A 57334-nucleotide genomic window follows, 5' to 3' on the forward strand; every position below is an offset into this window, starting at 1 on the left:
CATAGCAATGCTGACACCTATTGGTGATTTACTGGTACTAATACCTTAACAATGACACTCGCAATCGATAAGATAAGGATAATTTAATAGCATTTAATAGAGCGGTGTAATAACGTATGAATAATAAAAATCAAAAAATAGTCTGATAGACTGTTTAATATACAACACATGATTTATTTTGGAATACAAAGAACCAACTTGACTATGACTATGCTATGTAAAATGTGAATTAACTTTTATTAGTAACTTTGGTAAGTTTAAGATTTCAATTCATAAATAACATCGATGGAGGGGGGCCCAAAAATGACAGTCTGACTAGTGTAGTCCATTTATTTAATCCGGCTCTGCTCATACTGGGCTCAGAAAGGCTGAAACAGGTTCATGTCTGGCATCGCCGTCACCAGTAGCTGCCCTCTGCGGGTCAGTTCAGCAACCAGCGAGTTTCCAGGTCTTTGAAGAGATGGAGTAACTGGAATTTCAGGGTCAACATTGGCCCCCACGGCTGACTTTTGCCAGGGGCCCCCTCAGGAGGATAATCCGAGCATGCAGATAAAAGCATAGCACGGTGAGAACCCACCAGCTGCGGGAGACTTTCTCAGCGCTCTGGTGTCACAAACGGTTAACTTTAAACTCAGTAACTAATGCTAGATTTCAGCCTCGTCCATGGCCAGTCGGTCTGAGTCAAAGCTGACGAGAGGGAGAGTTGCTGGAGCTGAAAATTGACTCATTCATGCCTGGTGAGCATAAAAGCCGCACCGAAGCCGATACCTGCGGCCGGCGGATCTTATTAGCTGCTGTTTTAGCTGTGTGGTTGTTCAGAGCAGGTGCTGCTGCTGCTGGCCGCGGGCCTGGCTGTGGGCCTGCTGCTGCTGCTGAGTCTGCTGCTGTGCTGCCTGCAGAGGAAGAAGAATGGACAGAGTCAGTACCAGGAGCTGCTGTCCCCGGTACCATCGGTACCAGCGTGCCCCCCTCCAGTGGTCCTGGTGTCTCAGGGCTTCTGGGCCCTGTAAGTACAATAAGCACTCAGCATAAAATATATGCACATGGATCCTCTTTTCTTCAACTATTGATATTCATCCTTAAACATCCACTCAGTTTTCAGATTGAAAAATGCTTAAGATCCAGTTGTATCCGCAGTACTGATCGTACGGGCTCAAACTAGAGCCAGCATGAATTTGAGCCTCTAGATAAACGTGTGCAGATTCTCTCAGAGCAGGTGTGTTTCACAGGGTCATGGAGCCTTGTTTACAACAATACACTGAAATAGTGAACATTTATTTACAGGGTGAAAAAAAGGAAGAAAATTAATATTTTAACATTTACTTTAAATTCTTCCTCTTCCCCACAGAATTTTTTTTTTCTTTTTTATGTTAATTTAATTTCTTATTGCACATCTAGTTTAGCATTTTGGGCCTTAAATACACTCCAAAAAAGAGTTAGTACATGTAGTAGTACGTGGTGCCACTCAGACAGCAGAAGAAAAAAGGATTGATGCTGTTTCAAGCAGATGATTGTAACAAATTTGGCACAAAAAGACTCGTCAGAAAAGGCCTCCAGGAGTGTTTTAGCAGTAAAGATGTTCAACAAATGCCTTGAAAAAAGTTAGTGACATGTCTAAAACAATGTTTCATTGCAGAAAAACCAGAAAGGTTTTACTTCTTCTACAAATCAAACGATTAATGGCATCAGGGACAATTTCAGTGCATAAATGATGCAAACTCAAGCTGTACACCTCTGATCTGTGACCTAGATGGGACTGCATCAAGATCCATCTTTCATTATTATTATTCATTATTAATATTATCTTTAGCATTATATTAACCCTGTCAAGCAGGCTTAGAGGCATCAGGGTGTTTTGCCGGGCGCTCCAGAATAAACTAATCTCGACTGTTTTTGACAGCACAAGAAAAAAGAAAGAAAGTCTAAAAGCTCGGCTCTCTGACAGTGTGGAGTCGATGCTGTTAGTGTAGTGTCGTTAGGTCTGAATGAAAGAAGGAAATAACCACTTTAGAGATTTTAGAGCAGCGGGTGCCGGCCTCAAGACCACATGTTTTCCAGGGGATGTCAATGAGTTCTTAAAGAAGACGATGCAAAACCGCAGTCTTCTCACGTTACATGTCATACATGAAGAAGGAGAGGGTGTGAATACTGCTCTGCCAGAAGTCTGGACCCGTCCCCAACAGACAATTCATGGGAAAATGTTAATGCAACACAACTTACTTTAACTAAGAAGTGTTTGCATGAAGAACTGAATAAACTAACAACTTAAGAGAGCTCACTGTAGTGATCCTCACGGCTGTTTACATCCCGCCTGATGCCTGTGTAAACACAGCGCTCTCTCTCCTGTTGAACACCATTAACGAACATCAGCGGGCCCACCCAGATGGTGTTCACATTATTGCAGGAGACTTTAAAGGGGACCTATTATGGCATCTAATACCTATCTTAAACAGGCCTTGAATGTCTTAAAAACAAGCTTTTGATTGTTTTTGCTAAATAAATTAGAAATTCAGCCTCTGAGCCATGTCTGCAGCTTCCCATTCTCTAACCTCATTATCTATGCAGGATTCTGAGTGGGCGGGGCTATGATAATGAGGTCTGTGCTGATTGGCTGCCTGACGCGATGACGCGAATGACGCGATACACCGCTATTAAAAAATGGCGGAAGCTCCGGCCGGCGGAGTTGTTGTTGTTGTTGTTCTGGCTAGAGTTAGTTGTGGGCGTGGTTTCACGCATCGGAGGCCAACCTATGTAAATCGCTCCCGTCGTTACGTAACGACGGGCGCAGAATCTGAACGGCTCGTAGATCCACATCACACTGGACGGCTCATCCGGGCGGCTGTACAGACACTGCAGAATTTGGTTGCTTTCCTCCTTCTCTGAGTTGGCAGGCTGAGGGGAGACCACTTTATATATGTTAAAGCAAGAAAAAAACTGTTTTTCATAATAGGTCCCCTTTAACAAGAACAATCTAAAGACTGTGCTGCCAAATTTCTACCAACATGTTAAATGCCCTACCAGGGGAGAGGACACTGGATCACGTTTATACCAACATTAAACGAGCTTACAGAGCCACACCCCTCCCTCATCTGGGACAATCAGACCATCTTTCCCTCCTGCTGGCCCCAGTGTACACCCCCCTCAGACGCAGAGCCAGGCCCACTATAAGGACAGTCACAACCTGGCCTGACCATGCACTTCCAGAACTCCAGGACTGCTTCCACCTCCACCAGCTCACCCCCACCTTCACCAGGATCTTCAACACCTCCCTGGCCCAGGCAGTCGTCCCGTCCTGCCTGAAATCAGCCTGAACGATTACCGCCCAGTGGCCCTCACCCCGGTAATCACCAAGTGCCTCGAGAGACTAGTTCTTCACCACATAAAGAACCACCTCCCCCCGGACTTTGACCCCTTCCAGTTTGCTTATCGGGCAAATAGATCCACTGAGGATGCCATTGCCGTAGCTCTACACTCTGCTCTGACCCACCTGGAGCAACAGCAGAGCTACGTCTGGATGCTCTTCGTGGACTATAGCTCTGCATTCAACACAATAATCCCAGACATCCTCATTACAAAACTGACCACCATCGGCCTACCCCCTCTCACATGTGCTTGGATTAAAAACCTTCTCACCAACCGACCCCAGACTGTGAGACTCGGCCCCCACCTGTCCTCCACCCGCATGCTGAGCACCGGCTCTCCACAGGGCTGTGTGCTGAGCCCCCTCCTGTACAGCGTCTACACCAATGACTGCAGTCCGACCCATAACAACAACCTCATAGTGAAGTTTGCGGACGACACTACGGTGGTCGGACTCATCTCAAAGGGGGACGAGGAGCCTACAGAGACGAGGTCCTGAAGTCGACAGAACAACCTCACTCTGAACACCGGAAAAACCAAGGAGATCATCGTCAACTTCAGGAAACACAACACTGACCCAGCCCCCCTCTACATCAACGGCCAGAGAGTGGAAAGGGTCCACACCTTCCTGTTTCTTGGCCTCCTCATCTCCGACAGCATCTCCTGGTCTGAGAACATCACCGCCATCACCAAAAAGGCTCAGCAGCGGCTGCACTTCCTGCGAGTCCTCAAGAGATACAAGCTAGACTCCAACCTGCTGCTGACCTTCTACCGCTCATCCATCCAGAGCCTGCTGACGTACTGCATTACAGTCTGGTACGGCAGCTGCACTGCTGCAGACAGAGAAAGACTCCAGAGGTGAAAGCAGCACAGAAGATCATCGCCCCCCCTAGATCCTATCTAATTATCTGTAGATAGGATCTCACGTCTTGATTTGACTATTTAAAAATGCACCTTATGCACCTTAACCTTTTATATTATTTATATTTCTTGTATCTGTTTGCACTGTCTTGCACTAGAAAGGTGATGCTGCTTTTAATCTCACTGTACCCATGAATAGTGACAATAAAGTATTCTATTCTATTAAGCATTTTATTATTCAGGACACTTAGCAGAATGTCTTTCAAGTGTTGTGAGAAAGAGATAAGAACACGTTAGTATCTCAACTTTTTAGAGAGCTTTGCAGGTCTCAAATGCAAAAATGGATGTAAACTAACAAACAAAATGATGCTGACAGGGAAAAAAAGAAAATACCTTTGCTGCCTACTTTTTTCCCCAACTTTTTATGATTGAGGTTTTCAATTTGAGCCCAAACAAAACAAGAAAACATGGAACTATATAATCATGTCACCTTTCTCCCCAGAAAACTAATTTAATGATATTCTGCTGTATGTTGAAGGCCCAGTGACATCCCCTTCACACTGCCTCCTCGCTTCAGCGCACAAAACAACAAGGATTTGATAAATGATGGAAGGGCAGGTAAAGAAGAGGGCCAGGGGACGAAGGTGGAGCCCCGACGCGACATTCTGGCTCACCGTGGGTCGCTCTCAGTGAGGAGTAGGTCATGAGATGGTCACACATAACTGTAATGATGACTAAAGTCAGAATATGCTTCCCACCAGCTCAGCATCATGTGTTTTCCTCAGGTTGGTACCCGGTCGGGTCGGTGCTGGCCGACCTCTACTCCGTGGCTCCTCTGAGCGAGGTGGTGGCCCCCCCTCCGGGCATGAACACGCGCCTCTGCTTCTCCGTGGACTACAGACACGGCACCGAGCAGCTGATGGTCTCCCTGCTCCGCCTCAGCAACCTGCCCCCTCGTTTCCATGGCAACCTGACTCTGGTGGAGCTGCGGCTTCTCCCTGATGACCGGCGGCCCCGTCAGGCCAAAGCCCGGGGAACCGGGCCCGACCCCGAGTTCAGCGACTGGTTCATTTTCCAGGCAGGTGCTCTGCTCCTCGTATCACACATCAGACACAAGTGTTGCTGCCTGCTCACCTGCAAATACAGGTTCACTTTGTGAACCTCAGCTGTGCTTCTCGGAGGCAACATTAGGTGTCGGACCTGATCCGGAGTCCCTGGAATGAAATGTGATTACTGCAATGCACAAACGTCCTCGTAAAAACAACAAACAAACAAAAAAAAAAAGTTTTGAACTATGATAACAGGCAGCAAGCAACGTTATTACTTCGTAACCCACAAAAAAGGGATTATGTACATTCACTGAGTGAATATTATGAAAGTAAAATATTGGTTTGCGCAGATAAATGTAATCAAAATGCATTTTTATGCAGAAACTAACTCAAAATATTGATTTTATTCCCAAAAAAATAAGAAATGTCCGCCATGTTTTTTTTTTTTTGATTCAGTCCGCAAATGACGACGAAAAGCATTCTGGGAAATTTTCATACCCCCTCGCTCGCCAAGTCAGCATCTGAAATCCCTCGATTTGAAGGGGCTATTCTCAGCCCCTAGCCCTCGTTATGCCCCCTCCCCCTTGGTGAAAAGAGGAATTGGGACACCACTACCTTCACGGGAACGCGCAAAAGTTAGGGTTAGTGAAGAAAACGAGGGCGAGGGAGAGTATTGGGATGCAGCCTTGGTGTGAAAAACAGTACTTGTGAAGTCTTTTTTTCTAGTTTTACTCTCATAATGAAGAGATGATTTTTATTTTAAGGGTGTATTTTCTCAGGGTGCGGTTGGAGTAGTACCCAGATGCAGGAGACCAGAAGGCAGGAGTTCCAAAAATGATGATTTATTAACTTAAACAAAATCAAAAACGCTGCTGAGCAGGATTGCAAAAAAAAATTTTGCTTAAACATGATCAAAACTACAAAAACGTGACATGGCGCATGGAGGAACAAAACACTACGGACCAGCAGGGAGCAAGGGAAAGACAAGACCACATATACAGGACTGTCTCAGAAAATTAGAATATTGTGATTTTCTGTAATGCAATTACAAAAACAAAAATGTCATACATTCTGGATTCATTACAAATCAACTGAAATATTGCAAGCCTTTTATTATTTTAATATTGCTGATCATGGATTACAGCTCAAGAAAACTCAAATATCCTATCTCAAAAAATTTGAATATTCTGGGAATCTTAATCTTAAACTGTAAACCATAATCAGCAATATTAAAATAATAAAAGGCTTGCAATATTTCAGTTGATTTGTAATGAATCTAGAATGTATGACATTTTTGTTTTTTTAATTGCATTACAGAAAATAAAGAACTTTATCACAATATTCTAATTTTCTGAGACAGTCCTGTACACAGAGGTGTTAACGAAACACAGGTGCAGATGATCAGGGCAGATGGGAACAAGAGAAGTCAAGACAAACACAAACACATGGGTTTCAAAATAAAACAGGAACTGACAAAACCGTGACATATTTCTTTTTCACATCACTGTATTTCATCCCAGTTGTGAATAAAGAAATAGCAGCAGACTTAAATATTAATACTGTAATAAATTGTGGAGATTATTTTTTTCCTTTATATAAAATACAATTGCATTTTATCTGCAAATGCATTCGTTGTGATATCGGCGGTGCAACTGCATGTTTCTCCCCAGGTGTCGGGAGCGTGCGTGCGTCAGAGCACCCTGAGTGTGTGCGTGCTGAGCTCACAGCAAGGCGGCAAACGCCACGCTGTGGGCAGGGTGCTGTTTCCTCTGGAGGGGGAGCACGTTCAGGCCGGCAGGGTGCTCTGGAGAGACCTGGAGCCGGAGGAAGATCTGCAGGTACAAACAAACATGCTGAATGTGACACGGAAACAAACACGAGCTGATGACGCCCCCGTGATCTGATCCCTCAGTGTTCAGAGCTGGGCGACATGCAGGTATCTCTGAGCTACAGTTCATCCCTGCAGCGCCTCTCGGTGGTGGTTTTGAGGGCTCGAGGCCTCCAGCTGCACCCAGATGCCGGTATGATGGTTTTCAGGGGGGGTTGTGTATGAACCCGTGTCAAAGGGGCGGCGCCCCTGCTGCCGCCAGTGAGTCCTCCTCATGTCTGCCTGTTCCCCAGGTGTGTGTGTCCAGGTGAGCTTACAGATTCACACTCGAGCGGTGAAGGTGAAACGCAGCTGTGCGGTGAAAGGTGAGAGAGACCTCTTCTTCAACCACAGAATGACCTTTAAACTGCGGCCGCAGCACCTGGATGAGGCCTGTCTGAGGTTCGAGCTGCAGCAGCTGAACAACAACCGCTCAGGTGTTTTTACGATCGTTTTCTCACTTTTTATAACCAACTTAGTTAGTTAGAATGTCGCTCTACAGCAGGGGTATTCAACTAGATTCGGCCGGGGGCCACATCTGCAAAAGGACTGTATGGAGAGGGCCGCACAATTTGAAAATTTGGGGGTTTTCAAAATGTATTTTGCACTCAAAGACGAAGACTTATGTAAATATAATACATTTGTATTATACATTTGAATATATCTAGTTTACATATGAATTATGTATTAATTGTCTCCAGATTTAGTAATTGTGAATGTTAAATATAATATTCAGATAAAGAAATATTATTTTAAATGCAAGTTCAATTTAAAACCATGCATTGTGCAAACTTAATGAAATTGATATTGACCTACTTTTAATAAAACACGCCATAATGACAAAGCACCACTTTCCACCAAGATTTCCTTATTTGAATATTATATTAAGCATTGAGCACAAGCATTTCAGTCCATAGTAGCCAGTTTGATGTTATAAATAAGCAACCAAAATATTAACCATAAGCTCCTTATGACACAAAAAAAAGATTTTTTTTTTAATCAAACACCCCCTTTTTTGAAATATGACCAGGGGCCACATAAAAGCTCCTGGCGGGCCGCATGTGGCCCGCGGGCCGCCAATTGAATATCCCTGCTCTACAGGGTTAAAGGGAGTGCTTAGTGGAAATTCTGTTTCTCATGTCATGTAGGTTTGCTTATTTATTGACGGCAAATCACCTGCTAGAATAGTTTATCTTTTAGAAAAAGGTGCTAATAAAAAGTCTGTAAAAAGTCAGGACTTTCAGAACATCTGCCATCCTCAACCTGTTTCCGTCTTCGTTGTGTTCCCAGAGCCTCCGGCCCTGCTGGGAGTGCTGGTGTTGGGTCCTTTCATGTACGCGAGGGGGCCTCAGCTGCAGCAATGGATGGACATGGTCGACCCGGCAGAGGAGCCGGTCAAGCTGTGGCACGGACTTGGCAGGGCCACTTAAGACGCCTCATTTAAACCTCAAATAAAACATTTCCTGCCATTTGTGAATGTCAAGGCAACATTTTTTGCTATGCACTGAAATCCAAAGAGGATGCAAAACTGTCTTCAGCCCGCTTGACTGTACAGACTCTTTTTCAGCGTTTCTCTTTTGGTTCGTTAACACAGTGTCATCTAGAGCTACACAGCTCAGGGTCAGATATCGTTCTCACAAGTGTGGATGGGCCAAAATGTTTGCCTAAAAAAGTCAGGTGAAAACAGACATGAAGCTCTATTTGCAGAGATGTGTGAATCAGAAAGTTTGAGTGAAGTCTGACAAATGAGAAATCAAAACCTTGAAAACACTTAGAAGACAGAAACACATTTGAGCACATGTAGAAAGTATAAAAGAAGACAGCTGGTAAGAGAGGAAACTGATCATTTCAATCGTAGAAACTATTCATAATGTGGTGACGAGGCATAACCGTATGTAAAGACCTCTCCAGCAGATGCTCCCAAATTTCTTGCTCAATTTTATTCTCATGACACAGTGGGATTCACATTTCATGTTGATAACATTAACAAGAAAACTCCTGCACACCTTCTTCTCACTGTTCACTTGTTTATTAGGCCATAGTTTCGGTCATAGACCTTTTTCAAGACATCAAACTGATGCCTCGAAGGTGTGCGGGAGTTTTCTTGTTAATTTTGGCTGCTGCTTTCCTCCTCCGACGCACCTTTCTGCAAATCCGGTGTGCAAAAAGTTTTCCACTTCGGATATTGATAACATTATAAATCACAAATTTCCTTTCTGATTTTGCCATTGGCATAAAGTTCGGTAAATATGTTTCTTATAAGCACTCAGATTCATTAACGGGCCCCAGGAGGGACCCCAGTTGTTGTCCAGAAGGCATCACACAGGGTTAGAGGGAGGGACTTTTTGCACATATTGTTTGTATTCACAAGCTGTAAAAAGAACTTATTTTATTAATGTCAATGACACATGTTATAAAATTAATTATTCTTGTTATTTTATCCAAATGGTCATCGTAACAATCATAAAATTGTATCCTAACAAGATTCAGTCTTTAGCTTGTTATGAGGTTTTCCAAATGACCACTTCTATACACAATATGGTGTATATGCTCAGCAGATGGGTTTTACTCTGTAAAACTTTAATCCAACCGTGATTTGTAAATTGAAAATGATTACATGGATGTTTATATTTAAACGTCAAATAAAATAAAAATGTCAGAAAGAGAGCAGTCTGAATCTCATATGCAGTACCGGTCCTGAACAGCAGGGGGAGCCTCTCGCCTCCAAACCGCTCTGCGCAGCCGCAGTTTGAACCGTTGACAGAGTCGATGCGGAAGTGCTGCGGTGACAATCAAACCACGTGAATCTGCTAGAAAACATGAAGATAAATGATAACACTTTACTGGAGGGACAAAACGTCCTGCTGGTTCCTTACAACAGCGAGCACGTCCCCAGGTAACAGACACCTCACCGCCGTTAGTCCACTCACTCCGGCCACGTGGCTTCTGAAATAATATAATAATATATCCTCTTGATGTGTCTTAACCTCTGATACTCAAACTGACAATTACTATTATTGTTGATGTTGTTTTTGTTCAATAGTTATATGAAAGCAGTCTTTTCCTGCTGTTACAGTCCTTGTGAAGTTAACTAATGTTTATTTAGATTATTGGATAATCTCCTGTTTACTTTGACAGTTAACTGTTCATTTGGTTTGTCAAAGTAACAAACTTGAAAAAGTTACTTCACCTTTCCAACCAATAGATCGGACATGTTAAATGTCAAAAGTGTTCAAAGGAAAAACGGGAGATCATACAGGTTTTGGTTCTTCTCTTGGATGAAATGGACCGATTTCTGTCTGATTGGCTCTATCGCAATAATCTGCTGATAGTTTTTTTTTTTGTTTTTTGTTTTCATTTAGCACATGCTCTTCTATATTCTCAGCATTCAACATGTTTTTTAAAATTTATTTTTCACCAAATGCATCATTTTAAAATCTTAGATTACTGAGAAATCCACAGTTTTTACAATCACATCAGTCAGCCAGGATAACAATCACTGGGAAGTGTGTTATGGGGGTTTTCCACTGTGGGTACAGGAAGTATTGTGGGGAAAAGAAGTTATTGAGTATCTGTCAGTTATTTATTTATCTTAAAATACAATGCACAACAATCAAAACATGTGAGACACTATCCAGAATTTAAAACAGCATCACCCAGCTGAGCATGATCAGTGGTATAAATAAAGACAAACAAGAAAGAGTGTACGGTAAGTATAAAACCAGCGGAGCACACACTCTGCAGCCACTGATGTCTCTCCCTTGGTGGTTGATTAAATACATTTAATTGATTACAGTTCTCAGAAAGAGACTCAGAATCAGCCAAAGTCTTTATGGACAGGTCAGACGCCAGGAAAATCACAACTCTGAGTTGGTGCATGTCTAATCTTTTTACATGAGTTTACTTGAATTAGTAATTATTATTATTACTATCAAAAATAGTTTATATTTAATCAGTGAGCCACTGATCATCTTCATCTTTACTACACATGAAATCATTATAATATACTATATGTGAAAAATGTCGAGTATCTCAAGCTTTGGGGGTGTACCGTTTTTTTTTCTTAAAAAAAAAAAGATATAAACTATAATATATCAGAGCTGTACCTCATTTTGTTCTTGAGTGCAGTACATGAAGTACATGCGAACAACCTGACTGTAAATAAGTATTCGTTGATATGCAGCAGCGCCCTCACTCAGACACGAGTGGCGTTCTTTGGCCCTGGATGAAGTTGTAAATTGAGGTTGTGCATCCACCTGTTTCCTCCAGGTACCACGAGTGGATGAAGTCTCCAGAGCTGCAGCAGCTGACAGCGTCAGAGCCGCTGACCCTGGAACAGGAGTACGACATGCAGAGGAGCTGGAGGGAAGACGACGACAGTCTGTGCTTTTCACTCATAAATCACTTGTGAACAGCTTCATAAATCCCTCGTCAATATTTGAAGTCATGCACAGCCTTGTTCAACCTCCACAGAGTGCACGTTCATCATTTTGGATAAGCAGCGGTGGGCAGACCCCAGTGTTGCCGAGGAGCAGTGCATGATGGGAGATGTGAACATCTTCCTGACCGACCCCACAGAGCCATCCCTGGCCGAGCTGGAGGTCATGATAGCAGGTGACGTCACTAAACGCCTGTTCACTCTCACGTTCGTGCAGCCAGTCTTCTGCTTCAGGGGTTTCTGCATTTCTCTGTTTCAATAAGTCTTTTTTCTCTTATCTTGTTTTCTCACAGAGCCACGTTACAGAGGCAAGGGCATCGGGAAGGAGGTGACGCGGATGATGATGTCCTACGGTGAGCAGCTGTCGTCATGTCACCTATTCACCAAACAGCTGTTGTTATTTACAGCTGAACGCAGCCGTGTGCTCCTGTACCTGCTCAAAGAACACCTGAACTGCTGCTCTTTCAGTGTAAAAGAATTCTCTGGTTAAAGAAACAAGGTGCCTGCAGCAGTTAGAAGTGCAGGTATTGCGCATCTGTAATGTGATTTTATGCTCCCTCTGATATTTTTACACTAAAAGGGATAAAAAAAGATAAGATATTCCTTTATTGTCATTCACATAGTGGAGTCTAGGAAAAAAGTGCTGCATGCAAAATAATTATGAAATAAGAGAAAGACATCCCACCTGACTATTCCCAGTTCCAGGTATACAGGACTGTCTCAGAAAATTAGAATATTGTGATAAAGTTCTTTATTTTCTGTAATGCAATTTAAAAAAAAAAAAAAAAAAAAAAAAATGTCATACATTCTGGATTCATTACAAATCAACTGAAATATTGCAAGCCTTTTATTATTTTAATATTGCTGATTATGGTTTACAGCTTAAGATTAAGATTCCCAGAATATTCAAATTTTTTGAGATAGGATATTTGAGTTTTCTTAAGCTGTAAACCATGATCAGCAATATTAAAATAATAAAAGGCTTGCAATATTTCAGTTGATTTATAATGAATCCAGAATGTATGATTTTACATTCTGGATTCATTACAAATCAACTGAAATATTGCAAGCCTTTTATTATTTTAATATTGCTGATTATGGCTTACAGTTTAAGATTAAGATTCCCAGAATATTCTAATTTTTTTAGATAGGATATTTGAGTTTTCTTAAACTGTAAGCCATGATCAGCAATATTAAAATAATAAAAGGCTTGCAATATTTCAGTTGATTTGTAATAAATCCAGAATGTATGACATTTTTGTTTTTGTAATTGCATTACAGAAAATCACAATATTCAAATTTTCTGAGACAGTCCTGTATAGTATACACACATGTGGTGAAACACAGACTACACAGGAGGTTGAGGTGGAGAATGGCCGGTGCACCGTAGGCAATGAGACATTTACAGGTGGTTATATTGGACGTAGTGTTTCTGGTTGTAAAGAGTTTATTGAACATGTTGCACAGAGTTTGTTGTAACTGGAGTAAACTGCAACGTCTGCGAGTGTCTGTGTGGGGAGCTGATGTCTGACAGTCTGACAGGACGAAGGACCTGCGGTATCTCTGCTCCAGAGGTGCAGCAGCCGGTGACTGAAGTGGCCGTGCAGTGGTGTCAGAGTCCTGCTTGGGGTGGCGGGGGGGTCTCCAGCATGGCCATCACCCCCCTCCCTCACCACCTGCAGGCAGATCCGGTCTCCGTCTCCTCCTGCGCCAGCAGGCTGCAGTCGCCTGCAGATGAAACTCTGCAGTTTCTCTCCGTCGTGTGTGATTGTGTTTGTGGTTGTTTCCTCCAGGACTCCAGAAACTCGGGATCAAAAAGTTTCAAGCAAAGATCGGTCTGGACAACCAGGTCAGCGTCTCCATGTTCAAGAAGCTTCACTTCGAGGAGGTAAGAAGACGATTGTGTTGATGTGCAGCAGCTGGACTGCAGAACCAGAACCAGGACTCTGTCTGCTGCAGGTGTCGGTGTGCAGCGTGTTCAGGGAGGTCACCCTGGAGCTGACGGTGAACGAGTCCATCCGGCTGAAGCTGCAGGAGCACGTGGCCCACGTGAACGAGGGAGACTACAGAGAGACCTGCAGCCGCAGACAGGAGCTGTTGTCACAGAGAGGTGCCGCTCCGAGCCGCCCGACCACATCTACAGACTCGCCGCAGTGAAGCTGGTCAGTCCGTCCTCGGGATTTTCCTATTTTTGAAAGCTTAAAGCTTCACCACATGGACTAGTGGACAGTTCACTAACGGTTTAGTGAAAGAATGAGACTCAGATTCAAGCGGCTGAAGTGAGTTTCCTCCGTGGTTGTAGCTGGACTCCTCCTCAGGCACGGTGTGAACAGTTCAGGCATCCGGGAGACACTTACTGCTCCTCCACGTCAGAAGGAGCCGGATGAGGCGGACGCCTCCCCCGGGACGTGTTTCAAGCATCAGGACGCCCCGGGACAGACGGTGGTGTCTGTCGGCTGGCTCGGGAACTCCTCAGAGTTCGCTCGTCGGTGTTTGGGAGGAGGAAGGCCCGGTCCTCTCGTCTGCTGATGCTGTCTGTTTCTTTCAAATGCTTTAAATGAAATGTTGTCTGAAAACACAACTGGATTTGAGGTGGAGAAAGATATATTTCTACTATTACTTCACATCACTTCCGTACTACGTCTTATGTTTATGCAAAAAAAGATGTTTCTAATATTTATCCTAATTCTCTCGTGATGCGGTTAATTTTTCTGAATTTTAATTTTAGCTGAAAACCCGACGGCTTGTAGTGATGTTGAAGTGGACACTGGAGCTTTACTGCTCTCATGTCTCTCACATTACAAACTCAAGCCTCAGCTGAGAGTACTTGTTTGAGGCATGGAGCATGAATGCTCCTACTGAAGTCCCCGTCCCGTACAGGAGACCAAACATTCATGCATTCATGTCCTCCACCAACCACCTCTCCCCCTGCAGCCAACACTCACCACAACAGAAGAATCAGTTTCTCTGAAATTGTTCATCCTCTTGTTCTCTCTCCTCAAACTTCCTGCTCTCCGGCGAGAGTCGACACATTAGATGGAAATGTAATTGGTTAGAGCGGTGGTTGCTGCTCCGTAACGGGCCGTTTATGGTTTCAGGCTACAATCAGCAGATGAGCTCCTTCAGTCACTTTCATGGTTCTGATTATGAGGAAATGAAAAATGATCCGTCACAAATTGATATATTTGTCATTTGTCATCCAGAGCTCAGCTTTTAGACTGAAAATTAATTGATGTCAAATGTGATTTTTACATTTGTCGTGTACCAAACAGTCACCGCTGTACCAGTAACTGGTCTGTCACTGGACAAATAAAAGTCTTGTTGGGTATCTTATTTTACGGTTTCTTTGTGTTTTGATTATTTTTTCAGATTACTGTGCATAATCATCCGTGCCCTTTTTTTAAAGCTTTTAATTTGTAGGAAACATGTTTGTTCTCTGACGTGTCTGCTGAAGCCAAAATATTTTGATTGGGATTAAACCCTCTACTTGGTCAGATGACAATAATCTTAAACCAGATGATAAATGCTTTTAAGAAGGTTGGTTTCAGTTGATGGTACATGGGTAGGACGCTGTGAAGGTCAACAAATGTGAAGACGCATGAACACCACGCGGTATCTGGCCACCACGACAGACCAGGGGCAAGGTTCCCTTCTCACAAGATTCACAGAAATTGAAATGCCAAAATAATTCAGACCTTTTGCAGATGTATGGAAAACCTGCTCACCTGGGCCTTTACAGCAACATACTGTATGCAAATATGTTCAGTAGTTTTCTCAGAATTATGTTTAAATGTGCAAAAAGAAAGAGATGAATATGCTTCAACTGGGGTTGCAATACATCATCTTCAATCAAAAAATAATTTTTTTAATTGAAGCAACTTTTTGGGATTGAATATTAATACGGCCCAAACACAAAAAGATTAATTCAAGCAAAGAAAAAATGTTCAATCAAAAAATAATTGTTGCAATGCAATTTTTGGGGGGTCTCAAATACTTTTTGGGCATTTCATCTTTAATATAATATTTTTTTTGATTGTAAATATTTGTTTTGTTTAAAGCAACTTTTTTTTTATTGAGTAATAGACAAAAATGTCCACATAAAAATATTTCAATCAAAAGAAAAATGTCAATAAAAAAAAACATTTTCAATTAAAATAAAATCCACTTCAATCAAAAAAAACTTTCACTTAAAGAAAATGTTCAAATATTTTTTTGCATTCAAACACTTATTTGGTTGAAAATGCTTTTTTAATTGAAGTGCAGGCTTTTATTATTAAACATTTAACTTTTTTTTTAATTTGAAGACACAAATCTACCTTCTAGTCGTCTGAGAAAAAAAAGATTAAAAAAGGGCTTTTAAATTGATTTTACACTAATTACAAGTAATTATACTAACTTTCATCATCAATCCTCTCCAGTTAACTTACAATAAGACACTTTTAACCTCATGTCAGACGAATAACATTTGACCTCTGTAGCAGACCTATAACAAAAAATAGGTTTGTACAGTAAATCATATTTAGATATACTTTCATTAGCATACATATAAATTATCACCATTATGACCATTACTGCTGTGTTGGCATCCACATTTCTTAATTAATATCAAACTTAAAATTATCCATTTATCCTACCTGCTCCCCTTAGTTTAGTTTTGCTTTTCTCTTTTTATGTCAGTATAATGTGTCGTCTCCACTCTTGACTTTGTTGTATAATCATAAAAAAACGATTTTTTTTTTTTAAATTACCCGATGCATTCAGTGACAAGAAATTATTTATAGACTATTAGGGACTAAATTTGGGGTGTTTTCAACACATGATAAACACCTATGATTTTGTATGTTATTTAACCCTTCAGTGCCTGAAATATGAAGTAGTACTCTGACAATATTTATATTTAAAATGGAAAAGTATGTAATCTGAACCAGTACGTGCATGTTTGCTTGAATGTAAATAAATCATAATTATATGTGCAACCCATGTTTTATAAAATTTAAACTCGATTTAAGAGAAAACCGGTCCTCTCTTTCCAGTCAGGTGTTTGCTTCAATGTAAAGAGACGACAGTCACATCTGTAGCGTATATGCATAGCCGTTTAATGACGCCGGCAACGTTGAGCCTGAACAAAAGCTGCACAAGAACCGAAGCACAGACGCTTCCCAGTCTGACGCTGAATCACTAGAAGACGAAGAGACCCCGTCTTGAAGTGAAGTCTGACGCACCATGTGCGTAAACTCGTGTCTCCAGAAGTGACGTCCCCCAGACTTTACAAACCTCCAGACATCAAGTCAGAACTGAGGCTGATCAAAGATGTCTTGTTGGAGGTTCATATAGATACTCAGAAATAAATAAAAGCTAATGACAGCAGGGAAACGCAGCCAACCAGCAGCATCATTAGGGTCTGACCAAGATTTCTGATTAAATTAATCATTATGCTCCTTGAAGGAAGAGTCTGACTGATAAAGGATTTTAAAGACCAACATTAGTTTTCAAATTTGCTGTGAACATGAAGTCGGCTTGCAGTGAGATCTTGCTCTCTTTTCTTTTTTTGGACACTCTCTTACTAAGTGTCTGCATCTTTGTCAAAATGACAATTACACCTGCTGTTTTTTTTTATTTGGCATATTAAAAGCAGCTCAGTTATGCTCTGGGTCACCTTACGATTGCTGCATCCAACTCTGGCTGACGCGCGTCTCTGACCCAGCGCGTCATTAAACGCTTCAGCGCAGCACAGACGGGGCCGAGCGACATCTCACCGAACCGCTGTCAAACTCAACCTGTGCTCCACAACAGCCCCCCCAACCCCCCGAGACAGCGTGCTGCTGCCCCAAGCGCTGCACGGGAAGCATTTAGGATGATTACTTAGTTTTAAAAAAGCAATCTGTATTACAAAGAGGGCAGAAGAATGGCAATTCCATAGGAATTTAAGATGATTTAACATCTCTCCCTCAACAAATGTCCATCTGTGCACACAGTTCACCTCCCAGCCCCACGGACCGGGTGAGGGGGAGCATTTGCCCATTTTAATGAGATGCATGATTAAAGCGTGATTAAAAAAAAAAGAAAGGAAAGAAAACCGCAGGACTCGCAGGTGAGGTTGGAAATCCTGCACCTCTGGGATCTGATGCGCGCGGGGGTTTAGTTCTTGGCGGTTTGCGTGGATTCGAGCAGCTCTCTTGCTGCCGTGGACAGGTTTTGCACCAGCTGTCTGAGCACGGCCTCCTGCGTTCGGGCCCAGGCTACGCCGTCGTCCACGGCGAGGCTGACGGGCATGCAGAAGGCTTCTCTCTGCAGGTCAGTCAGCCGGCAGGCGGCAGCGACAGCAGCCAATCCCAGCACCAACACCAGCAGCAGCTTAAACATCAGGCCGAGGACAGACCTCCGGGGTTTAGGTGGCGCCACCACCACCACTTTTTTATCTGTGGAGATGAAACCAACATGCAACATCTGTGCATGTTTCTACAACTTTTGATGATGCTTCATTGTAAAAACGAACACATAAATCCCACCTGCAGCCTGTCCGTTCTTCTTCTTCCTCTCCTCGCTCTTCTTCTTCTGTTGCTCCTGCGCAGCCTGGGCCGCCATCTGAGCGTTGTACTCTTTCCTCCTCTTCTCCTTCTCCTCCGCCTTCTCCCGTTTACGAGCCTCCCTCTCTCTGGCCTCCCGCTCCCTCTGCTTCGCCTCCCGCTTCTTCTCCAGCTCTGATGGAGGGATGAAGATGATGTACTCATGAAGCTTTTCCTCGTAGTTTTTTTTCATGTTTTCCTCTCAGCATCAGCAGCAAAGCGCTCAGTGTAAATGGGTTTTGAGAAAACCACAAACTATAACTGCTTCATGAAGCGATGACAAGAGATTAATGCTTTTAAACTAAATGTGCAGATTTGGCTTCATTTGAGAAATGTTTTGTTTACGTTTTGATCTTTGATTCATCCCCAATCTAATATTTCCGATTACACTTTGGTAAGACTTGAGGGATATTTTATGTACCATTTAGTCAAAAATATTATTATCATTATTATGTGTGAACACCACCAACTCGGTATTAGTGCCTGGTAAAGTGCAGATTGGAGTCCTCTACTTTTTCTGGATCATTTTGCAGACAGGAGCCTTTAACGACTGGTCATCGCTACGAGACATTTGCGTAAATTTAGTGTTCAATTTGTAGTTTTAGGACAACACAGCAGCAAACAGATGGAGCTTTCTGTGCAGGACGTCCTTTTTATACACATTATTTAAAAAGTTAAAATGACCGGGTTTCATCTGTAGGGACCTAATCCACATTATCACTTAAGTGGAGCGACATTTTTGGGTTTCACGGGCATAAAAATACTAATTTATTGTGGCAGAGCTTCGCCCTTTGTGCCGATATTAATTGCCATTTTGATGAAAATATATATTCTGTTCTGACTCAAAACTGCTGTTTCATGTTGCTTTGGTCCCTAATGAAAGTTTACGCTCCTCGACATTTAATAACAGCTGCAGACTTGATCGAACTCCAGGAAGTTCCTCTTAAATCAGGTAAATACAACTTCAGATGAACAATAACACATGTAATATTCCACCTTGTGCTGATTTATTTGATAAAAAATAATGCACTGTGAAAATATAAGAAGAGCAAATTACTTCTACGATTGTGCTTTCTAGGGTTTTCTTTACAGATTCATAACGTTTTTCTCTTCCGTACATCTAAGGAGTGAAATCCTCCGGTGGTTTAAATGAAAGACTGGAGGAGTAATCTTAGTTCTCCAGTGAATGAAGACCTGTAGAGCCCGCTTTACACTAGCACGCTCATGCACTCGTGATGCTTCAAGGTTCAACAGGTTGACCTTAACAAAATCCATCAAAATATCTTCCATGGTTCTTGAAATGATCTCAAACGTCCACATTTCTCTCAATCAAGGTCTTAAATGACAGCAAGCGAGCGAGAATCTGACTGCAGTTTTCCATCATCAGTTTTCCATCAGGTGGATGGACACCAACGTTGCCGACGAAGTTTAGGAAACTCACCTTTTTCCCTTAAAAGACGCTTCTCTCGTGCACGATCGACCTCATCCTGAATTTCTCTCATGTGCTGCAGTACCTGAAAAACATGACTCAGTCCTTGAGTTTTCTTCTGTTTTAATGCATTTTGTGTAAAACGGCTGATTGATCTGCATCCTTGTCACCTTGATGGCACACTGTTTGCACTGCTTCTCATCCAAACAGTCTCCTGCTGCCTTGGCCAGGGTGGGTTCCAGCGGGTTGTCCTTCAGATCCAACCACTTCAGACTCTGAGGACGAGCATTTAACCTTTATTTACCCAGGCAAGCAATTTAAAGGGGATCTATTATGAAAAACACGTTTTTTCTTGCTTTAACATATATAAAGTGGTCTCCCCTAAGCCTGCCAACTCATAGAAGGAGGAAAGCAACCAAATTCTGCAGTGTCTGTACAGCCGCCGGGATGAGCCGTCCAGTGTGATGTGGATCTACGAGCCGTTCAGATTCTGCTTCTGTCGTTACGTAACGACGGGAGCAATTTAGTTTTAGATTTAGTTTCTTGTGTTTATTTAAACTTTCATTATTCTTCCTGTACATGTATAGCTTGCTGACTGTATAATACTCTTACTTAACAGACTCGCACACAAGCGTTTCACTCACATGTACTCTACAGTGCCCCGGTAACGTGATGCGACATTAAAAGTGATTGGAGACGTGCAGGTTTTAATGTGTAAGTGAGGATCAGCATCAGGACCACCCACCCTGAGATGGGAGAAGCTGACAGGCAGGGCCGCCAGCTTGTTGTTGTACAGGTCCAGATGCTGAAGGCCCACCAGGTTTCCCAGGTCGTCTGGCAGAGAGGTCAGCTGGTTTTTACTCAGGTCCAGTTTCACCAAGTGGGTCAGGCTGCAGAACTCTGGCTGCATGAAAGAAACATCATGAACTCACCTTGTGAAAGCTGTAATTATGACACCTGGATACTAGCAGATAGGAATGGGCGATATTTGACCGTTCATGATATACCGTCAAAAAAATTCCCCACGGTAAGAATTTGTCATCTTGCGGTAAAAACGATAAATTCCCGTTGGTGATGTTTTTGTGTAAAGCTGATTTATGGTTCTGCGTTAAATGCTGCGTCGATTTAACGCAGAACCATAATTCAGGCTTTTCTCTTCCAGAGCTGAGAAACGTCACCTAGTGTTGCTTAAATGTGGCCACATGAAATCAATCACTATCATTGAAACAAAGTCAAACAAGAATATATGACGTCATATTTCTAAAAGTAAGTGAAAGTGATGCAAATTAAAGGAGGAGAGGATGAAACATTGCAGTCCCACCTACATTAGTTTGAATATAAAGGTGCTCTAAAGACCCTCCTGCTCAGAGCAGCTAATCCTGGTAAAACCTGGTAAGACCAGGTAAAACCAGGACCAGAACATGTTCTTAGCAGATGTTCTTCAGACGGGGAGTCAGAGAGATGCAACGTGCACTTTCTGTTTTGAAATGACACTTTTTATGTTTATGCCACTCACTGCTTAGTAACTGTTTAATAAATACAGTTTTGGTAAATTTGACTTATTTGAAAGTTTAAAATGAGCATATATTAATGCAGTATGAACAAGAATGTTTTAATGTAGACATATAAAATCATCATACTGGTGTGATTGTATGCATCAAAGTGTTAATTCAAGGCTAAGGCAAGATATCGAGATATATATCGCATATCGTGACATGGCCTAAAAATATCGAGATATTAATAAAAGGCCATATCGCCAAGCCCTAGAAGGAAGGAAGGAAGGAAGGAAGGAAGGAAGGAAGGAAGGAAGGAAGGAAGGAAGGAAGGAAGGAAGGAAGGAAGGAAGGAAGGAAATTAGCCAGAAAGAAAGAAAAAAGGATAAATTCCCGTTGATACGTGTTTGTGTATCAGACATGGCAGATCTGAGTCATTACAGTTTTGCGGTACAGGTGGACTCATTTAATTGGTTTTTATTAATTCAATTTAATTGGTGTAGTTTAGTAGTATTCAGTATTCTTTTAGAGCAGTGATTTGGGGCTCCAAAGACTGAATGTGGTGATAGATTTATAGTTACAAAGGTGGAGTTGAATTGGTATTTTTTTTATCGTCATTTTTATCGTTATCGGGATAAATGCCAGAAATTATCGTGATAAACCGCCCATCCCTACTAGTAGATGGATTAGTGCATATTGTTCATTATCCGTCCGTGATTTATGCTGTTATACTCACAGGAAGGCAGGTGATGTTATTGCAGGACAAGTCCAAAACAGTTGCTTTGGGGAATGAAGCCTGTTGAAACATGTCAGCATCTATCAGGTATTTGATATTGATTGTAAGTGTCATGCAGAACCCCTGATGAGTGTGATGTGTTCCTGCAGCTCACCAGCTCCCTGGCTGGGACCTCGCTCAGGTTACACAGGCTCAGGTCCGCCTCGTTACCGCTCACTTTATCCCTCAGGTTCAACACCCGGCTGTTTTTACTCATCCTGCCGTCTGAACCCTGGCAACACACGTGGCAGAGAGACTGAGATTGTTAAACACTGAAAAGAGGAGTTTTCCCAACCTGATCCAGCAGCTCTTCTGCTGGCACTTTTCATTAGCGGACAACAGGAAAACCCTGCAACTTTAGCGGCTCACACGCCTCCTCACCTGCTGCGAAACCCGGAGAAATACTCTTCTCGATGTTCACGGTCGACACACGGACACGGAGACGTTTCCACTGGTAAATGTGGTGAAACTTCAGTAAGAAAGAAAAGTGTTTCTGTCAGCTCCGACTGCTCAATGAAGGTCCACGTCACTGCTGAGCAGCAGAGCGGAGACGAGGAGAGCAGCGCCCCCTGCAGGCGCGGAGGAGACACCGCGGCCAGGAAGAGAACATCTGGGCCGTAGACAAAAAGTAATAAAAAAGAGAGAAAACCCCCCCATCTAACTTAAAGAAAAAAAAAAATTGGATCATATTTAAAATAACGATCAATAATGTACTGATTGAAAGGGTGTATGAAAATACATTTCTGGGAGTGATACTGGGTCACAAAATCTGCTGGAAACCCCATATAAATCATATAAGAACAAAACTGGCAAAGAGTGTAGCAATATTGGGGAGAACAAGATACATGCTGGATTATAAATCATTGCACATTCTGGATTCATCACTAGTATTACCATATCTGGATTATTGTGTGGAAGTTTGGGGCCACACATAAGCAATTTACAACCGCTATTCAGACTGCAAAAAAAAGCAATCAGGATACTTCACAATGTGGGATATAAGGATCACACAAACACACTGTTTTTAAAGTCGCATGTGTTGAAATTCTGGGACATTGTCAAACTAAAAACTCAATACAAATCATATTCAAAGTGAGAACTGATTCACTTCCAGGCAATTTACAGAAAATGTTTTGTGACAGGGAAATGTAATTTAAAAAATCAATGTGTTAATTCTAAAAGGAAAAGCATGTGTATCTCAGTTGTTGGAGTGGATCTATGGAATGGGTTGGGTGATGGGTTGAAGCAATGTACAAATATAAATCAATTTAAAAAACGGTACAAAAAAGGAAGTTCTGGGAAGTTATTTGATTGAGGAGGAGCAATTAACCTTTGTCTTCTGTGGGGGACATGGCACTGAGGCCTCTATTTTAAATACCATGCATGTAGCCTATTTGAGTCCTCATGTACTGTGAAGAGTACATCCTGGGCTTTCCAGTGATGTCACACAAAAGGGGGTGTGGCCAACAGATCCCATTGTCATTCTTTGAAAAATGGCAGGAATCACAGCAAACACCTTCTATGGTCCTAAGGGAGGTAAGTAGGGGTGTAACGATACACTAATTTCACGATACGGTACGATACACGATATTGAGGTCACGATAACGATACGATACGATATTATAGCAGTATTTTTTTAACAGCCTTGCATGAGGAAAATATGACTGGAAAAAATTGTCTTTTATTTGAAAGACACAAAATACAAAACAATGCTCTGTGTTTGCCCTATTGTTATAGTTTGTAATGCTTTATAACTGTTTAAGTTTTAAAGAGAAAGCCAGGCCAACCATTTTCCACAAACTGAACTAAAAGTAAATGTCAGGTTTGCATTTGCATCTTCAGTTTCATACAAGTACAAATATTTTGCCACAAACTGAATAGTTTCTTTCATGTATGATTTGACTTTTTTATTTCTAATTTAACAACTAAAATTAAATAAATAAATAAAAGTAAATAAATACATACAATTTTACATCATAAAAAAGATTGATTGATGCTCACCTTATAAGTGTAAGAGGAGATTTATTTTTGTTAAGAAGTTTATTTTGGTAATTCAGGGTTCATTATTTTATAAATATATTCTTTAAATTCTGATGTAAATCAGGGACTATAATGACACTAGTCAGTTTATCTGTAGTTGTTTTAGTCTGTTTTAGATTGGGCGGAGTGATACAGCACTAGGTGCTGTGTTGATGTTCTAAAATCCTACACTGTTGAGCGGACATTAAAGTACACTGGAACTCAGCAGAAGTTTTCCCGTGTTTATCCTACTCACGACCCGAAAAAGGTTTGATTTAATAAGGTAAGGCTTAACTCTACACCAGCCTTACATAAGTAAAAGTTCAGAGCTCAAAACGGGACCAGAAAATGGGACTAGTTTCTTCTCAGCGGAGTAAGATTTTGGTCTGCGGGTCGAGATGCGGGCCGCGGCCGCGGTCGGATGCGCGTTTCTAGTCAACACAATAGATTAATATTAATAACCCAATATCGCGATACAGGTTGTCACCTCCACGACACGTATTGTGACGTTTTTGTATCGCGAAATTTCGTGGCACGATATATTGTTACACCCCTAGAGGTAAGTGATCAAATTTATACAAATATCACATTTGTATTGTTGAAAATTATTTTGTTTTTTATGTATGAAAGCCTTAACTATATTATTACTAAGATTTCAGAGGTGTATGTCAACTTTAAGCCTTTTAAAATATACTTTTTAGTCCATGTCCTTTGTAGGGGACAGTGGGACTTGCTTACACTAATTTTCAGCCATTTTGCATTTTTAAGGAAACAGAGCACTGAGTGAGGCAGAAAGGATTCTGATGAGAATTGTTGAGGGAGAGTCAGATATTGAGCTGTCAGAAGATGAGGAAGAAAGTGGCCAGGCAGTAGAGCAGGAAAATGAAAGCTCAGAGGAGGACTCATCAGCTGACGAGGAAGAAGAAAGTGATGTCATCCAACGGCCATTTTGGATCAGAAGTGACACGTAAGCTAGGGCTCTGATGTTTAGTTAGTTTATTAATACAGGGTCAAGGGAGGGAAAACAGGCTATTTATCTTGTACACACATTCACACACACAGACACGCGCACACATGGACACGCACAAACACAGACACACACTCACGTAAACATGCACGTGCACACACACGCGCACACAGACACACGCACAGGCACGCGGACACACCCACAACACACACGCACACAGACACGCGGACACACGGACACACGCACAAACACACACACACACGCACACAGACACGCACACAGACACGCGGAAACACACACACTCACACACACGCACACAGACACGCGGACACACACACACAGACACACATATAATATTACATTTGTTATAGTTAAATTTAATTATACCTCTCCTTTCTCTTCAAATTAAGTTTCAACCCTGTCCTTGATGAGAGGAGGATGGACATCAACACCCCGAACCACGAAGTCTTGAGGCCCTCTGGGTACTTCAAACAGTACATAGATGACCAGGTTTTTGAGGAAGTCTCTAGTTGTACCAACCAGCGGGAAGTGCTGGTCTCTGGGAACACCCTTAAAACCACTCCAGAGGAGGTGAAAACCTTCTTTGGAATGGCAATGTACATGTCATGTCTCAAATACCCGAGGATGCGCATGTATTGGGCAGCAAAGACAAGGGTCCCTATCATCACCAACTCAATGACCAGGGACAGATTCTTCAAAATCTGCCAGTCCATCAAAGTGACAGATGACTTTGCCATCTCAGATGACCACAAAAAAGAGGATGCACTCTGGAAGGTCAGGCCTGATGAAGAATTTTGACAGCTTGGCCCCCTGCAGGGGGAGGTCGCCCCAGTCCTACCTCCTGCAGGGCTTTGAACTGGACTCAAGACCTTTTGAGGAAGCTCCAACTTGCTACTCAACTTCCTACCCCCCGGGCAGATCCCGACACCTGGAAGTTGGTTCAAACAGACAGGAATCAAGAGAGCACCCCATGGGGTGATTTGGAGGTCTGTGTCAGTCATGCCAAATGTCTGATAATGACATTTGGCCCGATTCACATCCGACTGTAAATTACTTTTTGTCTCTTGCCTGATTCGTGTATTCCTGCATTTGTTAAACTCCTTGTTGTATAAGAATCTGATTACAACCTCACTCGAGGTCAGCATTTCTACCAGACCTCTGGCCTGTGTAGACGTGCTCACCGCCGGCTCAATAAAACCTCATAAAAACCACAAAGCGGACTTCTGAACTGGTTTGATAAATTCCACAACAATTTGGTGCCGGTGACCCGGATAACAATAGACTTTCGATGGGAACTCCTTTTTCCAGACCAACGACACAACCAGCGACTTCTATCTAAATTTAATCAGAGGTAAGGGGTCCATTTTTTTCAAAATCCCAAATTATTGTTTCTGGGCTGTTGTCGAAAGTCTGTGAACTGGAGTGCCAGAGAAAGTTGACGTTATCTTGAAATTTAGGTAAGTCCGCTGTGTGGTTGTGAAGGTTATATTTTATTATTATTTTGTGTTATTGGGAAGGTTATTGTAGAGATGTTTTTTAGGAATGCTGGCAATTTCATAACACTTGAATTTGATTGTGTTGTGAGAATGTTCTGCGTCTCCTGCCTTAAGAATCTGACTCGCTCTTCTAAAAAAAAGGTTTAATATCTCGGGTAACATTAAAGAGAGAAATGGCGCCATGGTTGGTCTGAGTACCAATAAAAAGATAGTCCAGGGGGACTATTCTTATGCATGCAGGACGTGGGGTCCGTAAGTGTTGGAACACTGATATATTTGTGAGAAATAGACATACTGTATGTAGAGAAACTGTTTTATTTTATAAGTTGGGATGACACGCTCTCCCAAAATGAGGTATATTTCATTTCTGCAAGAATTGACTTGCTCTTCTTGCACCAACAGGAATGATTTGTATGCTCTGTCAAGTGAAGTTTTTCAGTTCTTTAAATACATGTATGGTAATCACGGTACCGATAGTTTTATTTGTTAGTTTTGTTTGTTACTCAGTTAGTATTAAATATTGTTAAAATAACTAAAAAGCACTTCAAACTCCCTCAGATTTTTGGAGGGATGAAGGTAGACGCCGTAATGCAGAATCTCAAATAGCTTCGCTTACTGATCAAAATAAAAAGCTGATGGCTAGAAGGATTTAAAAACACAACGCAGACGAAAAAGAAATTAGAGAACCAGTTAAATGATAAAATCAAAACCTTTATCCGGTGAAACTGATTAAAGAATCAAATGACGATGACACTTCTGATGACGACTGGATTTTACAAAAATCCAAGATCTGTTGCCTACAAAATTTGGAGCCAAATAATGGTAAGAGATTTTAAATTAATAAACAAAATGGCTAGAGGAAACAGCGGTTAAACTAACTTTGCCACATGATTTGAAAAGTAAAGTACTTGATGCGCAAAGTACTTGATGCTTGTAGAATTCCCTTTTAATCCCACAGCTGTTGCCAAAATCACACCAGAGCAAGCTCAGACCTTTTTTTCACAGTATTTATTGCCTTAACAGTTCAAAGGGAAAATTGATAATCCCAGGGAACTTTATGCTAAAACAATTTTGACAGCAAAAGAGAATTGTGGTCTGTCACGAGATCAGATTGATGGATTCCCTCCAGGGTACATGCAAAATATATATTTGCTAATTGCCCTCCACAAAGGGTAGGCCTGGATAACGCAAAAAAAAGAATCTGAAATGTATGAAAATACTAATGTCTTTTTCAAAAGTGTTTCCTACACAGGTTGAGCGCTGAGAGGAGGCGCAGAGGAAACAGCCAATGATCGGCTCCCATTGGGGTGAGCCAAATCAGAGCATCCCAATTTACATAATCGTATCCTGCCTATGGTAACTTCATCATGTAAGTGCATGGAAATCTGTCTGTGGCCTACTATAACGTCTCTGAATGCATGTATAACTAATCTCTAACTAGAGGTGTCAAGTAACGAAGTACAAATACCTCATTACCTTACTTAAGTAGAACTTTTGGTTGTGTATGCTTCACAGGAGTAATTATTTTTTAGACGGTTTTTACTTTTACTCCTTACATTTTCACGCAATTATCTTTACTTTTTACTCCTTACGTTTTAAAAACAGCCTTACTCTACTTCATTTCGGCCTTTAAAAAAAACTATCCAGTTAAATTGTGCCATCCGGATAGAGTGAATTTGGTTGTGGTTGGATGAGAAGTATAAACATATTTGGTTTGTACGTGTCTGGTCTCTGAAACACATGTTAATGCTCAATAATGCACATATATGGTTCTTTAATATATTTGCATTATACTAAGATGCATTCATTTTCAATGGCTTTTAGCCTTAATGGTCTTTCCCCGCTTATATTACTTTTACTTTTATACTTTAAGTACTTTTGAAACCAGTACTTTATACTTTTACTTGAGAAAAATAAAAATAAATACATTTTGAGTTGATACTTCAACTTCTACAGGAGTATTTTTGAACTCTAATATCTATACTTCTACCTGAGTAATGAATGAGAATACTTTTGACACCTCTGTCTTTAACACTCGTCCTGACTTTTCCTGTTTTCCTCACTGACGGCTCTGCTTATAAAAATGGAATACCATACGCAGGTTATACAATTTGTGATAATTCTTAATTGTTGAAAGCGCCCTCCTCCTCCAGCTCCACCCAAGTAGATGAAACTATATACTGATCAAAAGGTAAAACTGTTACAATCTATACAGATTCCAGATATGCTTTTGGTTGTGTATATTGTATTTTATAGATTTTATATATTGTGGGCGAACCAAGGATTTATTTCATCCTCGGAGATAAATGTGGTTAATTGATTGGTGAACTGTTACAAGCCTGTCAACTACCTTCATCTATTGCTTTGTTAAATGTGAAGCCCACACCCAGTCCAACCCTGTTTTCACTAGGCAATGCTTCAGCTGACCATGCAGCAAAAGAAACTGCCAAATTTGGCTTACCTGTCTATGTAAAACTTTGCCCTTCTATACCCGCTAACGACCTGGTTTCTCCTAATGATGTAGCTCTCCTACAAGAAGACTACTGAGGTGAAGAAAAAACGGATTGTAGCATTCCCATGGTTGTAAAAATGTAAATAATTTGTGGGTCAGCAACGACGGCCGCGTTGTGAAACCCACATCCTTTTACGCGTAAATAGCATGCATGTCGCATAGCTGATCACAGTTAGCAATCACAGATGAGAAAAAGGGGGAATGTGTCAGATAGTGTTGAAAGACTGATAAGCTCCAAGATTTGCATCCTATAAAAATATTGCAAACATTATCAACACTTCCCCCCACCGTGACTTTTTTTTGAAGCTCTGCAAATAGACATTATGTGAGGGATATGAAATTATTCTTGTATGAAAATGTTCATGTATGAAAATGTTTTTGTATGTGCAGAGAATTTTAAACTGGACTTAAATGGACAATGTTGACACCTGTTAACACCCATTAGGAAGCACAAAACTCACGCCCCATGAAAGGATTATGGGTAGACCTATGACCATACAAAGCAATTCAGTTCTGTATATATGAAGAAGATGGACTTCCATGCCATGGATGAATCCATGATATCATTCTGTTGTACTCTAAACTTCTGCTGTTCAGTCAATCCACAGAAAAGTAAAAGCTGTCCAGTCTCTTCTTAGTGGCAAACCATGCCACAACCCGGAGACTGGGTTTGTGTCGGAGAGGGCCTCGGTGGTCCAGGGCTCAGCACGTCCTGCACCACCGACACTCAAGGGTGGGGGGCGCTGGCCTGGTTCCACGCGTCCCACTGCGGGAGCATAGCTCCTCGACCATGCACCGGAGACCGGCCGATTCCTTCTTCTTTCTGTGGTAAAGAGAAAGCCCAGCTCCAACACCCAGGACCTCCACGACTGGTGGAGGAGCGGAGGAGCGGAGGAGCAGAGGAGCAGCACAGGCCCCGCAGACCCCCACAAGCGAGACAATTATGGTGTAGCATCGAGATGTGACTCCACATACTCTCCTTCTGAAGAACCGCTTGTTAAGCCTAAAACAAGCCAAAAACCACTGCCCGATTCCATTGAGGATTCGGCAAGGACCGCTACAGGGGGCATGCCGATGCTCTCACGGGAGATGGCTGCTCTAGGGATGATGGCCTTGCGGAATCGTGCTACATTGGACTACTTACTAGCTTCTCAAGGGGAACTTGTGCTGTCATTAAAACTGAATGTTGTACATTTATACCCGCAATGCCACAGTCCAAGAAATAACGCATCACTTGAAAGACATTGCTAAAACGTTACATACAACTGTCGCAACTAGTTTTTTGATTGCTTTAAAGAACAGTTAGGACACGTTGGTTACTTGATATTTGAATTTGTTTTGTTGGCTTGTTGTTATTTGACTTCTGATCACATGTTTAAGGTTCACTTGCAAAATATGTATCACTACTCCACTGTAATTCAACAAAAAGAAAAAAAAAAAAAAAAAATTGTGAATTGAGGAAGAATTTTGACAGCTTGGCCCCCTGCAGGGGGAGGTCGCCCCAGTCCTACCTCCTGCAGGGCTTTGAACTGGACTCAAGACCTTTTGAGGAAGCTCCAACTTGCTACTCAACTTCCTACCCCCCGGGCAGATCCCGACACCTGGAAGTTGGTTCAAACAGACAGGAATCAAGAGAGCACCCCATGGGGTGATTTGGAGGTCTGTGTCAGTCATGCCAAATGTCTGATAATGACATTTGGCCCGATTCACATCCGACTGTAAATTACTTTTTGTCTCTTGCCTGATTCGTGTATTCCTGCATTTGTTAAACTCCTTGTTGTATAAGAATCTGATTACAACCTCACTCGAGGTCAGCATTTCTACCAGACCTCTGGCCTGTGTAGACGTGCTCACCGCCGGCTCAATAAAACCTCATAAAAACCACAAAGCGGACTTCTGAACTGGTTTGATAAATTCCACAACAGGCCTCTGTTAAACAGAGTGCAACAAGGCTGCCTCAATCAGCCAAGACCATTGAAGGCCTGCATAGCTGAACAGATGATTCCTTTCACAGGCCGGTGTCCTGTGCGCCAGTTTGTGCCAGGCAAGCCAAATCCTACTGGTCTGAAGGTTTTTGTGCTTGCCAGTCCCAGTGGCATGGTGCTTGATTTTGAAGTGTACAAGGGGAAAAACACATTCAGAGATAAGCAGGTGGGCATTGGGGGGAATGCTGTCATTCGCATGGCCGAATCACTGCCAAGGGGTTCCCACCTGTACTTTGACAGGTATTTCACATCTGTCAAAGTCCTGGATCAACTGAAGGCAAATGGTCTCCTGGCAACAGGGACCATTATGAAGAATCAAATCCCTGCCATCTGTAAGGCCAAGATGTCCAATGACACCATGCGTCGGCAACAAGAGAGAGGTGCCTCCGAAATGGTTGTAAGGAAACCAGGAACAGAGATTGCTGTGACTAAGTGGTTCGACAACAAAGAAGTCCTCATGGCATCTACTATCCATGGGATAGAGCCCCAGGATAGCTGCACAAGGTGGTCAAAAAAAGAGAAGCGCCATGTCACTGTGCCTAGACCTGCTGTTGTGGCGGAGTATAACAACAACATGGGTGGGGTTGATCTGTGTGACCGCATGATCAGCTATTATCCCATGTCAAGCCGCACAAAGAAGTGGACCGTCCGCACCATGCTGCATTTCTTTGATCTGGCTGCCACAAACAGCTGGATCCAGTACAGGTCAGACCACCAGGCCTCTGGGAGACCAGCAAAAGAGAGGATGCAGTACTTTGATTTCAAGCTGCTACTGGCGGAGGAAATGCTGTCCCAGGCACAGGGTGGTGCAGACAGTGAAGATGAAGAGGTGTCCAGTGGTGAGGAAGATGAGGTGAGCACCTGGGGGGATGAAGAGAACATTCCCAAAAAGAAAAGGAGGTCTGTTAAGCCACAGCCCAACAAAGAAGTGAAGAAGTATGGAGCACTACATTTGCCAAAAATGGTGGAGACAGCGAATTCTTCAAGGTGCAGGAGAGAAGGATGCAAAGGGAAGACATTTGTGAAGTGTGTGAAGTGCAACATGTTTCTTTGTGTCTCAAAGGCCAAGAATTGCTTCCTGATGTACCATGCATGATGTGTTCATGATATTGTATGTGTATTGACACATCCCCAGTTCAGTTTTGAAAGTTTTGAAAGTTTTTAAAAGGTAGTATTTTTTTGTAGTTAAAAAATGTTTCTTAAAGTTACAATATGAATGTTCAGTGATGAAATGTGTTTTATATTGGTTTTATATTGTTTTTAATGAGAAAAAATGTAAAATCAAATGAGATCTCGCAAATACCAAACTGATGGTTTTCAATGTATTTTTACTTCAAAGTAGACCCGATGTCCCCTACAAGGGACATGTGATAAAAAGTAAATAAATAATATTTTTGAGAAAAAAAAAATTGTGACATGTTTCTTATGTCTCAGTTACTTGAATTATGTAAAAGAAATCAAAATATAAAAACCTTTTTTCTTCCGGGTCTCAGGAGGATAAGGAAAGATTGTGTTTGTTAGCTGGTTAGGTGCAAAGGCTAAACCAATGGGAAAATCAGTAGCCTAATAGGTAAATTAGCAGCTATTTATTATTAATATTTATGTTTAATTTATAGAGGTAACAAAGGGGCAGGGTTAAATAAGTTTTACTTCTACCTGCTCCTTTTCGGACACTGTTTTTTTTTCCCTGTTTGTATTACGTTTTTGTTGTTGTTGCTTTTTTCTGTATGTTTTGAATTGCTTTTAAAATTTTATATATTTTTTCCTTATGTGTTCGAAATAAACAATTCAATCAATCAATATTTTACATGAGGTACCGGGGGGGTGGATAGGACGGAGAGTTGGGGGTCCTCTGGCAGGGAAAAAAATGACTTCATTTCTTGCATTTCTACATATATGAGACTAAAGTGAGACCAAATTCAATTAAACTGGACATAATCATACATTCTGCCATAAAAGCATGACTTTGAATTACTTTATGAGAAAATTCCATCCTTTAGTTTGTTTTAGGACAAATCACACGAGAACTGAGAAGTTCATTTTTTAAATTAGAAATCTTTATCTTTATTTGCATTTTGTGTGTGATCAGAGTTATTACAGTCAGTTACACTGTTTTTTATTTCTCAATTTATTTATATAACTTTGTGCATGAGAGGATTAATATAACTTTGTGGTTCTGCTTCTTCTGTCTCAAAGTCTATATTGATCCAGCTCCTCCTCTTCTGCCTCCGACAAAACACAAATGCATCAACGCTGAAGGAAAAACAGGAGCCATAAAACATGTTTGAAACATTTTTAGTTTTCTTTCATTCATCTTTTATTTTAATCAATCCTATGTTCACCTCTAATGTAAACTTCTTACTTTGACTGTCAACAAATGAAAGTAACGTTGCAGATCAGAGTTTCTGCTGCTTCCGGTCTCCCATTTGTATCCTTTTACCGGGACAGACTTCTCATGCAGAATTCATAAAGAATATCGAAAAAAAAGCCCAAGAAACTCACTGTCACTATAAAAAGTGGTCAATTGCAAAATAAAGATATTTGACATATTTTCTATTGGAGTCCTACAACTCGACATTAATTTTAAATCTCTAGGTCACATGGTTACAGAGCTACTGAAAGCCCCTCCCCCCAACATGACAAACATTTTCCCATCATTTTTTTAAAATGATTATTTAAAATGTCCTCAAATACAATACAAAAGAACATGTTTTACTTTACTCCTTTAATACAGCAACTCGTCTTGGGTAGAGTGACTTGGTCAGATGGAGGCTGTTGAAAAGAAACATCTGGATCTGAATCAGTTGGTAGTTTATTGACGGTCCCTGAATGAGACAGTGATGAATAGCCGTCTAATTTACAACATAAAACTAAGTAACGCCAGTATTGTGTGGCAGGGCCTGTCAGCTAGTTGAGGCGGACCCCGTGAGTAACTTGTTTCACTCACGTACATCGTACGGACATAATTAAAGTGTCAAGTTTGTCACTGCTCAAAAAAAACCTAACAACACTCCGTTATCAGCCACGCCGGTCCAGGGATCAGGACAGGTGGCCAGTTCATCTCTCCGAATACAGCATCTCACTTGTAGACGTTGTCCGTGGGGAGCGCTGAGGTCAGAGTCTAGGCCAAGCTATGAGTTTCTGGTTTTATGATAATAATTAAATCATTAAACACATGTATTGAATAACAGCTGAGTTGAATGACTAAACTACAGTTTCTGGTGAGACAATAGCTTAAAGCAGCACAATGTAACTTTTCCACCTTAATATAATATTTCCAGAGTCATTGTGATGGAACATCAACTTACAACAGGTTTAATGAACCTCTGTCATGGTCTGAGGGGTCTGTATCGCCTTCACTGGCACTATGTAACTTTGAGGAGCATGGTAGGAACCCTTCCACACTACTGGTAAAGCACTACCGCTTTTGTCCAAAGGAGCCGCCAAACTCAACAAAAGCTGAAAGTTACATTGTGCTGCTTTAAATGCACAGCCTCCAGCAGACCGCTGATTACAAGCAGCTCTGCAAACTCCTCTGGCATCTAGCATGTATGAAGATAGTGTTAAGATATTTGGTAAATCATCTGTAATAAAACTGAACATACAAGATTTATCCAACCCTTAAGGGCTTTACAAAACAGTTCCACCCTTCGTTAATTACTAAACATCCATCCAGCTCTTTGAAGCATGCTGTGGCACACGGGGATTGTGGTCACAAAAAGCCCATCAGTCGGACAACGGCTGTTGGCCACACGGAGCGACTCATCAAGCTGACCACTTATTGAATTAAAAATGTGAACCTTTTTGAATCCATTAAAGCTTTCCATCTGAGGTCCATTTATATTACATTAAATCCCACAACACAAACTGCAGCACTCAGTGGTGTGGCTCCTCCAGTTACTCTTCCACAACTTCTCTGTTTGTCTTTCATGCACATCTTTTGAATAACAGAGTCCCGTTCTGGGCGCAGCTCACCAAAGGAGTAAAAGAACAATCCCCTAAATGATCTGATGGCTGTAGATAAGTTCCCGGTTAAAAAACAACACAAAAAAAGCCGTCAATTAAAGCACAATTGTCTCTGGTGCAATTATTTATTGTTTAATGTTTAAACAGCAAAATCACTCAAATCTCAGAATTTGAGGAACTCACTCATCTCACTCATCTTCTCCCGCTTTATCCGTTCCCGGGTCGCGGGGGCAGCAGCCTCAGCAGGGATGCCCAGACTTCCCTCACCCCAGACACTTCCAGCTCTTCCGGGGGGAGTCCAAGACGTTCCCAGGCCAGCCGAGAGACATAGTCTCTCCAGCGTGTCCTGGGTCTTCCCCGGGGTCTCCTCCCGGTGGGACATGCCTGGAACACCTCCCTAGGGAGACGTCCAGGAGGATCCGGTACAGATGCCGAAGCCCCCTCAGCTGACTCCTCTCAATGTGAAGGAGCAGCGGCTCGACTCCGAGCTCCTCCCGGGTGACCAAACTCCTCACCCTATCTCTAAGGGAGCGTCCAGCCACCCTGCGGAGGAAACTCATCTCGGCCGCTTGTATCCGCGATCTTGTCCTTTCGGTCACTACCCAAAGTTCATGACCATAGATGAGGGTAGGGGCGTAGATTGATCGGTAAATCGAGAGCTTCGCCTTTCGACTCAGCTCCTTCTTCACCACGACGGTCCGGTACATCGACCGCATTACTGCGGACGCTGCACCGATCCGTCTGTCAATCTCACGCTCCATTGTTCCCTCACTCGTGAACAAGATCCCGAGATACTTGAACTCCTCCACCTGAGGCAGGACTTCTCCACCCACCCGGAGAAGGCATGCCACCCTTTTCCGATGGAGAACCATGGCCTCGGTCTTGGAGGTGCTGATTCTCATCCCTGTCGCATCGCACTCGGCCGCAAACCGCCCCAGCACATGCTGGAGGTCCCGGTCCGATGAAGCCAACAGGACAACATCATCTGCAAAAAGCAGAGAGGAAATCCTGAGGTTCCCAAACCGGATCCCTTCCGGCCCCTGGCTGCGCCTAGAAATCCTGTCCATAAAAATTATGAACAGGACCGGTGACAAAGGGCAGCCCTGCCGGAGTCCAACATGCACTGGGAACAAGTCTGACTTACTGCCGGCAATGCGAACCAGACTCCTGCTTCGATCATACAAAGACCGGCTTAAAACAGCGTTAAAAACATGCTTTTACAAACTGACAGTAACAAACAGTAACTTGCGCGTCAAAAACTCATAACTTAGCAACTATAATAAAGAATAATATATGCATAATAATAATGTAATAATCCGTGTATATATCACGACAACGGATCCAATTGACTTCACATAGGTACAATATCCGTGGTGCTCACACGGAATTATACCATTTCCGTGTTGGTGCCACGGAAAATAGTGGTGAGAGGTCGTGGGCATTTCACGGATTTTTGTGAGATCAGGTTGCACACTTGTCAGCCACATGCTTTTGAAATACTGATTAATATAAATGTATTATCTTCTGTGAGTTCCCATGCTCCAACCGCTTCTTATCTTTCCATGTCCCAAGGTTGAGCCTAAACTAATAACCTTCCACTTTCCTGCCTTTTATTCATTATGCACCCACAATGAGTCGATATGTAGTACAATAATTAAGTCACCCACCCGTCATCGCCGATTGACCCACTTCAGAGGGACGTTGAGCTGGAGATCATCCCAACCGTCATTGGTTGAGAGGTGGCAGCACCCTGCAGGGGTCACCCGTCCATCACAAGGCCAGTCACGCATGCTTGCACCCGCATATGGATGTGTTGAATCATTAATCAATTTAACACGCATGCCTCTGGGCTCTTGGAGGAAGCAGTGGTACAAAAAAACCCAAACAAAACACACAGGAACAGGCAGAACATGCAAGCACCACAGAGAAATACCCTAACTGGGATTTTAACAAGGAACCTTGTTAAACTTGTGTCTAGTGTGAGAGCAGAGTTTTATTTACAGCATCCTCTAGAATTAACTTCTAAATATACGTAAAACGGAAATATTCATTGAAAATGATCATGAATTCAGAAAGACAAGAAGTACTAATGCGTTTGAGATGACCAAGTTCTGGTCCTACAATGAACGGGCGACATCCTCTTGGATGTCATCCACAGTGTTAAAGCCTGATACTCATACTGATTAACGTTGTCCATCTGTCTAGGTTTTGGATGTCACGCTGTCCTGCTTGAGGTGAAACAAGGAGCTCTGGGTGAGTAACAGCAGAACTTGCAAACTGCTGACTGCTGACCACCTGCAGCTATATTTAGTCTCCACTGCAAAAGCAGACGCTCTAGAAATAAGTCTAATATCCAATAAAAAATTGTAAAATGGTCTTATTTTAAGCAAAAATATCCTTGTCAACAGGGTAAGAAACCTTTTGTTGACTAGAATTCTTAAAATTTGCCAAGTAATCTAAAATAATTTTCTTGGAACTAGGCTTTTTTACTTTCTTGATAATTAGATTTTGTAGTGTGGTGGCCAAAGGGTCTCTCCAGACCGTTTTCAGGTTAACCAGGTTAACCAGGAAGGGCCTGGGGGTGGAAGGGTGGTTCATCCTCTGGCCCCCCTCAACTAGTGACCTCAATCTGGGGGTAAAAGCAGCTGCTGCCGTTTGCTCCATCACACAGCAGCTTTGCTGAGCTTCACCCCAGAAATCCACCAACAAACGTAAGGTGAACAAAAACTCCTCCGTTGTGCAAATATCGTGGGTAATAAATCTAGCAAAGCCAAAGCTATGTTTAGCTCTAGGTTGTAAGTATATTTATATCTGATGCACAGTTTGACATTTTAACATGGCAATCAAAGGAGAGGGTCTAATTTCGGAGCCAGCCTCTAGTGGTTATTCAAGGAACTGTGTGTCTTCGCGCCCTTCCAAAAAGGCGTTATGTGCTTTCAAAAGGTGGATTTCCATTATTCTTTTTCACAAAACAAAAGCGACAATTCTGAAATTGCAAGAATGTATCACTGCGGGAGTCAGGTGTTTCCTATGAACAGTGTTTTACGAGTTAGTGTAATTTTCGTGAAATCTCCTCCTGCAAGACTTTTCTTCAAGAGAAAGAAAAAGAAAAAGACTTTGATGAAGATGGGACAAGTGATTGCTATTGCTGTTGGGAAAATGGTCAACAGAAGACAAAGGCAGCAGATTAACAATTCAGATGGTAATATGATCTGGTCATGTGACCAACGATGTCACATCCAGCGTGTTTTCCACACAATTTTGCATTAACCTGGAATATAAACACATCAGAAAAACCACCTCATCAAAATAAAAAAAGGTTTTTTCGAGTTATAGGTGTTTCCAATACAGGTTTCTCTTTGCGATAGGTTTTGCGCTGACAACAAGATCTGTTGTCATCTAAAGAAACATTTATAACTCTTTTCTTTTGGCTTCATCTAATTTTCCCCATTAATGAAAATTGCAAATGTTTTAGATTTTTTGTATACATTTATCCTTTTGTTGTGCTGGATTAAGACATTAATATTCTAAAATAGTGCTTTGACTTTGTTCGTTCTGCTGTTGCAGATACTGGTCGTGCACATGTTTCACAATAGAAGCCCTTTGAAGAAAAGAAGACGCTTCTTTCCAGTCAGAAGAGATATAATATAATAATGTTCCTCATTTCTTTTCTCCTCAACATGGTTTTAAAGTAGCTAGTCTCATATTACAATATCTAGTTTGCTGTTACAGAAATTCAGAAAATAATTATAATCTAACATAACATAATTAACATATTATGTAGCCTAACGTCTCTGATGTCTCCATAATGACTTATAAGTGCAATAATTATGTTTTTCATGAAAGCAGTGGACATTTTTGAATGGGAGTCCGGTGAACGAAGACATATTTTGGGATTTTAAAGGCTCATCCTTGTTAATTTAAATCTGAGAGCAGAAAGCTCTCTCCACTTTCTTGCCTGTGGTCAGTTTCAAGAATTAGTCAATAATGGAGTCAGGCGAATGATCTCATCCCCCTGAGTGAATGTTCCCACCTTTTGTGTCAGAACTTTCATTCAACATTTTGTTGTAAAGATGGGGAACCTCGTTACTTGTGGTGTTTCCACCTGAAAGAAAAAGACACATGTTTTCTTTTCAGTATTAGGCATCTGACTCAATTATGACCTTTATTAATCTGCACATCATCAAAATCATCTCAAAGAGGTGAAACATTATGATGGTTGTAGCAGATGCCTGGATATTATTTTGTACCTGAGACTTGAAGGCTCTGATTGGACATCAGATGATCACCATGAAGATCTTGGATCACTGAATCAGACTCATTTCCATCTTTCAGAAAAGTACACATCTTTGTTTATTTAATTTTTAAATTCATGCTCAGACACATTTAATACTTTCAGTTGTATTATGATGATCTAGTGCTGATGTCTTTTGTTTTTAAATTAATCAGCTCAGGAGGGAAATCCTTTGATCATCACGACGCTCTTGTAGCTGTGAGCCGTCACTTCGTCCACCTGAGAAGAAACAACGCACACAGCAGGTCTCATTCAAGAAACCATCCTAAATCTGTGAGTGGATTTGAAGTTAAGCTAATGCTTTGTCTTATGTTTAACAAAGAATTCAAAAGGGGAAACAAAAATGATTCAAAATAAAATTGAATTTAAAAAAGAAGAGTATTTCTCTCCACTTAACTGCACAGACAAAGTCTGAAGGTCAGCTGATCCTTGTTTTATTATGTGTGATATGCTAAGCAGTGTGGCTGACAGGGGATGCAAAAACCACTGACTGTAGAAAAACAACTGAACAACCCTGACGTCAGACATAAATCCACTGGAGACTCGTTTTCCTCGAACTGCACGGCATCATGTTGCAAATGGGTGGAGCAAACAGGCCTGGGAAGCTGGCTGGAAAATGACCACTTGATATCCGTCAGGATTACCTATTTAGCTTAGATGGTGTGGGCTCTCATATGATGGTCATTCAAATTACTTAACAGTCATTCAATCATTGGTGCTGAAGCAACATCGAAACAAGGATGTCCACTTGGAGGACTTCTGCTTGGTCCTGATCTGGGCCGCCGTGGCTCCCTGCCGGCTTCAGCCGGCGCCGGCAGCTGCAGACGAGCTTTTACAACAGAAAGTCCTCTTTTACATGTAAAATCACTGCCAGAAATGATCACTACATTTAGCAGACACTCTCTGCTCTAGATGCCTGCCACGTAACTATATTAACAGTCTTGTGTTCCTTTTAAGATATAAATGATGATGTTGTGTTAGGTCTTTATTTACACTTCAAGAGTCAGAGGTCACAGCTAGCCAATCAAAATAACACGTGTCGAATTATACATAAATGTAATGCTTTGTATATCCATACATTTTCTATACCTGCTACAACCCCTGTTCAGGCTCAAACGGGTCTGCTGGAGATACAGAAGAGTGTAGCAGGGGTGTGAAGATGGTGGGAATCGTCTGGCTGTCGGACTCCAGTGTCCGGGCCCCTGACAGAACCCCTTGCCAACCGGGCCAACTGACAAGCAAGCTATAAACGCTTCCCAGCAGGTAAAGATCAAGTACCATCAGGTTTAGAGGTGGAAGAGGCTGAGACTGGATGTTAAACCGCAAAACCTGTAGCTCAGCCCAGCGGCCTGGAGGAGCCTCCAGCTGCAGCATCAGGGGGACTGAGGCCATCTGAATAAAGCAGTCAGGGACCAGAAACATCACAGACCGGGCTTTCACTATGGACCACACATTTGAGGAAGGGGACCATCTTCAGATTGTGCCGGTCTGTAAAGCATCTGCACTCTGCAGAGAGGATAGTCTGCTGTTATGAAAGCACAGCTGGAGAGTGGAAGCAGAAGGAATCAGGGTGTCTGAAGTGCGTCCTTATGAGACAGTGCTGGTTAAATTACTGGTAATTTTCTCATGATCCCATGATCCATCAAATGTAATAATACAGTTCTTGTTTAAAGAAAAAAAGAGGCTTACTCAGTATTTTTGATGTCCTTTTTATGTCCATCACATGGAGCCACGTCTCCACATGGTTCGAGAGAACCAGACGGGAATAATCTAGGAGTTGCAGAGAGAGGCTCAAGTTTGCTGAAGTACAAAATAACACTAAAGAGACAAAGCCCCTTCACACACCGATAGTCTCTCTCCTGCTTTTGTCCTGCTGAATGATGCATAAGATACAGATCTGGAGGTAATTTTGTCCCAGCAGGTATGAACTGTGATGTCAATTCAGCAACCTTTTACTGATTTGTGTTCTATTGTGTTCAATCAACCATCAGACTTAGGGCCCGATTTACTAAGATCCTAAATAAAGAGTACTAAATTGCGTGTGCACTGAAAAAGTTTGCGCGTGCTGTTGTTGTGTGGTTTGCGGGTGATCAACTAAGATTGCTTGCGCAATTGATAACAGGTGCAAACAGCAGTATTTAAATGAGGTGTTGCGCGTCTTAAGGTTTGCGAGCGCAGATCTGCGCCATGGAGAGTCTGGATGGAATGCACAGTCACAAGTCACAAGCGCAAAATGAAATTTGACGAGTTGGAGTTAGAGATATTAGTGGAAGAGGCAAATAAACACATTCATGAACTACAGCAAAGAAATTTAAACATTACCAAAAGAAACGCAATATCGGAGAAAACCTGCGATAGAATAAATGCAGTTGGTAACACAAAAAACGGAAAAACGTCTGGTTTTTCATATTTCAATTTTAGGCACAGATCAAAAATACGAAATAGAAAAACGGGCCACAGGACTGAATTTGATTTTAATATTGAATTGGTTGGGTTTGCGTGACCCGGCGGTGCTCGGCATGATCTGAGGAGAAAAAGACAATCAGACACAGAGCTGGAGAGCGCTTTGATTCATCTATTTATGAGTTAAGTTTTTATTCAGATGTCCACAGTATATTGCAAATATTATATATTATATAGCAAACACTGACAGTAAATGTGTGACAGACGGGACCATATGACCGTCGATTTAACGCAGAACCATAATTCAGGCGAAGCTGCAGTCTCTGCGCTGATCCTGACACAGCGGGTCGGAGCGGATTTGGTCATGATGTTTAACCTGTGTTTTGTGATTAATAAGCACGGGTTTTAATTAAATGTAATTTACGAAGGATGATTTCACGTTCAATAAGATAAATAATCAATAAAATACAAAGTTTTGCAGAAAGGCTTGGCCTGCTTGTGGGCGAGTGGAGGGGGGCACAATAAGAGAAGGTGGCAAGATATAAGGCGAAGAACTAAAGAAAAAGTGGCCTTTAATAAAACTTGTGCAACCATTTTTAAAATAGCATGCAGCAGAATAAAGACTATCTCTCTGCGTATTCTTTGATTTTGGATGTCGCCTCCTTGCCACAATAACAGCAGCAGCAGATTAGCACCTTCCTTTCGAACGTATTAAATACAGACGCAATCACAATACGCACAAAAACTTTCAGGTTTGGTAAATCTCATTGCGCGTGGTAAATGGAGCAATTTGCATCTTCCCCTCCCAGTATTTAGCGCTCTCTGGCGGTTACGCCCCATATTGACTATTCATCAGGGCAAAAGTACTAAATGGATTGCGTGTGCAATTTAGCGCATTTCAGAGACGCAATCCTCTTTGCACGCTGTTAGTAGATCAGCTGGCACTTTGGTTTGCGGGTGCTGTCAAGTTTGCACAGGTTTTAACACACGCAAACCTTTAGTAAATCGGGCCCTTAGATTAATCAAAGTTTTGAATTAAGTTGTCATTATGAAACTACCAGAATCAGAATTTAGGCCTATTAAGGTCAGCTTATTAAGGGCCAATCCCAATTCAACTTCACTCGCCCTTCTTTTCTCCACTCGCACTTCTTTTCTTCCCTAAGCCCTAAAAAAGAAGGGGGAGATTTTAGGGCACTTGAAATCTAGGGCACTTGGCCCAGGTGCCTGTCCCAATTCTCCCCCTACCCCTCGTTTCCATCCCTACCCTGATCAGGAAGCTGAGAGCCAAAAGCTGTTTTAATTTCAGCTGTAGCGCTGTTAATATGGCACTTATATTCCATATAAAAAAATGTGCACAGAAATATTTACAAAAAAAAAAGTTTGCAGTGTATGTGCTGCTACTGCTGATGAGGTGTCCTGTCCACCATTTTCTCTAAAAGGTTTAGGAACCTGTCCATATGTTCTTCATATAGTTTTGTACTTGTGTGGTTTTACTCACTTGGAAATACTTTTAAATTGTCTAATAAAACTTGTTTCACAACAGTTTTCTCTTCTGGGGTTTCTCAAAGTAAGGTAATGTCTCAAATTATAAACTGTACAACAAGATCAATAGTAAAATAAGGATAGTGAGAGAATCCGCAGTAAAAAAGGCTTTATTTGCTATATTCAAATAACATTTTTAAAAAGAAAAAAAGTAAACATTGCACGCAGAACAAAGAAAGGTGCTGTTCCATATAAAAAAATTTGCACAGAAATATGTACAAAAAAAGGTTTGCAGTGTATGTGCTGCTACTGCTGATGAGGTGTCTGGTCCATCATTTTCTCTAAAAGGTTCAGGATCCTGTCCATGTGTTCTTCTATTCTTTTGACATCTTCTGTCTTGTTTGGCGGCCTCAGCTTGAAGGAAGTCCTGCATAGAGAGTTTCTTTTTTTGGGGGGATCGGGGGGAAAGTGGACCTGATGCCTGAAGCTTCCAGCTTCCTCTTCCAGCTGGTGAGGCAGAGCTTGAGGCCGATGTGCTGGCGTCTTCCAAAGTGTTCTGAGATAAAAAAAAGATGGATACACATGTTGATTACACACATGACTGGACTATCATACACACCCACAACATCATACCAGGTTCATTATCACTGTATAAATAAAAATTACCTCTGTGCTTTCCTCTGAATTTGTCAGAGAGGACACCGGTGAGGATGGAGGGTCGATTATGTTCTGAAAAGAAAATAACAGTTAGATCTTCAGGTACTGTAGTGTGTTATCAAATTCTCAGCCCCTAGCCCTCGTTATGCCCCCTCCCCCTAGGTGAAAAGAGGAATTGGGACACCACTACCTTCACGGGAACGCGCAAAAGTTAGGGTTAGGGAAGAAAAGGAGGGCGAGGGGGAGTATTGGGACGCACCCTAAGCTGACTGCTGGTTGTCACATTCTTATCACATGTTAACAGATGAGGGCAGCCCTTCCTGTGTTCCGTTAAGGGTTTGGGCTATCCTGGGACAACTGTCCCATTGTAAGGTTAGCCTGCACGCATCTGTTTCAAGACCCACATGAGACTTCCTGTTGTCCAGAAGGGGCCCCATTCGACCCCTTTGACCTTCGTGTTTCTTAAAGACTTTAAGCTGACTGCTGGTTATCACATGTTAACAGATGACAGGGCAGCCCTTCCTGAGTTTGGGCTGTCCAACAACTATCCCATTGTAAGTTGGACAATCTGTTCACACCACAAGATAAGTTGCCTTTTAACTGAAAAGTCATAGGTGTGACCTTTTAACTATCATCTGATACCATGTCTGTTCTCCATCTGTTCATTGTCCATTATCTATACATTGACAGTCTGTTTACCAAATATGGTCATTCCTGTCATCCTTGCTGAATAAAAGCGCCAGCCTGCAGAGAGCAAGTTGTGAGAAGGCCTGACGAGCTCTAAGAGGAGGGCCGTGTTGCCCTGAAGCTCCTCAGACTTCTCCCCAGACTTCTGCAGAAGCGCCTTGAAAATCATTCCAGAGTCTCTGTGTCTTTCCTAAGTTATGAATTTATGTTATGATGATTTAGGAACCTAACATTTGGTGCCGAAACCCGGGATCTCTCGAGCCTTGACGATTGGGGCGGCGTAGATTCAACGGGCCATCTAAATCTGTCGACAGCGTTCTGACTTCAGGAACGGGGCCCAGATTTGGTCTGCGCTGTTCCAGGAAGTCCAGGTGACGAGATTTCCGAGCCAGGGGAAGGCACTAGGAGACTGGTGAGAGACCTCTTTTTAGTGAAATTTCTGTGTATACTAACAAGAAGGTTAGCGAAAACGGTGTTTGGCAGCGGGTCGGGGACCCGATTTTTTGAAGTCAGGGGAATTTTAAAAATACTAGCCTAAGAGCAGTGCGTAAGACCAACATCTAAATCGGTCAGGGGACCGGCTTTTTAAAGTCAGGGGACTTTTTAAAGTACAGAATAACGAGAAGAGGTTTCTATTGGAATGATTTTTAATGGTTGTGTTTTATGTTTGTCTAATGTTTGTCTTGTCTGATGTTTATGACAGGAAACTGTCTGTTCAATGTGGGGTTTCCAAAATTGTGAGGCAAAATTTAAATTGTTCACTAAAAGATCAGGCTAAAACCAAACTGTTAAAAAAAAAGAAATTTGTGTTCTGAGAGAAACTTGAGAAAGCAAAAAGAACTGGCTAACATAGACGATGCATGGTTAAGCTGAAACTTATGCCTAAATAATCTCTAAAAGATGCTTAATTGATGGGGAAAAGCCCTCAAACTTAAGAAAAATTGAGACAAAATCTTGCGAAATAATATACGAAACTTAAAAAGAAGAAAATTGACTAATTTAAGACTAAAAGGAAAACTGATTAAATGTCCAAAACGGGACAAGGTTCTAGCAGGAGAGAAAGAAAAAAAGAAAAAAATTGCGAACCTGTAAAAGAATGTTAAAAGAGATATGGTTTTGATGGGGAATTGGAAAGAGACAGAAAAAGGTAAAAGAAAGATACGTGAAGTTGGAGAGAAGTGGGGGCTGCTGCAGGCTGCAGCATGATCCAAGTCTGTGTGTCTGTGTGTGTGACAACATGCTCCAGCCTGGGAGTGGCTGCAGTCTGTGTCTGAAGGAGAGAACTTTTTGTTTGCTGGAAAAAGGGGGGTTTTCAGAGGTGAAGCTCTCCTCTAGGAAAAAACATAGAAATGGAATAATATAGTTTTTTCTATCATTCTAAGCCATGAATGTAGGCATAGAATCATAGAAGTTTCAAATTGGGTTAATTCACCATTCGAATGTTTGCAGATTACCTTTGTAATGCTGTATTTGACTCGGATTGTATGGAAATGTGATTCTTGCCATTTGCGAGTATGATCTGTGCATGATTGGGTTGACTGTTACATGTGTTATGGAAACATATCAATCATTTTTATTTTGTCTGTCGTGAAGTCACATACTGATGATTGACAGCTTCAGAGAATGGGTTTCGTCCCGTAAAATGAGCACCGCTGTATTTTTAGAATACAGTGGAAGGGTGTGTTCATTAGCCTACTGCCAATTACATGTCAGTGACATTTTACACAGAAAGGGTTGTATGGAGGAGAAATAAACCCGTTGAACAAACTTTTTAGAAAAGAAGAACCTTGAGTGCACACCAGGTTATTCACATTGAAAATGTGTACATTTGTGATCAGTGTTGCTATCATTTAGGTTGGGAGTTCATCTGAAATGCACCAATTGAGTTTGGTTAGTGTAGTTTGAGGAGAAATAATTTACACATATGCACTGACACACAAACCCACATGCAGATGATCTGAAGTGTGTGTTTAATGTTAGTGGGTTTTTGTCTATGTGTAGTTTACGCATGGGAATTTATCCCACAATTTTCTTAAGACTTCTATAAGTCTTCATAGAAGAGCATGCATTTGCGTTGCAGCATGCAAACAGAAGATTAAGAATCTCCTGAAGACTATATGATTCATCTGGAGACATTTTTTCTGACAATTTTCTGACAATTTTCTGGCATTTCTTTTGATTTGGGGAAAATATAGCTCAACAACAGTTGAGAAGGCATTATTTGATAGAATGCTCCTTTCAGTCCGATGTTTTGTGACTGTGACTCATTGTTTATATATATATATATATATATATATATAAGTTCACTGAAGACTACTGTTTACGTTGCAGGAGAGTTGCTGCACGGACAGTTTTTGTGTGGTGTTACTTTACTAAAACCATAAACCACTTGGGTTGAAGTAAGAAAGTTTTGAAACAGAAGAGTTCTGTGGTCCTTGACTCAGATAGGAGACAGAATTTAAAAGGTTTTGCCCCTTCTAATCTGGTGATGGGAGGGGGGATCTGAAGGACATAGAGACCTCTTGTCCCACTCTGGCAGCCTGACCCTTCCAGGGAAAGGTCAACAAGGAGGGGGTCTGATGACAACGAAACCCCCACCCCTGTTGGCATGCGAAATAATGCTGCGAGACAAACTGGTGCTTCCAAGGAATCTGTTCCCCCTGGTGGCTAAGTTGAGCCATAGGGAGTTTCTATGGCTCAAACAGGAGGGAGTAAGGGTACATATGATACATCATGAGGATTAAATACTAAATACCCTTTAAAAATGTTTTGTGGGAGCTTTCCGACATGTTGCAGATACAACATGTAAGGCAATATGAGGCCTAAAAGAGGTCAGTGTCGCGAAAGGACCTATCCATTTGAAGTTGTACATATGGATTTCGTTCTTGGAGTGAACTAATGGCCTGGTAAGTTAAGGCTCAAGAAAGCCATGGCCTGAATGACGGCCATTAGTCGGAATGTACATGAGAATGTTCAAAAGTTCTTGTGGGCTGCTGGTTTTCCTCTCTCTCTCTCCTAAGCAGGAACTGCTGAAAATGGGAGACCAGATCCTGATCCGAGTGGTGAAACGTCATCATTCCGTCAGGACGGGCCCTTTTGCTGTCCAGAAGAAGAAGACTAGTCAAACTGACTTGCACAACAAGCTGGAGAGGAGTCCGAGAGAGATGGAATTAACTTTTTCATTACTGAGTCATGCTGACATAATGACTAAAATTATGAATCCGTTCATCACTGTTTTTGTACTTTTCTGTGTTTTCATTACCTGTATGTTTACGATGACACTGGAGTGTTTTATTTTGGTTACTGTTGAAGTTTCAAAATGACAAAGAGGAGGGAAATGTCAGATTAATCAAAGTTTTGAATTAAGTTGTCATTATGAAACTACCAGAATCAGAATTTAGGCCTATTAAGGTCAGCTTATTAAGCTGACTGCTGGTTGTCACATTCTTATCACATGTTAACAGATGAGGGCAGCCCTTCCTGTGTTCCGTTAAGGGTTTGGGCTATCCTGGGACAACTGTCCCATTGTAAGGTTAGCCTGCACGCATCTGTTTCAAGACCCACACTAGACTTCCTGTTGTCCAGAAGGGGCCCCATTTGACCCCTTTGACCTTCGTGTTTCTTAAAGACTTTAAGCTGACTGCTGGTTATCACATGTTAACAGATGACAGGGCAGCCCTTCCTGAGTTTGGGCTGTCCAACAACTATCCCATTGTAAGTTGGACAATCTGTTCACACCACAAGATAAGTTGCTAATTAACTGAAAAGTCATAGGTGTGACCTTTTAACTATCATCTGATACCATGTCTGTTCTCCATCTGTTCATTGTCCATTATCTATACATTGACAGTCTGTTTACCAAATATGGTCATTCCTGTCATCCTTGCTGAATAAAAGCGCCAGCCTGCAGAGAGCAAGTTGTGAGAAGGCCTGACGAGCTCTAAGAGGAGGGCCGTGTTGCCCTGAAGCTCCTCAGACTTCTCCCCAGACTTCTGCAGAAGCGCCTTGAAAATCATTCCACAGTCTCTGTGTCTTTCCTAAGTTAAGAATTTATGTTATGATGATTTAGGAACCTAACACTTAGATCTCATGAATCGTTTTTGATAAACAAATGGAGAAATCTCGGGAGCACATTGTCTCCAACATCAATCACATATTTCCAAAGTTGATGGTTGCCATCTTTGTATTTTGTAATTGAAAGTTTTGAGAAAGCAGAAAGTATGACCAAGGTCTGTGGAAACCGTTGACTACCCTTGAGTTATGGCTTGTCGAGCACAGTATTACCCCACGTAATGCACATCCACTTTATCGTCTCTATGTTCACAACTGATGATAGATCCTCTCTGCCCTCAATCTAACTACTTGTTTTTTTTTTAATGTAAACTCATTTCAAACAACTGCTTCGTGCTATGTTTTTATTTCCACAGAGTCAATTATTTAACAAACATTTATGTTCCAGCACACAAAGCATCTTAAATTCAGACATAACATAACCACAGAAACACACATGCTAATTATTGTGTAACATAACATCACCTGATATAAGCATACAGTATAACGTCAATATCCTTCAAATGCCTTAAAAGACTACACTACTAGGGAAACTACATCACAGATGGTGAAGGAGTAAATCCACTGTGTCTGCTCACTTATTCTTTTTTTAATACTCATTTGTTGGGATCCACACAGTAAAGATTACAGCTAAAAACAGAATAGATGCAATAATATAAAACACTGTGAAAACCTTGTTGATTTTTCCAGCGAGCTCGGTCCAGTATTCGGGCATCTCCTCCTCCTTCCTCCCGCTGAGAAGAGCTACTGTTCTCCTGATCTCCTCCAGCTCGTCTGAGACCTTCTCCAGGACGAGGGACACCTCTGAGTGGCGGCTGCTGCCCTGCAGACGTGTTTGAGATGGACGGCTGAAGTCAAGCTCCTGGACAACGAGAGGCTACAAACTGTCGACTTTAAAGTGAATCACAACTCTAACCTCTCTGTCAACAGATGGGGTTTCACCATCCGACACATCCGATACACAGAGACTAAGTTTCTTAATCTCTGAAAAAATTGTACATGAAGTCATCAGTGATTAAGTTTTTACATCAAAACCTTTTAGATCATTAAATAATCAACTAATGGTAGTATGGATTGATCAGCAATCGTTTGAGGTGTTCAGATCTGAGGTTAATGACTGTAGTTGGTCTCACCTTTAAAACAGCTGTTACCTTGTTTGTCCACTTGCTTCTCGTTCCCTCTTTGCTTTGTGTCTGTCTTGTTGTCTTTATCGATCAGATGCATCACCAAAATGGTCTCGAGGAGGCTGAGCAGCATCAGTGTGAAGATCCCGATGCAGTAGATCGCTGCCAGGACCCGATAGCATCAGTAACATCAGTGTGTTTTTGCTCATGTAAAGTGCAGCGTAATAAAACTTTGATCCTCTTTACCAATAAGTGGAATCCTGTCTGAGGAGCAAGGCAGGATGTCGTTGAGAATGAGCTGCATCACTGTGACGGCGAGCAGGACCGTGATCTTGAAGCCAATCTTGTCGCCGCCGCTGTCAGACATCAGGAGGGACGCCAAGTCCAGACACAAGAAGAAGAAGATGGGCAGCAAGAAGTTTGCTATATAGAGGAGAGACCTCCTCTTCATCTTGATCTGTGAAATGATACGTCATGGATGACTGTCCTGCTCTTAGCGTTACCCCGAACCTGAAGACTAACTGACATGTGCTCATAATGCCACAAAAAAGGTAAATTAATAAAATAGTCAAGCAAAACTATTCTCAATAGCCGTTCCTTTCCTAACAACTTCTGACAGATTATGTACACAGACATCAAAATGTGAAAAATGGAAGTGTTTCATTTTTGCTTTACTTTCAAGAGGATGCCACAACGGACTTTAGGCAGTGTTCAAGCACCTGCCCTTTTGCCCTCTTACTTGATTTAACTGACTATTTTAATTTTTGCATTGTTTGTTTTAAAATTAAACTTTATCTTTGACCTTAAAATCTGTTTACATTTACATAATTTTGCTGCTTTAAAGCAGCACTATGTAACTTTTCCACCATAATATAATATTTCCAGAATCATTGTGATGGTAGATCAACTTACAACAGGTTTAATGACACCTCTGTCATGGTCTGAGGGGTCTGTATCGCCTTCACTGGCACTATGTAACTTTGAGGTGCATGGTAGGAACCCTTCCACACTAAAAAACTACAAATTTTTACGGCTTTGACTGCTTTACGGCATACGTCACTTCCCCCTCCTTCCAGATTCGTAGTCAAGGCGAAAATGGGCGGGACGTGGAGCGCAGAGCTCAGCAGAAGCTGGTATCATGGCCGAAGCAGCGAAAAAAACGAAGAAAATAAAAGTTTTATCGGAAGAGGCGAAAAAAAAAGACGGGAGAGTAACAAGCTAAATGCCCGGAGAAAAAAAAAAAATGCCCGGACAAGAATAAACATTGGCCCGGCGTTCACTCGCTGGCGTGAGCTGAAAGACGAGGAGGGATGTCCGACCGATGGGGATTTATGGGGATAAAACAAGAGACAGAATTTTTATGATACAAATGTAAATGTAGAGTTCTATGTTCAATAATAATCAAAATTAGAATGTTTTCACATACAGGGGATTCGTCTTGGGTTCTAGTATTTTTCCTGAGAACTGTAAAATTGTGCAGGGCTGATCAGCAAAATATAAGGAATGGGCATTCAGTTATTCACAGGTTATAAAGTATTTTTTTATTTTGTCAGTAAGTATGTTGGACTACTAATTTATGACGAAGTCCCTCTAAAAAACGTGACAGGAGACAGGACAGGTGCAGTAGAACAAAACCAGAGCGTGTGCTCCCTCTTCGTTTTGTCGTGAGATTAGTGTATTGTTACACCCCTAAGGTTTACTGATGTTTGTCTGCATACAAACATACTTACAGTGTAAATGATCATCGTCTGGTTGAAGCCAAACTGGTTGACAGTTCTGTCGGTGACTGACATGCTGATGAACAGCCACTCGTACTGCGTCTGCATCGTTTCTCGAGACCATTCGGTGATCACTGAATTGTTGTTGTTGTAGTATAACTTTAATTCATCATCTGAAATGGAAAACCAAAGCATCTGTGAGGAAGACATAATCCATCTGATGTGTATTCACGGTTTTCATGTATAGCCAACATGTTCTGGACTCACCAGGGTGCATGATAGACTTAAATGAGAGGTTGCAGCTCTGAGTGTCGAAGGGGAATCTGAAAACATGCATCCTACATGTGCTGATAACCACCTCGTCATTTCTGAATTCAACCAAGCCGTTATGTTGGATGTTGAAATATGGGCTTGAAGAGGCTTTATCCTGCTCCGTCCTGAATGGCAGCAAATCACAGCAAATACACATAAAAGGTTTTAATCTTCACCACTGTTTATTCTGTCTTTTAAACCTACAAACTATAAATTGCGACACATTTAATAAAGCAGTTCTGTTACAGTTTACTTTTATGAAGTCTATTTTTTTAATGCAATCTACATTTTCAGACAATTCAGAGGCATTTCACAACACAAGAGTCAAAAAGTCAATCACCGGCCACTTTATTATGTACACCTGTCCAATTGCTCGTTAACACAAATCTCTAATTGTAGCCGTGTGAGTGCCACGGGGGCCCGACCGACAGGATGGAGAGACACAGAGTTTTGTGCAGAACCCTCTTTATTGCCCAAATCACCGCCAACACGTGCACAAGCACCTCAGCATACCAGCAGCAGCTCCTCCGACCCCTCGCTGCTGTCCAGCTCTGCCTTATAAAGGCAGTCAGGGTGGAGAGCTGCAGCCACTCAGGCGGATGGGACACAGGTGCGCGTGTCCCATCAACCTCTCCACCCTGCCACACACCCCCAACGCCAACCTCGAGCCGGGGTCCGTCTGGCCGAGCCTACTCCCCCCCCCGCCCCCTCGGCGCGGGAGAGGAAGCCCGGAACCCCCCGGGCCTTCCTGGTCGGGAGGCCGCCCTCGGCGCTGGGCTGACCAGCGGACCGGTCGGGGGGGTCGTCCCCGGCGTCGGCCCGACCGCTGTGGAAGCCGCTCTCGGGGCCGGGCCCATGGTGGCCTCGGGCCGAACGGTGCGTCCAGGACCACCTCCTCCGTGACGCGACCCCGTGCCAGCTGCCAGTGCGCCTCCGGGACCGCCTCCTCCACGGCGCAGCCCCGTTCTGGAGCTGGTGCGTCCAGGACCGCCTCCTCCGTGACGCCCTGCTCTGGCCGCTGGTCCGGCCCCGTCTACGCGGGACCCGCCGTCGCTGGCGGCTGCGCCTCCGTCTCCCCCTCCGCCTCCGTCTCCGCCGCGGACTCCGTCCCGGGAGCCGTCGCCTGGCGGCCCACAGCGACTGCCTCACGGCCGGTCGGCTGCAGCGCCGCCAGCGCTGCCGCGGCGAACCTCAGACGGGGTGCAGGGATGGGTCGCTCCGCGGGTCCCGCCGCCTCGGGAGCCGTCGCCTGGCCGCAGCTTCTGCCTCCCGGCCTCCCAGCTGCGGTGCCGCCAGCTCCTCCCGCGCTGCTGCGGCGACCCTCCGGCGTGGCGCAGGGATAGGTCGCTTCGCGGGCATCAAAGCCGCCAGCACAGCGAGCTGATGCCCGCCCTGGTCCCGGCGCAGGGCGGCCAGGTCCGCCATGGCCTGGGCGAGCGTGTCCAGGGCCCGCTCCATGCCTCTCCGCCCATCGGGCCCCACGTTAGGCGCCAGTGTAGCAGTGTGAGTGCCACAGGGGCCCGACCGACAGGATGGAGAGACACAGAGTTTTGTGCAGAACCCTCTTTATTGCCCAAATCACCGCCAACACGTGCACAAGCACCTCAGCATACCAGCAGCAGCTCCTCCGACCCCTCGCTGCTGTCCAGCTCTGCCTTATAAAGGCAGGCAGGGTGGAGAGCTGCAGCCACTCAGGCGGATGGGACACAGGTGCGCGTGTCCCATCAACCTCTCCACCCTGCCACACTAATCAACCAATCACATGGCAGCAGCTCGATGCATTTAGGCATGTAGACGTGGTCAAGACGATCTGCTGCAGTTCAAACCAGCATCAGAATGGGGAAGAAAGTTGGTTTAAGTGACTTTGAACGTGGCATGGTTGTTGATGCCAGACGGGCTGGTCTGAGTATTTCAGAAACTGTTGATCTACTGGGATTTTCATGCACAACTATCTCTAGGGTTTACAGAGAACGGTCCAAAAAAGAGAAAATATCCAGTGAGCAGCAGTTCTGTGGGCACAGATGATAGAACCGAGGTATGCACAAGAACATCTCTGAACGCACAACACGTCCAACCTTGAGGCGGATGGGGCTACAGCAGCAGAAGACCACACCGGGTCACTCCTGTCAGCTAACAACAGGAAACTGAGACAACATTTCAGGCTCATCAAGATTGGACAACAGAAGATTGGAAAAAACGATGCCTGGTTTGATGAGTCTCAGTTTCTGCTGCCACATTCAGATGGTCGGGTCAGAATTTGGCGTCAACAACATGAAAGCTTGGATCCATCCTGCCTTGTATCAACGGTTCAGGCTGGTGGTGGTGTAATGGTATGGGGGATATGTTCCTGGTACACTTTGGGCCCATTAATACCAACCATTGTATCAACGCCACAGCCTACCTGAGTGTTGTTGCTGATCATGTCCATCCCTTTATGACCACAGTGGACCATCTTCTGATGGATACTTCCAGCAGGATAACGCGCCATGTCATGAAGCTCAGACTGGTTTCTTGAACATGACAATGACTTCACTACTCAAACAGCCTCCACAGTCACCAGATCTCAGTCCAATAGAGCACCTTTAGGATGTGGTGGAACGGGAGATTCGCATCATGGATGTGCAGCCGACAAATCTGCAGCAACTGCGTGATGCTTTAATGTCAATATGGACCAAACTCACTGAGGAATGTTTCCAGAACCTTATTGAATCTCTGCCATGAAGGATTAAAGCAGTTCTGAGGGTAAAGAGGTCCAACTCAGTACTAGCAAGGTGTACCTAATAAAGTGGCCAGTGAGTGTATAATATTCTGGCATAGTACTTTTACTGATGATAACTTGCGTGGTCTTTGCCTATAAAATGTTTTCTACACACTATAAGGTATTACTGCAGCCTTACTGGTTAACTGGGTACCATCCAGTTGGTTACAGGACTACACGAAATAGTGGGGTGACAATGAACTTATCAAGCATGACAACCACAGTAAATGGAAATTAAAAGTACATTTCTCCAACATAAACTCTTGCAAAGCTCATATTGAAAAACTACACAACTAATCCTGGCAAGGAGAGGCACGACGCTCTCTTGAAGCGCACCGTGCAGAACAAGTCCAGGTAGTACAGTATATATGTGTAATCCCTATGTATCAATACAGCATTCCAGTGGTACTGTGATGACTGCAGGTGGATGTTTGTTTGGATGTGAATCCACAAATATATTCAAACTTACATCTCTTCAATGGTCAGATCTGGCATCCACAACATTTTAGTAGGAATTAATATATGTTCAATCCCACAGAACTTCTCTGGTTCCCACCAAATGTGCTCATTGTGCCATCGCTACACACGGAGGATCAAGAAGCAAGCACAAGATGAAAACAAAGACTTTTTGGTTTATCACGACAGAGAGGTCAGACTGAGGCGTTGCATAAATCAAAAACTCACCAAATACACCCAGATGTAGGACAAGAAGGTCTGGTCAATCTCTCTCTGTGAGTTAAACAATACAGTACATGTAAAAAACACAAATGAAATACTGCAATTACCAACACACCTGGTAACACCTGGTAACACCCTGTCTAATTAAGCGGCCGGTGAATGAATGCTATAAATAAACACTAACAAACACTCTTATGATGAATAATTAAAGCTGTCATGGCAGCTCTTTTGCTACCATTTAAGCAAAACTAATAAGCAATAAAAAATACATTTAGCCATGTGCTGTAACAATGCCAAGAAGGAAAGACATGAGCAATGGTTTTAGAGACCCAAGCATTGATATATTTCAGAAGTTTGAAGTGTGAACTGTTTTAGCATCAGTGAACTCTTTGAGACTTGAATATGAACAGATTCAGCACACACACAAACACACACACACACACACACACACACACACACACACACACACACAAACACACACACACACACACACACACACACACACACACACACACACACACACACACACACACACACACACACACACTGTTATACAAGACACCAAGGTGGATGTGGCCGACACTGACTGGAGCTGTGGTGAATCCTCATCATAGCGGTATCTGAAATGAGGGCAGACAGTATAGATGGTACAGTAGTATAATGTATTTACAAATGTAGGTATCATTAGGATTAGTTAGGATGAAGTGAAGTAAACTAAAATAGTGGTAACTGAGGTTTAGTGGGTGTGTACCACCAGGCTTGTTCGTTCAGCCCATGTTTGGATTAACCAGGGTAGGGTGGCGCCAGCTAGTGTCCCCCACAGCTCTGAAAAATGGACCAAGTCTATGGAGCTAGAACAGTCTCATAATTCACAAATGCACAGGACAAGTTTTACAAATGCACGGACCGATTTGCAAATACACACACCGTTTCACACGTGCATAGGACAAGTTTTACAAATGCACAGAACGATTTGCAAATACACACACAGTTTCACACGTGCACAGAACAATTCACACGTGCGTAGGACAAGATACACAAATGTATTTTTGATGCACACACAAATATAACCTGATTTACAAATGTTTTTTTGTCTGTGAGTTGCGCTGGATTTGTGTGTGAGTTTTGAGACTCCCCTGACGTGACTAGATCTACAAATAGGTTTTTTTCAACACGGAAGGATCTGCAACCAATCAGATTAAAGGGGCGGATACACCTGCTGTTTGAACTGCGTTAGCGCTGTTCACATAGAAAAGTGATTAATATTTCAAGTTAGTGGAGTAAAGATAAATAAACACCAACAGAAGATAAAATACAAATAAACAGGATGGAGAGGAGATCTGTTGCTTTTCTTGTGATCCCGGTAAATAAAACAGCGCGATTGGAGATGGTTTGTGGGGCCGTTCAACCAGAGCCGTCGGGAGAGCTCTTAGTCCTGCCGATGCAGAAACTGATGATGAAAAACAGCGGAGATTTTTGTATATTTGCTCTGTTTGGTTTCACGAAGTATTACTGTCCCGCTGATTGAGCTCAGAACCAGACAGACAGCAGAGAGCTGCTGCGCTGCCTGACGGGGACGAGCTGCAGCAGCAGGTGGAGCAGCACGCACATGTCAGGAGATTAATTGACCGAAATATCTGGAGTAAAGTCGGTATCAGTCGACTGATAACCGAAGAACCTCTGTATCCAGCTCAGATGTTTGATGATCGGTGGACTAAACCCCGAACAGCATCATCACGGCTGCATCTTCCCATGCATGACTCTGCACCGGGAATGTGTTGATCTGCCGCCGCTGTTTTGACACATGTTTGTCTCTGTGGCGATGTCACATTATAAACGTGAGGATAACAGCTGCTTGTTTCTGACCTCCACGTCTGGTCACTGTGGTCAGCTGGTCTGACCGGGACCAGCGCCACTCGCGGCCAGAGCCAGAGCGAGACCTGCAGCAAGATTCACCCCCGTCAAGGCTCGTTCTCCTGAAAGACACCTGTAGTTCAAATACATAAATATCTCCGCTGTTTCTCATCAGTTGCTGCATCGGCAGGACTTGGAGTGCAGTCTGCTGGCGGCTCTGGTTGATCAGCCCGACAAACCATCTCCGATCGCGCTGTTTTCTTTACCGAGATCACAAGAAAATCAGAGCAGTGATCTCCTCTCCATCCTGTTTATTTATCTTGTATCTCCTGTTGGTGTTTATTTATCTTTACTCCACTAACTTGAAATATTAATCACTTTTCTATGTGAACAGCGCTAACGCAGTTCAAACAGCAGGTGTATCCGCCCCTTTAATCTGATTGGTTTGCGAGTAAATCGTCCCCCACGTAGGTCTGCTCTTATGATTGGCTG

General features: G+C 42.6%; 5 protein-coding genes across 5 annotated transcripts in view; 3 read left to right on the plus strand and 2 right to left on the minus strand.

Moving 5' to 3' along the window:
- The first annotated feature begins 730 nt into the window (after positions 1-730).
- Positions 731-9064, plus strand: syt15 (synaptotagmin XV). Its single transcript, XM_061708121.1, has 8 exons — positions 731-737; positions 820-1006; positions 4760-4917; positions 5007-5299; positions 6941-7108; positions 7183-7291; positions 7392-7574; positions 8428-9064. The coding sequence occupies exons 1-8, from the start codon at positions 731-733 to the stop codon at positions 8565-8567; spliced, it is 1245 nt and encodes a 414-aa protein (XP_061564105.1). The 3' UTR covers positions 8568-9064.
- Positions 9065-9924: 860 nt separating this feature from the next.
- Positions 9925-14010, plus strand: nat9 (N-acetyltransferase 9 (GCN5-related, putative)). Its single transcript, XM_061708892.1, has 6 exons — positions 9925-10033; positions 11407-11516; positions 11611-11751; positions 11869-11928; positions 13369-13463; positions 13535-14010. The coding sequence occupies exons 1-6, from the start codon at positions 9957-9959 to the stop codon at positions 13730-13732; spliced, it is 681 nt and encodes a 226-aa protein (XP_061564876.1). The 5' UTR covers positions 9925-9956; the 3' UTR covers positions 13733-14010.
- Positions 14011-17423: 3413 nt separating this feature from the next.
- Positions 17424-22368, minus strand: lrrc59 (leucine rich repeat containing 59). Its single transcript, XM_061708869.1, has 8 exons — positions 22220-22368; positions 21954-22070; positions 21800-21859; positions 20316-20474; positions 19741-19845; positions 19583-19655; positions 18085-18276; positions 17424-17994 (listed from the first exon to the last, which is right to left on the minus strand). Exons 2-8 carry the CDS (start codon positions 22053-22055, stop codon positions 17714-17716), a joined length of 972 nt encoding a protein of 323 aa, XP_061564853.1. The 5' UTR covers positions 22056-22070; positions 22220-22368; the 3' UTR covers positions 17424-17713.
- A 2894-nt stretch (positions 22369-25262) lies between these two features.
- On the plus strand, positions 25263-31934 carry LOC133419111 (piggyBac transposable element-derived protein 3-like). The gene is made up of 2 exons (XM_061708122.1): positions 25263-25619; positions 30888-31934. Exons 1-2 carry the CDS (start codon positions 25263-25265, stop codon positions 31932-31934), a joined length of 1404 nt encoding a protein of 467 aa, XP_061564106.1.
- A 14870-nt stretch (positions 31935-46804) lies between these two features.
- The window catches only part of LOC133419112 (5-hydroxytryptamine receptor 3A-like), a 16086-nt gene continuing 5556 nt past the window's right edge, over positions 46805-57334 (minus strand). Inside the window, exons 3-12 of the mRNA XM_061708124.1 lie at positions 54995-55035; positions 54780-54889; positions 51508-51677; positions 51253-51413; positions 49769-49979; positions 49550-49684; positions 49315-49382; positions 49072-49221; positions 48263-48364; positions 46805-46873 (exon numbers count right to left, since the gene is read on the minus strand). Of these exons, the coding sequence (XP_061564108.1) occupies positions 46805-46873; positions 48263-48364; positions 49072-49221; positions 49315-49382; positions 49550-49684; positions 49769-49979; positions 51253-51413; positions 51508-51677; positions 54780-54889; positions 54995-55035 (1217 nt within the window). The remainder of the gene's footprint in view (positions 46874-48262; positions 48365-49071; positions 49222-49314; positions 49383-49549; positions 49685-49768; positions 49980-51252; positions 51414-51507; positions 51678-54779; positions 54890-54994; positions 55036-57334) is intronic.

The sequence above is a fragment of the Cololabis saira genome, chromosome 19 (genome assembly GCF_033807715.1).
Source record: "Cololabis saira isolate AMF1-May2022 chromosome 19, fColSai1.1, whole genome shotgun sequence".
NCBI classification, from domain to species: domain Eukaryota; kingdom Metazoa; phylum Chordata; class Actinopteri; order Beloniformes; family Belonidae; genus Cololabis; species Cololabis saira.

Bases quoted from the DNA above. Each gene is read 5' to 3' on its own strand.
- syt15 (XM_061708121.1), top strand. The intron at 7,292-7,391 runs GTATGATGGTTT...CCTGTTCCCCAG, and splicing joins CCAGCTGCACCCAGATGCCG to GTGTGTGTGTCCAGGTGAGC. The intron at 7,575-8,427 runs GTGTTTTTACGA...TTGTGTTCCCAG, and splicing joins GCTGAACAACAACCGCTCAG to AGCCTCCGGCCCTGCTGGGA.
- nat9 (XM_061708892.1), top strand. From the start codon at position 9,957: ATGAAGATAAATGATAACACTTTACTGGAGGGACAAAACGTCCTGCTG. The intron at 11,929-13,368 runs GTGAGCAGCTGT...TGTTTCCTCCAG, and splicing joins GCGGATGATGATGTCCTACG to GACTCCAGAAACTCGGGATC. The intron at 13,464-13,534 runs GTAAGAAGACGA...TGTCTGCTGCAG, and splicing joins AGAAGCTTCACTTCGAGGAG to GTGTCGGTGTGCAGCGTGTT.
- lrrc59 (XM_061708869.1), bottom strand. From the start codon at position 22,055: ATGAGTAAAAACAGCCGGGTGTTGAACCTGAGGGATAAAGTGAGCGGT. The intron at 20,475-21,799 runs GTGAGTATAACA...TCTTTCATGCAG, and splicing joins ATAACATCACCTGCCTTCCT to CCAGAGTTCTGCAGCCTGAC. The intron at 19,846-20,315 runs GTGGGTGGTCCT...GCTCGTCCTCAG, and splicing joins TCAGCTTCTCCCATCTCAGG to AGTCTGAAGTGGTTGGATCT.
- LOC133419111 (XM_061708122.1), top strand. From the start codon at position 25,263: ATGGACATCAACACCCCGAACCACGAAGTCTTGAGGCCCTCTGGGTAC. The intron at 25,620-30,887 runs GTCAGGCCTGAT...CCTGTGCGCCAG, and splicing joins AAGAGGATGCACTCTGGAAG to TTTGTGCCAGGCAAGCCAAA.